General features: G+C 42.5%; 1 long non-coding RNA gene and 2 pseudogenes across 1 annotated transcript; all 3 read left to right on the top strand.

Annotated features, from left to right (window-relative positions):
* The first annotated feature begins 18,653 nt into the window (after positions 1–18,653).
* LOC103741757 lies at positions 18,654–19,687 on the top strand (annotated as a pseudogene).
* An 18,798-nt stretch (positions 19,688–38,485) lies between these two features.
* LOC115071957 lies at positions 38,486–39,032 on the top strand (annotated as a pseudogene).
* A 17,276-nt stretch (positions 39,033–56,308) lies between these two features.
* Positions 56,309–66,154, top strand: LOC115071961. Its single transcript, XR_003851026.1, has 3 exons — positions 56,309–56,418; positions 57,353–57,558; positions 65,807–66,154. It is a non-coding gene; the product is annotated as an uncharacterized LOC115071961 (long non-coding RNA).
* Positions 66,155–72,023: the final 5,869 nt, after the last annotated feature.

The following is a 72,023-nucleotide window of genomic DNA, read 5'->3' as shown; positions in this document are numbered from 1 at the left end:
CTGAGGAACCGATCCTCAAAGGGCCTTAAGAGTAAAAATATATTGGTTTATCTGGGCCGACTGTATGGCCTTAAACACCCGAAAGGAAAGTATAACCAAAGATTAAAGGGGCCAATATAATTTCTTAAGATTCCATATGCATAGCTAAAGGCTACATAACAAGCAACAATGCCAGATAGGAGATACCTTCCAGATCCCCTGGAACTGGAGTTACAGATGGTTTTTAGCTGCCATGTGGGTGCTAGGATTCGAACCTGGGTCTTCTGCAAGAACAGCCAGTGTTCTTAACTACTGAGCCATCTCTCCAGCCCTAGCTTAACTTCCTCTTTAAACATAATTTTATTGTTTCTCATTCTCGATGAGTGAAGTTCTCACCTTATATTTGGGAAAATACTGCTTCTCAGACTTGATGACTTTGAGAACATGAGCTTAGCAAACCCACTTTTTGAGTCCATTTCCTTGTGGTGCTTTGACTTTCTAAATAAATTATAAAATAATGGTATTATGTTAGATCCTAACCCCCAAGTTTCCTCCTGGTTAGAAATATACAGGTAAGTGGATAGATGTGTAATGGGTAGTTTAGTGGGTGGATGGGTGGACAGAAAGGTAAATAGATGCATTGTGTGCTGGATAGCTTTAGTTGTCAACACTCCTGGGTTGAGGGAGCCTCAAATGGGGAATTTCCTCCATTGGAGTAGCCTGTGGCCTTGTCTGTGAGGCATTTTCTTACTTGTTGAGTGATGTGGGAGGGCCCAGCCCCACCCTGAGCACTGTCACCCCTGGGCAGGTTGTCCTGTATTGTATAAGAAAGCAGGCCGAGCACAGACCCAGGGAACAAGCCAGTAAGCAGCGTTCCTCCATGGTCTGTGCTCCAGGTTCCTGCCCTGGGTTCTTGCCTTGGCTTCCCTTGATGATGGACTGTGCTTAAGCCAGATAAACCCTTTCCTCCCCAAGTTGATTTTGGTCAGTGTTTTTCATCACGGCAATATGAAAGCAAACTAGAGCACATAGATACTATTTGAGATTAAATAGAAATCACTTGGTATTTACCAGAAAAGGCAAAACTCCATCTTGGTAAACAAAGGAAAGTTCTTGTTTAGGCAAGAGACAGGGTGTAATACCAAGCACAGATAATTTCTACACATTTTCTTTCTTGGGTTGTAAGCAGAGGGCTGAGATGTAACTTTCCTATATTTTCTAAACACAAAGAATTTCCTAATTTCCTGGGCTTACTTGTTTATTTATAACTTTCTTGAACTAGCATTCACAAATTGTACAATCCTCCATTTAAGGTATATAATTCAATGGCTTTTAGTACATGCACATATTTGTGTAGCCAGCTCTGTTGGTCAGCTTTTGCGTCACCTTGATAAGGCTCCTGAGAAAACCAACTTGAAGGAGGCAATAGTATTGTGTGTGCATACATAGGTGGGCATGCATGTGCCATGGAACCTGTGGAGGTCAGAGAACAACTTGTGGCTGTCTAAAATAAGCCTAAACCAAACAAAGAAGACATTCCAACTCTCTTATTCTTCTCTTAATTTTTTTTTTTTTTTTTTTGGTGTTTTTGAGACAGGGTCTCCATATAGCCTCAGCTAGCTGTCCTGGAACTCACTATGTAGAACAGGTTGGCCTTGAACTTACAGAGATCTGCCTGCCTCTGCCTCCTGAGTGCTGGGATTAAAGGCGCATCCTACCACGGCCCACTTCTTGCTCTTAAATTTGTTCTTTTGGGGGTGTGAGATGCTCAGGAGTGAGCTCAGGGCAATGTGTATACTAGGCAAACAGTCTACTGCTGAGCTACACCCCCAACCCCTATTAGTTTCTAATACTAATAGTGGGAACTAAATTCTTTGAACTAGAGGGCGTAATGTTCAAGGAAAAGCAAAAGCAAGAGATAAGGGGTCTACTCAAATCCTATTTTCTTAAAATATTTTATTTATTTATTTTATGTGTATAAATATATTGCCTACATCAATGTAAGTGCACCCCTGTCATGCAATATCTGTGGGGGTCAGAAGAGGGTATTGGATCCCCTGGAACTGGAGTTACAGATGGTTGTTAGCTGCCATATGGGTGCTGGGAATCAAACCCAGGTCCCCTGCAAGATCAGCCAGTGCTCTTAACCACTGAGCCATCTCTCTAGCCCCTCAAATCCTATTTTGCTACTATGAAAAAGAATTTCTGGGGTTGGTGAGATGGCTTAGTGGGTAAAGGTACCTGCTGCCAACCGTGATGATCTGAGTTCAATGCCCAGAATGCACATGGTGGAAGGAAAGAATTGACTCCCACAAGTTGTCCTCTGACCTCCACACAAGTGTAGTAGCACGTATGTGCACACACACGTGCACACATGCACACACACACACACACACTAAATAAATTTAAAAATTTTTAGGAGAATAGCATTTCTGAAAAGGAAAGATGACCAGCGATAATGTCTAGAGGATACGGACATGGCCATTGAGTTTAAGGCTCTTGGCACAGAGGATTGGAGCAAAGGATGAGAAGTCTCACAGGTGACATGACTCATTTGTTGCCATCCTTTTCACTGAACTGTGGAGGACAGAGGTGCTGGGAGACTGAGTCTTGCTGGCCTTCAGAATGGATAAGGCCCTCAATTCTGTGAACCATGCAGGTGAGGTTGGCAGCCACTGTGGGCAACATCTGAGAATGGTTTTTAAAGTGAATGATTTGTGGTTGTTAAGAAACAGAAGGGCTGCCACCAGGAGCTGCTCTGCTCACCATTCAAATTGACATCTATTTATTAGCAATTCTGTCTGTACATTGTGCTAATTCTACTTAACAGTTTACAATACCAATTCTCCATAAATTACATTTTTAGGTTGAAAAATAATACTTAAAAGGATAAGATTGTCATAATAATTTGGAGAATTAGTAATTCTTTCCCAACAATTACTTGGTATTTTAAATTTGACTAAAGATTAGAAAAAAGAGTTTATTTCTATGTGTAGCTGTAGTCCCCTGTTAAATTGGCTAATTAGATTTGTTTCTATAAGAATATAAATATTTTAGAATAAAACCCAATTTAATAAATGAACAAACTTATTAGGATGTAATTATTCTTTTAAGCTCATGTTTTAAAAATCATAATTAGGCTGGTGTGGTGGCGCACGCCTTTAATCCCAGCACTTGGGAGGCAGAGGCAGGCAGATCTCCGTGAGTTCAAGGCCAGTCTGGTCTACATAGTGAGTTCCAGGCCAGCTGGGGCTACAGGGGCTACCCTGTCTCAAAAAGATGAAAAAAAAAAGTCATAATTAGAAGGTGGATTACAAACTGTTCACATGGAACCTTCAGGGAGGGTTGTCTTTTCTTCTGTAATTTTATTGGTTAAAAACTAAGCATGTGCCGGGCGTGGTGGCGCATGCCTTTAGTCCCAGCACTTGGGAGGCAGAGGCAGGCGGCTCGCTGTGAGTTAAAGGCCAGCCTGGTTTACATAGTGAGTTCAGGTCAACTGGGACTATAGGGAGACCCTGTCTCAAAAAGACAAAAAACAAAAAAACAAAAAAAAACTAAGCATGCATTGGGGCTGGAGAGATGGCTCAACAGTTAAGAGCACTGGCTGCTCTTGCAGAGAACCTGGGTTCAATTCCCAGCACCCATACGGTGTCTAACAATCGTCTGTAACTCCAGTTCCAGGGGAATTCAACACCATCTTCTGACTTCCAAGTGTATTGCACAACATGGGTGTGCTTACACACATGTAGGCAATATACTCATGCACATAAAAAAATAAATAAAAATTTATAAAACTAAGCATGTGTTAAGAGATGACATGCAAGGGTTATAATTGGAGTGATTTCATTTTGATAAAGCAGAGTTTTATTAAACATGCAGAATTATGATGAGAAAAGTGAGGCAGAAAAGCATTTGAAGTGGATGGACTTTCTGTGTAGGTTTTGGGTCCCGCAAGTTGTTCTCTGGCCTCCTACATTAAAACAGTAAGTTGGGGTCGTAGCTCGGTGATAGAGTGCTTGCCTACCGTGCGCAGAGCCTTGGGTTCAATCCTCAGCTCTACAAATAAAATAACCAAACAAAACTATTGTATAGAAAAAATCTACACAAAATTTTTATGTATTATTTATGAGCATAAAGAGTGGATGTAAAATGTGGGCCAAATGTTTAAAAAGTATGATTGTCAGTAGAAATCAGACAAAATTTATATGCAAGTGACAGAGGTCAGCTGTACACCAGTGGCTTCCTCCTTGTATTTTTAAAATATGTCATTAGTTGAAACTTTTACAATAAAACGGGATAATTCTCCAATTGCATTTTTCTAAAGGACCTATATATTTATCTCATGTTGATTTGGGAATGTGTTTAAGTAAGGTTTTAAGGTCACTGAGGAAGATTATTCTTAGATTCTTAGCATACACTTTAATAACAAAAGCCACAGTTCAGTAAGAAAGTAACCGCCCCACCCCATGCAAGGGGCTTTAAATGCTCTTGGCTGCTTTGACAGACAATAATGATTCAGGAAGGTTGTTTCCTGCATTCCCACTTAACAGATGGCCAGGTGAGCTGTAATTCCAATCTGTGACTAGTGATAAAATATGCTAAGTGAAAACTCAGACTTTCAAATGTCGAATTTAATATCCAAAAGATCGTTTCTCATGTGATAGTTTTCTTATGCCCAAGAGTTATCTCTATGTTTTAATATGTTGACTTGAGAAATCCAAAAATATGGACAGAGGAAAAAAAAGATAAAAATTGCCTCTAATTCCACTATCAACCCAAAGCTGATTACATCTAGCATTTTGATAAGCGTCCTTTTGTATGTTTCCACACATAAATTTGTATGAACTTTCAAATGCTTTGGGAAGAAACTGTGCTGAGAATTTCTCTATTAATGTTGTTATGACGCATGAGATAGAATAAATTTTAAGCTTGGCTTATATTTTGTATTTGCCTGTATGTATTGTCTGAATGAATTTCAACTGGGAAAAATATTAAGAACCTGCCGCAACACAGAGCGAAGGAGATAAGCTACTTTTTTTTTGGGTCTTTTTGAGACAGGGTCTCCCCGTCGCCGCAGCTAGCCTAGAACTTACTATGTGGGCCAGGCTGGCCTTGAGCTCACAGAGATACGCCTGCTTCTGTCTCCTGGTGCTGGGACTAAAGGCATGCACTACCATGTCCCGCCTGGTTTTGCTTCTTTAAGAAAGGGTCTCACTATGCAGCTCAGCTACTATGTAGCTCAAACTTGCTTCCTTCCTGCCTAGGCCTCCTCTTTGTGCTGGGATTCAGGCATGTGTTGCCGTGCTTGGCCTTAGACAGATGACTTTTTAAAAAATCATTGTGTTTATTACATTGACATTTAATACAAAGACCACCTTAGCAATTACTACATTACTTTTACCAGTGCATTGGAAAACCAGTAATGATCTTATTACCCTGTTGTGGACGGTTTCTTTCAAAGAACGCTGGACCTTCATTTCAAGAAGATTGGGGACAGTGAGATGGATAAAGGCAACTGCTGCCAAGCCTGATGATTTGAGTTCAGTCCCTGGGAGCCACATAGTGGAAGGAGAGAACTGATTCCTGCAAGTTCTCTGACCTCCACACACGTGCCATGAAGCGACACCCCACCCCCAACCAAGGAAATAAATATAATTAAATTTTTTTTCTTGGAAAAAGAAAATGTAGGATATGTGGAAGCCAATATGTCAAAGTTTTAAATTGTATCATGCGGTTGTAATATCAAAAAGGCTCAAAAATTAAACCAAGAAAAGATGTTTTTCAAAAATCCCTATAGATATTTTATATTGTCCCAATATCTTTGTTCACTTCAAGAAATGTGACCAGCCAAGCATCAGGACATTTCTTTGTTTTTCGTTCCTGGAAATGTTCCCATGAGAAATTAAATGTTCATCACCAAGTATTTAAGGATCCCTATGAACAGACCACTAATCTCTCCTAAATTACCCGATTCCAAAGTAGCAGGACAGTTTTTGACCACCTGGTACTCCCCGTGTTATGTCCCTATATAGGAAACACCGATTTCTACTATTTTTTGATCTATCATGTGCTTACTATGTACCAAATACTTTTATAAGTATCAAACTTGTAGTAGTTTGATGTCCTCTACTTACTGTGTATGTGTGCACATGCACACACTCCAGTGCACACATGTGTGGAGGCCAGAGGTCTGTCTTAGGACCTAGAGCTGTAAGAACTGAAACTATAAAACCCTCAGAAGAAAAGCATATAGGAAAAGCATCATGACCCTGAATTTGACAATGGTTTCTTGAATATGATGTGAGAGTACAGACAAGAAATGGGAAAATCGATGCACTGGACCTCATCAAAAAAATTTTTAAATTCTTTTTGTGTTAAAGATACCACCAAGGCTCCAAGGCTGAGGATATGGCTCTGTTGGTAAAGTGCTTATCTCACTGGGGTTTCTGGGTTTGACCTCCAGCTTAGAAAAGAGAGGCCAGCAAGGTGGCTCAAGTGGGTAATAGCACTTACAGCCAAGCCCGAGGTTTTGAACCTGCATGGTAGGAGAGAACTGACGGATGTAAGTTATCCTCTGACCTCCATGTACATGTGCAACGCCCCCACAAATAAACAAATGTAAGAAAAAAGAAAATGAGGGAAGGAAGAAAGGATTAGGAAGGGCAGCCTATAAAATGGGAGAAAATATTTGTGAATTCCTTATCTGATATAGGACTGATGTCTAGAATTCATAAAAATTCCTATAACTCAAGAATAAAAAAAAACCTAAGCAACCCAATTTAAAAACGGACAAAGGATGTGAACAGACTTTTCTTGAATGAAGGCATACAGATCATAAACACATGAAATAAACATGAAAAAGAAAGCTCGAAACAACTAATCATTAGCTAAATACAAATCACAACCACAATAGATAGCCCTCTGCACCCAGTGGATGGCCATTATAAACAACAGCGCTCGAACCAAGGGTTACTAAAGAAGTGGAGAAATTACAGGCCAGGCGTGGTGGCACACACCTTTAATCCCAGCACTTGGGAGGCAGAGGCAGGTGGATCTCTGTGAGTTCAAGGCCAGCCTGGTCTACATAGTGAGTTCCATCCAGGACAGCTGGGGCTATAGGGAGGCCCTGTCTCAAAAAAACCAAAAAAAAAAAAAAAAAAAAAAGAAGTGGAGAAATTGGAATCTTTGTGCATTTCTGGTGGGAGTGTAACAGGACACTACTGTGGGACATAGCATGGTGGCTTCTCAAAATTATTAAAAATAGGGACCAGTGACATGGCTCAGCAGGTTGAGTCACTGGCTGACAAGCTTGACAAACTGAGTTCAATCCCTGGGCCCCACATATTAGAAGGAGAGAATTGATTCTTGCAAATTGTCTTCTGACCTTCACACACTTGCCATGGTATAAACATACCCCTACCCCCTCACCCTCACCCAATAAATTAATTAATTAAAATGTAAAAATTAAAAGAATTATTAAGGGGCTGGAGAGATGGTTAAGAGCACTGACTGTTCTTACATAGGGCCTGGGTTCGATTCCTAGAACCCACATGTGTAACTCCAGTTCCAAGGGATCCAGTGCCCTCTTCTGACCTCCACAGGCATTGCATGATAGGCGTGCACTTACATACACGCAGACAATACACTCAAAAACATAAAATAAAAATAATAAATTTTTTAAAATTATTTGAAAATAGGGGCCTGGAGAAATGGCTGAGCCATTAAGAACACTGGTTGTTCTTGAAGAAGACTTGGGTTCGAATCCCAGCACCCACATGGCAGTTAACAACTGTCCGTAACTCCAGTTCCAGGGGATCCAACAGCCTCTTCTGTCCTTCAAGGGCATTGCATGACACAGTGTCCTTACCTACATGCAGGCAGTACACTCATACACATAAAATAATAAATAAAAATATAAATAAAATATTGAAAATAGAATTTTCATATGATCCAGCAATTCCACCTCTGAGCACATATTCAAAAGAAACAAGGCAGGGGCTTGAGCATGGGCCTTACAGCCATGTTCATAGAAGCAGTATTTCTCATAGTGAAACGTATCCATCAATAGATGAATGGATCAATATAATGCATCAGACATATACAAGTGAATTATTATTCACCTTATAAAAGGAAAGGCAAATGGACATACAGTCCAGCATGGATGAAACCTGAGACATTATGCTAAATAAAGGAGTTCAGTCACAAAGATTGTGACTTTGCACTTAGATGAGGTAATGATGGGAGCTAAATTCCCAGAGATGGTATGATGGTTGCCAGAGGCTGGGTAGAAGAAAAGAGCATGAAGAGTTAATGTTTAAAATGTACATGGTTTCAGTTAAGGAAAATGAAAAGAGTGTTTTCTAGAGATGGATAGTGGCCGTAGCTGCACGGCAGCACTTGACGCTTATTAAAATGGAAAAATGTGTGTGTCATTTACAAATTTTTCAAGTGATGAAAAAATTTAGTAGTTAAAGACATAGTATTTGGTGCTGGAGAGATGGCTCAGCAGTTAAGAACACTAACTGTTCTTGCAGAAGACCTGGGTTTGAATCCCAGCACCCACATGGCAGCTAACAACTGTCTGTAACTCCAGTTCCAGGGGATCTGATAGCTCTTCTGTCCTCTGCAGGCATCTCATGACACAAGTGCACTTACCTACATGCAGGCAACACATGCATACACATAAAATAAAAATAATAAATAGCCTGGCGTGGTGGCGCACACCTTTAATCCCAGCACTTGGGAGGCAGAGGCAGGCGGGTCTGTGAGTTCGAGGCCAGCCTGGGCTACATAGTGAGTTCCAGGACAGCTGGGGCTACAGGGAGACCCTGTCTCAAAAAGACCAAAAAAAAAAAAAAATAGATCTTCCATGGATTTTTCAAAAAACATAAATAAACCCACATAGTATTAGGTAGGTTGGAGGGGTACAGTAAGTACTTGGGAAGTAGAGGTAGGCAGATCAGGAGTGGAAAGTCATCCTTGGCTACATAGGCAATTTGAGACCAGCCTGAGCTATAGGAAACTCCGTCTTAAACAAACAAAAAAACAAAAAAGCATTTTTTAAGAATGTTCCAGATGGAGTCAGAGAAAGAAATAACAATTCGAAGGAGGCCTCCCAAGTGCCTGGCATATGTTAATGGCAGGTCATCAATGAGCTACACAACACTAGAAGAGAGGGGTGTGTGTATGTGCGTGTGTGTGTGTGTGTGTGTGTGTTCAAGATCCATCTCATGATCTCCTCCAGTATGTGTGTGTGTGTGTGTGTGTGTGTGTGTGTGTGTGTGTGTGTTCAAGATCCATCTCATGATCTCCTCTAGGCTAGCCTCAGCCTCTTGGCCTCACGCAGTCTTTCAGCTGCGGCTCCCAGGTGCTAGGATGACAGATGAACATCACTCGACTTGGCTTCAGGAGAAACAAATTTTGAGATGAAATAACATGGTTCACTTTGGGTCTTGTGGTGCCTATAGGCCATGCAGAAGCTAAATAGATGCAGGGTTTGGAGCCATCTGGAAGCCACTTGTTTAGATGTGTGAGATGCTCAGGTTCTAGGCAGATGCTTGTGACTGGGGCCAACACTAAGAATACTAGCTCAGGTAAAGAGATAAAGACTCAGGTAAAGGAAGAGGAGCTTAGAAAGAGACCGGGAAGGAGCACCCAGAAAGACAGGAGCATGTGATACCAAGAAGCTAAGCAAGAACGTACCACAAGAAAGGAAATAGAGTGTAGAAAAATCAATTAAGTAAAGATCTGAAAACTACCCACTGCACTTATCAACGAGAAAGTCATTGATGATTGTGAATGGAGCCTTTTATGTGTGTGGTGTAGGCAGAAGCCAGGTTGTGGTTAACTGAAGAATGAATGGAAATGGGGAAAGGAATAGTCAGTACAGACAGATCTTTAAGAAGTTGGGAATTGGGGCTGGAGAGCTGGCTTAGCAGTTAGCTTTGGCTGCTCTGGCATAGGACTTGGCTTCAGTTGCCAGCACCCACCTGACAGCTCACAATCATCCATAATTCCAGTTCCAGGGGATCCTATGCCTTTTTCTGACCTCCTCGGGCATTGAATGACATGGGTGCACTTACACGCATGCAGGCAATATGCTCATACACATAAAATAAAAATAATAAGAAAGAAAATCTTTTTTTAAAGAGAAAGAATGGAAAAATTAATGTCTATCTCCCAGAATCACCACAGCCAAGCTCTCACACTGTCTCTCTTTTGAGTGGCTCTGCCTCTGTCCATTTCACCACCTACAAACTCACACTCATTCCTGGAGGGAGCCAGAGGTTACCTCCTTTCTGCCTTTCCCAAAGAAAAATGGAAGAATGACAATAGACTCCCCTAGTTTCATTCTGTTGCTGTGAAAAAACACTCTGAGCAAAAGCAGCTTGGGGATAAAAGGGTTTATTTGGCTTACAGCTCCAGGCCACAATCCATCACTGAGGGAACTCAAGTCAGGAACCTGGAGGCAGGAATCCTGGAGGAACACTGCTTGCTGGCTTGCTCCTTCACAGGCTCACGCTTTCTGATAGAGCTCAGGACCTTCTGCCTAGATATGGTGCCACCCGCAGTGGACTGGGCCCTCCTACATCAATTAACAGTGAAGACCATCTCCCACAGACATGCCCACAGGTCAGTCTGATCTGGACCATCTTCAGTGAAGACTCCTGTCTCATGCAGCTCTAGGTTGTATTAGGTTGACAAAGCTAACTAGGACATAGACTAATCATTGGATACCTATTTGAAAATAATACATTTAAGATATTCATTCAGTATTTATTAGGTTGGATTATGGAGAGGCAATATTTTTATGACATACACAAAGAGAGGGGGCCTAGGGATGTATCTTAGTGCTGGAATGCTTCCTAACATGGGTGAGATTCTGGGTTCCATCTTCCTTACTGCGAAAGAAGAAGAAGAAGGAGAAGAAGGAGAAGGAGAAGAAGGAGGAGGAGGAGGAGGAGGAGGAGGAGGAGAAGGAGTCAATGCAATTAAGTAGGGAATATAAGCATTATTTCTGGAAAAACTAAGAAAACATGGCAGAAAAGTCATTCTTAGCCTGCACTACATAACAGAGAGAGAGAGAGAGCGAGAGAAGAAGAAGAAGAAGAAGAAGAAGAAGAAGAAGAAGAAGAAGAAGAAAAAGCCACATAAAAAGAGTTCTACCACTCCTAATGGCTGATATGTAGTCAATGTTGTTAAAAAGGAATCTCATTTTTCTGTAATTCTTCTTCTTGCTTCTATTTTCTTTTGCAATTTACTGAATCAGACTCTTTGGGAGATATACTGAAAGATTTATAATTTAGACTTCGTAACAGCTTAAAATTCATCCCAGGGGAAAAAAATCGAGCTTGGTGCTCTGCATGATTTGATTTCAAAATTTCAGTTGACTTCATCTGCAGCTGTTCATGGCAAAATGAATCAAAACTCATAGGTCAGTGCTATGGAGGTTTTGGGTTGGGGGGTGTTTCGTCTCCATCTGAAAGCATTGTCTTCTTTGCTGCAAACATAATCAAACGATTTTTCACTAGGAAGGTAAGAAGTTTGGCACAAAAACTTGAGTCAGCCAGCACATTTCTGGATTTCATAGCATCCCTGATATAAGTACCCAGATGCCTGTTCCTTCCTTCCCTCCTTCCTCCTTCCCTTCTTTCTATCCTTCCTTCCTCCTTCCCTTCTTTCTATCCTTCCTTCCTTTCCTTTCTTCCTTCTTTCTTTCCTTCCTTTTTATTTTTTCACAAGGCCTTATTTAATCCAATTTAGTCTCAAACTCACCAGAAGTTGAGGATGAACTTGACCTCCCCATCTTCCTGCCTCCTGCCTCCACCTCTTGAGTGCTAGGATTGTAAGTGTGAACCACCGTACCTGGCTTCCTATTTCTTTTTCTTTTAAATTTTTTATTGATTTTTTTGTGTGTATTTCATACATTAAAATTATCTCTCTACACCCCTTCCTCTTCCCCTTTGGCACCCTCCCATAGCCACCCCCCACTAGAGTTCATACATTCTGTCATTTGTATTAAGGCCTATTATGTTAGTGTCCTGAGATGTTTCTCAGTGCAAGTTCATCCACTGGGGTTTAGTCAGCCTATCTAGAGTCTCTCTCTTCAAGAAGATCAGCTCTTCCTCACCCAGCAGTCATCAGCTGCCAATAATCCTTTGACTAAGTTTGGGCCTTGCTGTTCATTTCCACAGTTCTGTGCTGGGTTTTTGTCTGCCTAAATTTGCATGGGTCTTGTGCATGCTGATACCGTTGTTGTAGGTTTGTATGAGAAGGGTCCCAGCACCTGTAGGACTATTTCCATATGGTCATGCACCTCCTCCCTGGCTCTTGCCTCCTCTTCCACAATGGTCCCGAGGCTTCCTATTTCTTTTTCTTTCTTCTTTCTTTTTCTTTTTTGGTCTATTTGAGACAGAGTCTTCTTGTAGCTGCAGCTGACCCACATCTGCCTCCCAAGTGCTAGGACTAAAGGCATGCACCACCATGCCTGGCCCTGGAGATTAAACTTTAAAATATGAATTTGGGGCAAAGGACACAAGCATTAGACCCAAACAGAAGGAAACTACTGAGTAGCGCTGTAGACCAGGCTGGCCTTGAACTCACAGAGATCCGCCTGCCTCTTCCTCCCAAGTGCTGGGACTACAGGTAGGCATGTGCCACCATGCCCAGCTAACTTCCCATATCTTAATATACTTCTGTTCCTTTCCTGAACATAATTATGTTACCTGTGATTTTATAACACTTATGATATTATAATTGTTTTGTTATCTATGGTCTCTAACTAGTTTATGAACTTAATTAGGCTAGAGACCACTTCTAGACCCTGAGTGGAGGTGCACACCTGTGGCATTCAGAAGACTGAGATAGGCAGATGGAGAGATGGAGAGTTTTGAGCCAGCCTAGAATAATATTATAGGTGGGTAGGAAAGATCAACAGGCACTCATCCTGCATACAGGACATCAATAAAGGTCCTAAATTTCACTGGGCAGAGCTGTCTAAGTGAGGGACAGAAACACTGAACAACCTTACCAAAAATTCGAAGAATTTAAGTACAAATTAGCCATTACATTAGCCTACACTGATTATCACTTAAAGTGGGTTGACTACAATCCAAACACTGACCTAATATTTTCAGATCTATATGTCTCTGTATATATGTGTGTGCATATCTATACATGTGCATATACCTGTCTTACTAATTATCATAAGACCTTACAAGATAGACGCTATTACTCTTTATTGGTTAAATGACTAAATTCAGAAAGGCTAAGTAATCCATGAATCTTGAGTCAGGAAGAGAAGGGACCAGCCTTGGAATTCACCTCTGCCTCTCTTCCACCTGTGTACCTCAGCATGGAGCTCTAAGGAGCAAGGGACATATAAGCATCATGTTAATTAGAATTTTCAGGTGATAGTCCAGAAATCAGACACTAATTCTCTCAAGCTTCAGTCCTGCAATTGAAATACAATAATGTTAGACATGAAATGGGCTTGACTTCTCCCTAAGGATTTTCCCTCTTTTATATACACAGTAAGCATTAACAATTAATGAGAAATGCATTCCAAACCGTATAACATCGTTCTTAATATTTATGATGCCCACGAAACATACAAACATCTGTTCTGCAGAGTGATAGCTATTAAAGCATACTCAAGTGCCAAGTGCTCTCTCGCACGTAGATGAGTCAATGCTTAAAGCATTTGCCTCTCTAGCATTATCAAGACAGCGTGGATCCCAAGAAAATGGGAGGAAGACAATTTTAGACTCAAAGAATATTAGTTCATTCTTTCATGGCTGAAAGCACATAGTAATTTTAAATTAGACAAAGCTATTTTTAAATGGTTGACATGATCTTTCATATTAGGGATAAATGCATCCTTAGAGCTGAAGTCAAGGTACTGTCTGAAAAAAAAATTAGAAAAGAGTCAAAAGGTGATGAATGAGATCATCTGACAGCAAGAATAAAGGATCTAAGAACTCTATAGTGAAAATAAGACTGAAGATTTAGTTGCACCCAAAACCAAGCAAGTTGGCCTATGTGTACCCTCATGGAGCAGGTTTGAAATGAGACTATTTTTAAGGAAAGATGATATTTGATTCTGCTTGTAAAGATTGTGTTAATAGGAAGAGTGGGGACTGGAGAGATGGCTCAGCAGTTAAGAGCACTGATTGCTCTTGCAGAGGAACCGGGTTTGATTCCCAGCACCTACATGGTGGCTCCAAACCATCTTTAACTCCAGTTCCAGGAGAATCTGAAGCCCTCTTCTGAACTCCACAGCAATGCACAACACGGGTGCACTCACATACATTCAGGCAATACACTCATACACATAAAATTAAAAAAAAATGATAGTAGGAAGAGTGCTCTGCCTGGGTAGGATAGAAGAGTTAACTGAGAATCGCTATCATCACCAGAGCACCTTACTTGACAGTAAAACATACAGTGATCATTAATGGGTCCCTGTATGCCATCAAGTTTGCGTGCACAGTTACAAAGCTGAAGACCAGACCTTGAACGTACTTGAACATATTCGAATGTACTCGAAAGTGGCAGTCATAGAAGCACTGTCACCCAGACTTTCCAGGCTGGCATTTCTTCAAATTGCAACAAAAATACATTAATAATAGTTACAACAATAATAAAAATGGTAGCAATTGCTAGGCACCTTTTAAATATCAGATATACTTTGTATATAATTTACCCATTGAAGCTGGGTGTATTGGTGGCATGCCTTTAGTCCCAGCACTTGGGAGGCAGAGGCTAGCAGATCTCTTTGAGTTCGAGGCCAGCCTAGTCTCCATGGCTAATCCAGGCCAGCTGTGTCTCAAAAAGACCAAAAATAATAAATAAATAAATAAATTAAATCTCATTGAGTCTTCATAGTAATCCTATGAGGAAGGGAAAAAAAGGTTGCACATGGAGATTATGTCATTTGGGTTAGCTCATATGCAGTTGAGCAATGGAGCCTTAATTTTAACCAGGGAAGCTAGTTGCTTTCTGGTTTTTATTTTTGTTGTTTGTTTTGTTTTTTGAGAAGGGTCTCATGTAGCTCAGGCTAGCCTTAAACTCTCTGTGTAACTGAAGCTGGACTCAAACTCCTAATCCTCCTGCCTCTGCTGTCCAGGTGCTGGGGATTACAGCCACGAACTAACCTAGGGAAGCAACCGTTTTTAAAAATTAATTAATTAGTTAATTAATTAATTTTATGTGTGTATGTATATGTGCACGTGTGTTTAGTTGCATGTGTTTGTGCATGTGTATGTGCATACAGAGGCCAGAGGATAAAGTCATGTTCCATCCTCATAAATGCCATCTACCTCTTTTGACACAGGATCTCTCACTGTCCTGGAGTTTACCAATGAGTGTTGACTAACTGACCAGTAAACCCTAGGGATTCTCCTGTCTCTGTCTCTCTCGCACTAGGATTATAAGCATGTGACACCACATTTGACATTTTTACGTGGGTTCTGGGAGTCAAACTCAGGCCCTCATGCTGGCAAGGCAAGCACTTTACTGAATGCACTATATCTCTCCAGCCTCTGCCATCTGCACCTGGTGTGGCGGAAAGACGAAGCAATATGTATATATATATGTTCTTTTCCCAATTTCATGTGTGTGTATTATGTATACGTGTGTGTATGTTTACATGTACAGGTGTGCACGAACATGTGTGTATGCATGTGGAGGCCTGAAGTTGATGCCGGGAATCATCCTCCATAGCTTTTCTACTTTGTTCATTGGGGCAGGGTCTCTCAATCAAACCCAGAGCTTGCTGATATAGCTAATCTGGCTTGCTCTGGGGCTCCCATCTCCGCCTTCTGAGGTTAGAGTTACAGGTGGGCTACCATGCCTTCCCAACATTTATGTGGGTTCTGGGGATCTAAAGTCCAATCCTCATGCTTGCTCAGCAGCACTTTAACCACTGAGCCATCTCCAGCCAATATCTATATATATTTAATTGCATATATTTAAATAAGGGGGTTCAAGGAAAGTTCTTTTGGTTTCAATATACAAAACTTCACTTAAGGGGCTGGAGAGATGACCCAATGGTTAAGAGCACTGGCTGCTCTTGTAGAGGACCCTGGTTTAGTTCCCAGCACCAACATGGAGGCTAACAACCATCTGTAACTCCAGTTTTAGGGAATCTAATGTCCTCTTCTGATCTCTGCAGGCAATGCATTCCTACACATAAAATAAAAATAATAAATAAAATGTTTGAAAGAAAAAAAAAACACTTAAACTCCTTCAAATAAGACACTGGGAGAGGTTCACCATAAGATGCTCTTCTCTCTTGACAACTTGCCCTTGCCAATGCTGTTACATTCCCTACACTGAGTTATCATAATCCTATTTATCTACTCATTGTAATGATCCTATTTGATCCCAATAAGTTCATGATTTTTTTTCTCTTTTATTTACTATTACATCATTAGTGCAAAGAACAGTGTTTGACAAATGATAGATGCGGAAGAATTATTTATTCAAATAAAAAAATAAGAGGCTGAGGATGTGGCTTAGTTGGTAAGTGCTTGCCTAGCATGCATGAAGCCCTGGGTTTGAGTCCCAGAATAGCGCAAACCCAGGAGTGGTGACGTTTGCCTGTGATCCCAGTGCTTGGGAGGTAGAGGCAGGAAGATTGGAAGTTCAAACTTGTCCTTAGCTACATAGTAAGTGGGAGGCCAGTCTGGGATATCCTAGATCTAGGGCTGGAGAGATTGCTCGGCTGTTAAGAGTGCTTCCTGCTCTTACAGATAATTGGAGTTCAGTTCCCAGCACCCACATCAGGTGGCCCACAACCTGTAACTCCAGCTCCATGGGCTCCAGCAGCCTCTTCTGCCTTCCGTGTGTGTGTGTGTGTGTGTGTGTGTGTGTGTGTGTGCATGCGCACACACACACACAAATAAAAGTAAAATAAATCTTTTAAAACATCAGGTAAAAAGTAGACTTGGCGGTACTGGTCATGGGCAAGAGTGTTAGCTGATTGATTAGTAATTTTTGGTGCCAGGAACCAAACCCAGGCAAGTGCTATACCACTGAACTAAATCTGCAATCCCAAAATGGTTAATAATTTTAAAAAACAAGAAACAAAGTCATCCACAATTCATGGGGACAAAAATTCAGAGACAGAACTCATTGCCCTGGGCTGCCCTCCAGCTTGGCCTCTTCCTCTGCCTTCTTGCATGTGTGTTCTCTTTTCCTGTGTTTAAATGGACTTCCTCACTTGCTTTTCTGCTCCCCCATAATTCTGGCTTTTGTGAGACTTAGTCATTAGTGCCAACTTTAGCCTCACCTTAATTTGCCTTTTGAGTCCTTGAGTCCCTACTACCTACCTAGTCAATGTGCACTGATTTTGGTTCTGCAGATATCGTCCGAGTGGTTTGACTGAGGTCCAGAGTTCTCCAGTTGTCCAATTAGCAGAGGCTGGAGTGTTTGAGAAACATGGCTGTCTAGACTCACTCTTTCGTCAGATCATTTCAACAGAAAGGACTGTGGGTTGAATATACACTCCCAAACTTTCTTCAAATGTCAAACTGATACTGCTCTCCTTTTGAATCTAGATAAGTTTGGAAAACCATCAAGGAGTGTATTTTAAATTGCACTGAAAATGTATAGTCCTACTGTATCTTAACAGAGTGTTTCTATGAACTGCCGTTTTCCAGTTGCTTGCATTTCCAGTTTTGGTCTTTGATCGCTAAAGCACAGACATCTTTTCTTTGTTTGCCCTGCACTGAAAATGTCCTACTTTGACATGGTCTGTGTCTGTTGCAGTGTTTGTGTTTTCATTACGATATCTAGAAGTTACTCTGTTCCACTCTTTTAAACTAGCGTAGTTAAGGGCTTTGGATGGTTTCTCATGATAATTGCATTATGCTTTTCACCCTCTTACATTTTAGACTTACATAATTTTTGCAGCTTGAAGAGAGTTGCCTGAAAATTTACTTGTAGCTTGTGATTAATACCAGTGCTGAAGAGCCCTCCATGGCCTCTAATTTACAAATGAATTCAGAAGATCACTTGTAAGTCAGTTGTTTGGAGCTTGAAATACATGAGAGGTTATTTAACCTATAATATATTCAATCCATTATTCCACAAAGAACCACTATTTGCCTGACACAGCAGGGAACAACTGTGTGTATATGTATGGAATTACTGGTTACCAATTCCACTCAAACACATGAACAAGGGGCCAGAGAGGTGGTTCAGCAGGTAGGGGCCTGATGTCCTGAGCTCAGTCTCTGGAACCCACATGGTGAAAGGAGAGAGCCAACCGCTGCAAGTTGTCCTCTGACCTCTACATGTGTGCCTTGGCATGTACCATCCCTACTCCCCCAAATGTGGAAAAGCAAATCAAACAAAGCTAAAAACAAATAAACCAAACCAAAACCTGAATAAGGAGATGGAGTGATGGTTCAATGAGTAAAGTGCTTGCCACACAAGCACAAGGACCTGGTTTTTGGAGCCCCATCACCACTTAAAAGAGCTGGGCACTGGACAGCGGGTACCACAGTTGCATCCAGAGCAGAATGCTGGGACCTGGGCAGTTAGTACAGGAGGAATCACCATCTCGAAGCCTGGAAAGTGGTTTGTTTTGGCTTCAGATTCAGCACTCAAACTTATTTGATGACAACTCCTGACTTCAAGTGACTGGTGCCACCTGTTCAGGGGCTGCGATGGACCTCGTTCTCGGTGCCGCAGACTACTACTTTTTTACACCGTACTTGTGTCCGGTAATGTGGCCTGAAGATGACATCTTCTGACAAACCATTAGTCTCCTGATTGTCACAAATCTCAGTGCTTATGCCCTTTATTTTGTCTGTGCAACACTGAGCTATTATTTTGTATATGATCATTCCTTAATGAAACATCCACAGTTTTTAAAGAATCAAGTCTTGAGAGAGATTAAGTATACTGTCAAGTCTTTGCCGTGGATCAGTATCCCCACAGTCTCACTGTTCCTGATGGAGTTGAGAGGTTACAGCAAACTGTATGATGACACGGGAGACTTTCCAAATGTTTGGATTCAACTCATTGTTAGTGTGTTCTTCCTCTTTTTCATGGACATGCTGATCTACTTGATTCACAGAGGCCTGCACCACAGGCTTGTATACAAGCGCATACATAAGCCTCCTCATATTTGGAAGATTCCCACTCCATTTGCGAGTCATGCTTTTCACCCTGTGGATGGCTTCCTTCAGAGTCTGCCTTACCATATATACCCTTTTGTCTTTCCACTTCACAAGGTGGTTTACTTAGGTTTATATGTGTTGGTTAATATCTGGACAATTTCTACTCACGATGGTGATTTTCATGTTCCCCAGATCTTAAAGCCATTTATTAATGGGTCGGCTCATCATACAGACCACCACATGTTCTTTGACTATAACTACGGACTTCACATTGTGGGATAGAATTGGAGGCTCATTCAAAAATTGCTCGTCCTTTGAAGGCAAGGGACCACACAGTTATGTGAAGAAGATGACGGAAGGGAAGTTCAACAGCCTTGCAGAAAATGGTTGTGAAAATGAAAAATTAAGCAATGGAGAATTTACAAAGACCAAATAATTTATTGCCTGATTATTCTAAATATTTTAAATAAGGAAACAATCTGCACACAGCTCAGATACAAGTAAATGGTGTCATTTGAACATCAGCATTGTGTGTAGTGCTAAGGAATGGTCCTAATGCTAAACTGAGGGAAGACACTGGGAGGACCAAGATTTTAATTATACAGTTAAAATGTCAGACATTGGTCCAAGAGGCAGCTTGTGTCTTTCCAGCCAGCAGATCTTAGTCTGTATAGCCTCAACAACAATTTTAAATAAGACAGAAAATAAGCTATTGAAGGGACTAGGCTATGTCCTTTTGCCTTAATCTACCCTGAATATTCATTAAGAAAAAAATTTGTTGTGCTGAAGAATACTGAGAGTTAAACTGGGCGTGGTGGTACACGCCTTTAATCCCAGGACTCGGGAGGCAGAGGCAGGCGGATCTCTGTGTGTTCAAGGCCAGCCTGGTTTACATGGTGAGTTCCAGGACAGCTGGGGCTGCAGGGAGACCCTGTCTCAAAAAATACAAAAAAAAAAAAGAATACTGAGCATCAACATCATAACTGAGGAATACCAATGTGAAGATGACCCCTTGTTTCAGAAATGGTTGATTCTTCATGGGTGCCATGACATTGACTACTTGTAGGACTTCGTTCAAATGAAGCATCAGTGTGAAACATCTGGTGTAGATGTGGCTATGTCTGTATTTTACTTACTATCTGGTGTAATAAGATTATTTTATCTTCCTATATGTAGGACCCTTATTCTTTGGGGGCATTATCAGATTTTAATGATGAATAAATAAATGGTATTTTAAAAAAAATTAGCTTTACCATGATTTAATCCAGGTTATTTAACTGATGGTTATCATGTAAACCATTATTTTAATAAGCATACAGATATGAATCTGGATGTTGCTTGATAGAACATGAGGTGCCTACTACCCCCAGCATTACTGACTTCTAATGAAACTGATGCACTGCACTTTTGATATATTTCTAAGTTACAAGTCCAACTTTTTTCTAAATAAAAGAAATAATTGCAAAAAAAAAAAATGCTGGGCACTGGCTGGGGAGATAAGTCAGTGGTAAAAGTGCTTGGAGTGCAAGTGTTAGAACCTGGGTTCAGATCCCCAGAACCCATGTAAAGCTAGATGCAGTAACGCGCATCTGTAATCCCAGCACTTCTATGACAAGATGGGAGGCAAAGACAGGAGGATCTTTGGAAGCTTGAGGGACAGCTAGCCTGGCATATGCAGCAGCAAACAGGGGACACCTCATCTCAAACAAGGCACACCCCATACCTATATTTACACACATGAACACACAGACACACACACACACACACGGAAGATTGAAAAATGAGGGACGGGCTGGAGAGATGGCTCAGTGGTTAAGTGAACTCGCTGCTCTTGCAGAGGACCCAGTTACAGTTCCCAGCACCCACATGGCACCTCACAACCATCTGTAACTCCAGTTCCAGGGGATCCAATGCTCCTTTCTGGCTTCCTCGGGCATTGCATGCATGTGGTGCACTTACAGACATGCAAGACACTCATACGCATAAAATAAAAATAAGTAAAATTTTTAAAAAGAGAAAGGGGGGCAGCCAGTGAGATTGCTCAGAGGCTAAAGCAGTTGCCACATAAGCCTGTAATCCCTGGAACCAGTGTGAAGGTGGAAGGAGAGAACTGATGTCATGAAGTTGCTCTCCGACCTCCACATGTGCTCATGTGCACCCACATATGTCACACAGGTATAAATAATAATAAAAAAGCTGGGTGCACCATACATCTGGAATCCCAGTGCAAAGAAGGTGGAGACATGTTGGTCTCTAGAGTTCACTGGCTGGCCATTCTAGCTGAATTAATGAACTTCATGTTCAGTGAGAGACCCTGTCTCAAAACTAAGATAGAGAGTGACTGAAGACAGTGTGGACCTCTGCCCTCCACACACATACATGCACACATGTGCATGTGCATTCACATATACCCACAGGAACATGTGTACACCACACACATACACATATACACACAATGAATGAAACATTAATTCTTGTCTCCAGAAAGCTGAGAGTCTGGTCGAAGGAACTACTGAAGGGTACAGGAGCATGTGCCTGTGATCCCAGCACATAGGAGACTGGGGCAGGAGGATGTTGAGCCTGAGGGCAGTCTAAGCAAACAAGTGTATGAACCCTAATAGTAATAGTGCCCCTGGATGCTTGTTGCAGGAGGGTTTCTCCAAAAGTACTCATGGCATGCGTAACAGTAGGTTAAAACTGAGTAATTTCCATTTGTAATTTCATTTTTCTTTCTTTGTCTTTTTTTTTTTTTTTTTTGGTCTTTTTTTGAGACAGAGTCTTCCTGTAGCCCCAGCTGGCCTGTAACTCACTATGTAGACCAGGCTGGCCTCAAACTCACAGAGATCCACCTACCTCTGCCTCTCGGGTGCTGGGATTAAAGGCATGTGCCACCACGCCTAGCCTATAATTTCATTTTTTATTCATTGTTGAATCTTCACAATTCTTTGTGGAATTTACCTTTAAAAATCTCTAATCCTAAAGCCGGGCGTGGTGGTGCATGCCTTTAATCCCAGCGTTTGGGAGGCAGAGGCAGACGGATCTTTGTGAGTTCAAGGCCAGCCTGGTCTACATAGTGAGTTCCAGGATAGCTGGACTACAAGGAGACCCTGTCTCAAAAAGACCAAAAAAAACAAAACAAACAAACAAACAAAAAAAAAACTCTAACCCTGGGCCTAAGAGATGGCTCAAAGGTTAAGAGTATTGGCTGCTCTTGCAGATGACCTGGGTTCAGTTCTTAGCACCCATATGGCAGCTAACAACCATCTGTAACTCCAGTTCCAGGGATTCAAAGCCCTCTTCTGGCCTCTGTGAGCACCACACAAATGTGATGGATTGACATATATGTAGGCAAAATACTCAAATACATTAAAAAAAAAAAAAACTAATCCTAACCAAACTAGTTAATAATTCCTTTAAAAAAGACAGATGTACAATGGAATTATTTTAAAATGTTTTACTGATGTATAAAAAAAAATCAGAAGCAGGTGTGTGCCTGAAGTATGGCTCAAAGTATTTTCACAGAACCCAAGAATATGAACACATCTGATCAAGAAACAGATTTTATGAGCATTCCAGAAATTTCCTCGTGCCTCTTTTTATAAATATTTTGTTTATTTACTGATTTTTATGTGTATGAGTATATGGCCTGCATGCATGTAAGTGCACCCAGGTTGTGCAATGCCTGCAGAAGTCAGAGAGGTCAGAGTTAGGGACCATTGTTAGCCGTGCTGGGAACTGAACCCGGGTCCTCTGCAAGAGCAGCCAGAGCTCTTAACCACTGAGCCATTTCTCCAGCTCCTGACTTATGCTTCTTTATGGTCACTGTAGCCCCAAAAAAAAACAATAAAAAAAAAAAAAAAAGACAGAAGCTTAAACTCATTGAATAATGTATTTGAGAGGAAGAAGGATGTTTAAATCCTAACTAGTCCATTTAGAACTCAATGTGTTAGTGGGCTTGTTTGTTGGTTATGACTGGACTCAGATGCACATCACTGAAATTTTAAGACAGCAATGGTGTAAATAAGCAGTTTATTCATCTTTCATGTAGAAAAAACGCTTACGGCTGGCTGGTTTGGGAGCTTCACAGTTTTTAGAGATCCAGACCCCTCTACCTTACAGAGATGACCTGTTCCACCTCACAGAGATGGCCTGTTCTAGTGCAGTGAGGGCCCAAGATGGCTTTGGAAATCCTGCCACTGTGTCCACATTCTAGACAGAGAAAAGAGAAAAGGGGAGGGGGAGCAGAAGGGAACAAGTTTTGTGCCACCCAGCTTAAGTTAATTTCCAAGGAATCTGTCCTCAAATCCTTTGAAAAATCTGCTTGTTCAAGATTAGTCATGAGGCCTGCCTGTAGTCTGTAGGGAAGCTGGTCTTTCACCTACCACATTGACACCCCCAATGAAACAGGAATTTGTTTCCTTATTATTGGGGGGAGGGGTTAGCCCAGGCTGGCCTGGAACTCATTCTGTAGCTCAGCCTGGCTTTGAACTTGTGGTGATGTGCCTGCCTCAGAGTGTTGGGATTATGGGTGTGAGGCACCATGTCTAAGTAGAGATTCCATTAGTAAGGAAGGAGACACCTATTTGGGGAGACAATATTATCTCCTATAATTATGTTGGTTTTCATTGTAATTGTTTACTCTTCACCACGTTGCCTAATGTAAATTTTCTTCCTAATAAGGGAAATTCAGGTGTCATGTATGAGAAACAGGAAAGTTCAAAGAAAGTTCTAAAATCACTTACTGTACAAAAAAGGTCTTTTAGCTAGATTCATTTATTTGCTGTAGAGCTTGGAACCGGGCAGTAGTACTCTAAACTGTCACAGGTAGAATACTGTGGATTCGGCTCTTCTTCAGCTGTAGAGGGATCATGTCAGAAAAATCTCTATAGAAAGTGTCTGTGTGCTTGCACGTTGGGAATTGATGAGAAACATTCACAGTATTTAGTGCTCACTAGTTTCTTTCAAGTTTCATATTTCTGAGATCAGCAAAAACGTAAATATAAGTTACAATAGGGCTCAGCTTATCATTACATGGATTTATATCTAGAACAAGTTTGGTCTTGCCTCCCACAAGAAAAACTCCTTACATAAAAAGGCTAATGTAGCGTGATTACAAGGCAGGTGCTACCCTTGTCTCCCCTCCACACCATATTATTAATGTTGGGCTCATTTCCAAGATGAGCCCTCTCTAGAGCTGGGTGAGACGGAGAGCAGGCTGAACTTTCAGGCCTTACTGCCTGTCATCTTTGAACAGGTGAAGTCTGGTTAGTGTGAGCCTCCAGGGCACCCTCCCATCAGCAGTGCTAAGGATATAAGCATCAGGAAGAGGAGGCGGAGGGAGCCCCCAGCAGCTGCCAAGAGTGTGTCTCCAAAGGCGTGTTGTCTGTGCTTAATTAGGAGACAGGGCAGGGAGCAGGGTTGGGAGACAGAAACTGCAGAGGGCAAGAGGAGAAGAGGGATGGAGGGAGGTTCCCAAGTTAGGCAAGCCAGCTGAAATGAGCGCCTACAGAGCCTCCGGCTCCAGGGAACTGGGAACGGCAGCAAAGCGAGGGCCAGGTGGTTGATTCATGGACTGGCTCCAGGCACCTGCTTGTCAAGGCATCGAATTCAGTACCAGGGCAACACAGGCATAAACAGACATGGGCCTTGCCCAAGGAGTGCTGATGGTCCCCAACCTTTTTCAAGGACCACGAGGTATGGATTAAAGTAAATCGTCAGGTTCATGGTGATCAGTGTTGTAAAAGAAAGATAAGGGGCTGGAGAGATGGCTCACCAGGTAAAAGCACTGACTGCTCTTGCAGAGGACCTGGGTTTGGTTCCCAGCACCCACATGGTGGCTAACAACAGTCAATAACTCCAGTTCCAGGGGACCTGACGCCCTCTTCTGACCTCCACAGGCACTGCACAACATGGATGCACTTACACACATGCAGGCAATACATTCATACACATAAAAAATAAAATAAAATTTAAAAATAAAGGTAGGGGTTGGAGACATAGCTCAGTAGTTAAGAGCACTGACTGCTCTTGCAGAGGACTCAGGTACAAATCCCAGCACCCACATGGCTGCTAACGACCACCTGTAAAAAAAGGTAAACAAGATGTTCTAGAAATTCAGGGGGAGGGCAGTAAACCAGTAGAATGGTGAAGGTGAGGTGGAGGGAGGGAGGGGACTGAGGAAGAGTTGATCACAGTGCCCTGTGAACTGGAGTTTGAGGGGTCAGGGATCTCCAGGTAATAATAACATTTTTGGCAACAGGGCAGCTCTGAGGCACCCGAGTGATGGCAGGTGATCAGATTTCGTTGTCCTGAAGAACCTCAGATGGCACCAGGACCTTTTAAAACAGAATCTGCGGGGTCAGAGCTTCAGAAGGGGAGGAGCAAGGAAGCACTTGCTCACTCCCTTGCCCAGGAGTGTCAACATCTGTCCTAGTTTTCTTGCCACACCTGGATGCTGCCTGCCCCTGCTGCCTTCATCTGAGGTGATGTAGAGCCATTGTTTCTGTGACCTTCCAGCAGAGCCAGTTGGAGAAAGTAGCATGAATTAGAGTGTTGTGGGTGGAACTGAAGTGAGAGGAGGGGGAAGTGAGTGCAATAATAGCCCCTTTATAATAAACCTGGAGACTTTATTTATGAGTTGCCTGGTTTGTAGTGAGAGGAAGGAGCTAATATCAGCAGACAACACACTATTTAATTTATTTATTTATTCATTTATCTATCATCTGTCTATCAATCATCTATCTATCATCTATCTATCATCTATCTGCAATACTGAGTATTGAGCCTAGGAACTCAAACATGCTAGGTAAGCTCCCTACTACTGTGCTACATCCTCAGCCCAAGATACTTTTTTTTGGGGGGGGGGGTCGGGGGTGGCATCACCATCTCACTATGTAGCTCTGGCTGGCTTGGAACTCACTGTGTATACCAGGCTAGCCTCCAGCTCACAAAGATCTGCCAGCTTCTGCCTCCTGAGAGCTGGGATTAAAGGTGTGTTTTGTTTGTTTTGTTTTTAAACCTGTTTTTTCTTTGATGATGGCCACTGTACTGCCCAGTCTGGTGTGGACTCCTGGGCTCCTCCTTTCACAGCCTCCAAAGTAACCAAGATTAGAAAGGTGGTAGACCACCACACCCAATGCATAGATACTCTTTATTTGTTTACTATTTTGTTTTTGCTGTTTTCATTTTCCCTTTTCTTCCCTCAGCCTTTTCTCCATTTGGACAACTAGATGTGCTGATATTCCTCCTCAGGGGGGTGACGGGGAGGAGAAAAGGCAGAGCAAAGGCAAAAGGCTTTTAAGTTTCTAAAGCTGTGACATGGAAAAGATTGGCGACAGAGCAGAAGAAGCCTTCTTTTCCCCAGAAGGGATAAAGAGCCTGGAGACCAGGAGCCAGAAGAGGTGACAGAACTGAAGGCATGTGGGGAGGTGGGAGCCACACCTTACCCTCAGGCCAAACTCCGGGGAACTGAGGCATAACTGAGACTCCAAAGATTAGATAGCTGGGCAGGAAAGGACCTGGACTTCAGCTGTCAAAAAGAGCCTGGGAAGGATATTGGGAGGGTACATTGGGAGGGAGATTGGGCTCCTGTCCAACAGCTAGCTACACAGGGTGGCCAGGTGTGCTCAGTGTTAACTGCCAGCCTCACAGAATTTAGAATCACCTTGGAGATGGGTTTTTGGGGCATGCCACAGGGATTTTGTTTTATTTTGCTTTGTTTTTTGAGACAGGGTCTCCCTGTAGCCCCAGCTGGCCTGGCTAGAACTCACTATGTAGATCAGGCTGGCCTTAAACTCAGAGATCTGCCTGCTTCTGCCTCCTGGTGCTGCAATAAAAGGTGTATACCAGTACACTCAGCTTGCTTTGCTTTTGAGACAGGGTCTTTATATGTTGCCCTGGGGTGGCCTTGAACTCCGAGGGTGAAAAGATCCTCTTGCTTCAACCTCCTGCATAGCTGAGGCTACAGGCATGCCACCCCTCTAAAAAATGAAAAACAATGTAGATTAAAATGAACAGTTATAAAAACAATATGAAGCAGAAAGGTAAAGCTCAGAAATAAAATCAATAGATATTCTTGTACTCCAAGAAGCAAACTGGCTTTTGTTTTTGTTTTGGGGGATTTCGTTGTTGTTTTTGCTTTTTGACACAGGGTCTCACTATGTAGCTCTGGTTACCCTGGAATCCACTGTGTAGACCAGGCTGGCCTCAGACTTGCAGCAATCTTCCTGCCTCTCTGCCTCCTAAATTCTGGGATTATAAGCATTTACCACCATACTCAGCTATGAAGCAAATTATTAACAAAATAAATTTGGGGCTATAATTGGGGCTGGTTAAGAGCACTGGCTGCTCTTGCAGAGGAACTGGATTTGATCATCAGCACCCACATGGCAGCTAACAACTGTCTATAATTCCAGTTCCAGGGAATCCAATGCCCCCTTCTGACCTCCGTGGGCATTGCATGACACAGAGGTACACTTACATCCATGTAAGCAATATACTCATACACATAAAATAAAAATAATAAAATATTAAAAAATGGGGGCTATAAAAAGTGATTTATTGGGAGACTAACAGAAATTTCAAATAAAAGTAATGAGTAAACCTTTATATTATTTTATCAGCTGACTAATGACGGGAAAAGTGACTGCTGAGAAAACATTTACATTTCTTTTTGGTTTAACACAAATGATCAGCATTATTAGAATAAAATATAAAAATATGTATGTTTGAAAATGCCATAATGGAATCCACTACTTGCCTATTAATTACTTAAAAACTAATATAAAGAAATTCCCAACATTAACAAGAGTAACCTAAAACTCATTAAATGCTGCAAAGGCAATAGAGATATCAACAGGAAACTGGCAAATGTGTTTATCAAATTAAAAATTGAAATTAATATTTCAGACATTCAAGTTGAAATCATATAGCTATTAAATTAAAAGATCAATAAAGATTTTCAAACTGGGGGGCTGGAGAGATGGCTCAGCAGTTAAGAGCACTGTCTGCTCTTGCAGAGGACCCAGGTTCAGCCCCAGCACTCACATGGTGGCTAACAACCTTCCATAGCTTCAGTTCCAGGGGACTGGATGCCCTCTTCTGGCCTCCACAGGCATTACACAACATGGGTGCACTTACATACATACAGGCAATATACTCAGATACATTAAAAAAATTTAAAAATAGTGAACAAAATTAAAAAGAAAAATTTTGAGCTGGGCAATTCTGGACATTATATGACATTACTTTATTGAACTGTAAAAGCTCTAGTGAATTAGTAAAAATGCTGTGCTGTGGCCTCCCAATCTAAATAAGAATTCACATTTGCACCTAATTTTTTATTTATGCATTTATTTTAATTCATTTTTTAGATTACAGAATGCTTACATTCCTTTATTTGGTAAGGTCGACCAATTTCCCACCAGTACTACTCAAAGGTAAGGTCTGTATATGCTACTTGTGCTTGGAGTTGGCTGGTCTTACAGTAGATGAACTAGCACCAGGGCTCTTCACCTGAAGGCTTCTTTGTTTTTGTTTTTGATTTTTGAGACTGAGTCTCACTATGTAGCACTGGCTGACCTGGCACTCACTATGTAGATCAGACTGGCCTCAAACTCACAGAGATCTTCCTGCCTCTGCCTTCCAGTGCCTGCAGGGCTTCTTAATGATGCCCTTGGTGTTGAAGACTTGAGTATGTGGCAGGTGTGGCTGGGGTTGGTCCTAGAGAAACTAGTGTACCTCTGTGCAGGTTGGGCACCTAGAATGGTTCCCAGCAGGAATATGAGGGCCCAGGGCTTCACTGTGAAGTGACTCTAGTGCAGGAACAGGCCCACGACTGAAGGCTCCATGTTCCTCATAAGCAGAGTGGCTATTCTGAGTCTAGACCTGGGAAGTGGCCACTTCTTGTGCCTGCTCTTGGGACCAACCAGATTTTTTTTCATTCCTTTTTGATAGACTCTCCCTCCTGGCTCAATGGTGTATCCTTTAATTCCAGCTCTCCAGAGGCAGAAGCCAGGGGATCTCTGTGAGTTCAAGCCTAGCCTAGTCTCCAAAGTGAGTTCCAGGACAAAAAAAGACTCTTTCCTTCTCAAATGCATAACTTTTAAGGCCCAGAGGTGTCAAATGCACTTGTGCTTCTATCCCCCTCAGTGCCTCACTGGATATAATTTTCCCAGAACTCATTTGTAAACTGGAGAAAGAGTGTTTTGCTTAATCTCAGGTGCTTGAATGTTTTGCTGTGTGTGTGTAAGTGCACTGATGTGTGCAAGACATTCGTTTTTGAATGGGGTCTTGTGTAGCCTAGGCTGGTTTTGCAGCAGACGGTGACCTTGAACTTTTGAGCCTCCTGTCTCTACTTCCCTAATGCTGGGATTACAGGTTTATGCCAGTATCCTGAGCATACTACATCAGGAATTTAGAGATGTTTATGGCTTTTTCTAATCCCAGAATTTATTGAAAAACAATAAATTCAAAAGTTCTGTCAGTTAGCAGCAATTTGCCAAGTAGTCTCAATTTCCTTTGATAGCTGGCCAGGGACAATGTGTGTGTTGTGTGTGTGTGTGTGTGTGTGTGTGTGTGTGTATGAGTGTGTGCATGTGGTCTCAGCCTCAGGTGTTGTTCCTCAGGAGTCTTCTGCCTTGGTTTTTTTGGTTTTTTTTTTTTTGAGACAGGGTCTCCTGTAGCCCCAGCTGTCCTAGAACTCACTATGTAGACCAGGCTGGCCTTGAACTCACAGAGATCTGCCTGCCTCTGCCTCCCCAGTGCTGGGATTAAAGGCATGCACCACCACTCCCTGCCTCTGCCTTGGTTTTTGAGACAAGGTCTCTCACTGGAACCTGGGGTTTGTCATTAGACTGGAATAACTGGTCAGTGAGCCTGAGGGATTGCCCTGTCTCTGCCTCCCCAGTGCTGGAATTATAAGCAGACTGGCACTCCAGTTTTTTATGTAGGTGCTGAGGATTAAACTCATGCTCTCATATTTAAGTGGCAAGCAAGCACTTTACGTCCCGAGCTAACTCCCCATAGGTTATTTTATTCCAATCTTTTTTTTTTTTTTTTCGGTCTTTTTTGAGACAGGATCTCCCTGTAGTCACAGCTAGTCTGAATTCACTATGCATGGAGACCAGGCTGGCCTTGAACTTACAGAGATCCACCTGCCTCTGCCTCCCAAGTGCTGGGACTAAAAGCGTGTGCCACCACACCCAGCTATTTTATTCCAATCTTAACAACTAATGCTAACTCACAGATCACACATTACATATCACACAGCAAATATATCTATTTATATGTATATATATTCATTCTAACATGTATAACATATATGTTAAAATTGGCTACAAAGGGTTAAGGAGACTGTAGCAGAGATCAAGGAATTCCAAAGGAGCCTAACTGGAGGCCAGCAGAGGCTGAAAGGGATACAAAAAAAGTCTCTGAGAATATGATTAGGATCCTTGCTGGAGATACAGCACTTCGGGGGCAAGCCCAAGGTCCAGTCGAACTCAGGAAGTACATGAGCATGGAGGCCACAGAGGCAAAGGCAGGACCAGGTCTAGACAGATGAATGGGCAGATGAATGGATGGCAGGTCCAGATGGATAAACAGGCAGATGAGCAGGTGTAATTTGAGCAGACCACATCAACAGTGGGATCCAAGCTGAGCTGAAGTTGCTGTGACAGCAGGGTGTCCTCTGCCTGGGTGATCAAGTGATAGATCAGTGGGGTCACCCCATTGCAGCATTAAGTGTTCTCTTCTTTTTTTTTTTAATTAAAAAAATTTTTTTTAATTTTATTTTATGTGTATGAATGTATTGCCTGCATGTAGGTAAGTGCACCCATGTCTTGCAATGCCTGCAGAGGTCAGAAGATTTGAACCCGGGTCTTCTGCAAGAACAACCAGTGTTCTTAACTGCTGAGCCATCTCTCCAGCCCCCAATTTATTATTTTTATTTTATGTGTATGAGTGTATTGCCTGCATGTATGTGAATGCACCCGTGTCGTGCAATGCTGTGGAGGTCAGAAGAGGGCTTTGGATTCCCCTGGAACTAGAGTTAAGGATGATTCGTAGCCGCCATGTGGGTGCTGGGAATCGAACCCGGGTCCCCTGCAAGAGCAGTCAGTGCTCTTAACCGTTGAACCATCTCTCCAGCTCCAAAGAGTTAAGAGCATTTTATTCTGCACCTTACATTTCTTCCTGTCTGAAATACCTATGGTGTTTTCCAATTGCATTCCAATTGATACACCTAATGAAATGGAAACTTATGATAGCAACTAAGTGTTCTAGGGAAATAAGCTTAAATTCCTGTGTACCCAAATTTGTGATTGAGATACAGACACATTCACTTCACATATAAGACATGAGCATAAGTCTCAAAGTTGTGGATCTTTAACAGCAAGGCCTCTTCTATCTCCCTTTGCCTCTGTCCTGATTTACTGAGGAGAACAGATAAATTCCTGAAGTCCATCTATCTCCTAAAAATTTTCATAGGAGATTTCCCAAGTCTCATATTCTAGGTATAAATGTACTTTAGGGTTGTATTAGTTATTTTTCTGTTGCTGTGATACAATACTAATGACTAAGGCCACTTCTTGAAGAAAGAGTTTTATTTGGCTTACGGCTTCAGAGGGAAGAGTCCATAATGGCAGTGGAGGCGCGGTGATAGGGGCAGAAAGCTGAGTACTCACTTCTTCACAGGCACAGGAACCAGCACAGAAGCTAGAAATCCTGCAAGGCTTAAGAACTCCCACAGCCCACCCCCAGTGACGTGCTTCCTTCAACATGGCCATATCTCCTAAAGGTTTCATAACCCTCCCCAAACAGCACCATGAGCTGAGGACCAAAGATCCAAATACTTGGAGCCTATGGGAGTCAGTCTGATTCAGATCATCACAGGAGTGAACAAAAGTATGTTTCGTTTTTACCTTCTTGTCTTCTGCACATTTTCCTAACCCTGGGCCTCTGCCCAGCTGTTAGTCTGCTACATTCTTTCCATACTGTTTCATTTGTCTGACCTGGCCAACTTTCCCAGTACTGTTATTAACTCTCCAACCTGGCTTGTAGGTGCTGGAGGTAAAAGGATAATAATGACAATAATAATAGTGATAACAATAATCAAAACTCTATAGTTCTTGTTCCTAAGAGGATTATGAGACATTATATGTAATTTCAATTATGATGTGAGTGAAATGTTAATAATAAAATGAACACACTTTCAGGAACTCTTTTTTAATGTGTTTGTGAGTGTGTGTGTGTGTGTGTGTGTGTGTGTGTGTGTGTGTGTGTTCCTGGGGGGGTGCGTGTGAATGCACATGTATGTAGGGCCCAGCGGACAACCACAGTGCTATCTTCAGGAACAGCATCCACCTCCTTTGCGACAGGGATTCACTGATTAGACTAGACTAGCTGCTGGTGAGCCCCACAGATCCTCCTGTTCCCGCCTTCCTGGTGTTGGGAATGCCACTCCCCAGTGCATGCCACAGTACCCAGCTTTTTTATGTGGATTCTGGGGCTTGAACTCAGGTCCTCATGCTTACAAGGTAAATCCTACTTACTGAACTGTCACTCCAGCTCTGTCAGAACTTTTATAAAGCACAGAATTCAATATGGTAAGACTTTGGTTGATAAATTTACAACTTAGTTCTTGAATACCATGTTAATTTAAAGAATATTTACTCAGTTGTTAATATGCTGTTCTTAATGGAAAGTAGTTGCATCAATTGATCCATTCTACATACAACAAATTTTCATCTGTCATTGCTTTGTATCTGAATTTGATTCCTGAAGGATGTCTAAGTGAAAAAATGAGTTTTTAGATGACACAGAGGGTTAAGGTGTAGCTTAGTGGTAGAGAATTTTCTTAGCATATATGAAGCACCAGGTTGGATCCCCAGCAAGAGAGAGAGGGAGAGAGAGAGAGAGAGAGAGAGAGAGAGAGAGAGAGAGAGAATCACATGCAAATGAAAAATTGTAACGAATACACATGATAGAGTCATAAGTATTTCTGTTAGCTTGAAGCAAGAAAAGTTTATGTGCTACTCCTTTTGAATATTTATTCATTTCAGGAATTGTTTAAATCAGTGCTTCCACTTAAAACCCCAAAGGCATTATGTTTTCGGAAAAACTAATAATCACTTCCTGATAACACCAAATGATTTATGTATATTTTCCTTCTTCTCCTGGTGTTTGAGAGAAGGAATTCATGAAGCTATGCATCTGGTTTCTGTATCAGTCTTCAAAGATATAGATCCTCCCCCTGTGGCAGAGCTGGGACTGTGAAACCCTTTCACTCTTATCGTTTAGTGCCTGAATGTACTTGTATAGCATGACCTGTGGACCACCCAGAGTCGAAGCAGCCTTCTGTAAGGGATGTCCCTTATTTTGGGCATTTGTTGAGACCTTGAATTGCAGAAGGCACATCGGGTTGGTTTAGGTACCTTATTCTTTTTTTAAAAAATATTTTATTTATTTATTTATTTTTAATATTTTATTTATTATTTTTATTTTATGTGTATGCATGTATTGCCTGCATGTAGGTAAGTGCACCCGTGTCATGCAATGCCCACAGAGGACAGAAGAGGTTGTCGGATCCCCTGGGACTGGAGTTACTGGCAATTATCAGTTACTGGCAATTATCAGCTGCCATGTGGGTGCTGGGATTCAAACCCAGGTCTTCTGCAAGAACAGCCAGTGTTCTTAACTGCTGAGCCATCTCTCCAGCCCCTTATTTATTATTTTTATTTTATGTGTATGAGTGTATTACATGTATGAGTGTATTGCCTGCACATAGGTAACTGTACCCATGTCATGCAGTGCCCATGGAGGACAGAAGAGGCCATCGGATCCCCTGGAACTGGAATTATGAACAGTTGTTAGCTGCCATGTGGGTGCTGGGATTCTAACCCAGGTCTTCTGCAAGAACAACCAGTGTTCTTAACCACTGAGCAATCTCTCCAGCCCCACAGGTACCTGATTCTTAAGGTCATGACATCAGTAAGACAGCAAGAAGATTAGCTGAGAATCACTTGGGTCAGTGCAATAAGTGGATGCTTATACATTGCTAGGTAGTTTAATATAAATGTGTATTTTAGAATTCCTGATGCAGGTAACAGAAACCAGCTTGCAGTAGTTTAAAGCTTAACAAGGGATTTAAATTTCACAATGAAGGGGTCTTTCAGGGAAGGAGGCAGCCAGGCTTCCTGAAGTAGCACTGAGTTTTGGTCCTTTTGCATTCTGCTTCTCTCTGCATAGCTCATTCTTCTCTCCATAAACCCAAGTTCTAGAGTATAGAGGGTTCTGTTGTTTTGGTGTTAAGTTTGAGGAGTCGTAAAGGCCTCTGGACAATGCTTTGCAAATGTCAGAATCTTCTATAAATTCAGAAACAGTTAAATTAATGATTATCATTTTATTTTTTCACATTTATTTGTTTAACTTGTGTGTGTGTGTGTGTGTGTGTGTGTGTGTGCGCGCGCGCGCGCATGTTTCTTGGCATGTGTATAGAGACGAGAATACAATTTGTGGGAGTCAGTTCTCTCCTACGATTTGGGTCCTGGATATTGAACTAAGATCATCAGGCTTAGCAGCAAGCGCCCTTATTCACTGAGTCACACCCTGGCTGCTAATAACTATCATTTTAAAAAGCTGAAAAGACAACTTGCAAGAAGAGTTTTATAGGCATTATATAGGACACCAGGCATATTAGGAAATGTATATTTAATATGGATACATTATTGAGAATTTGTCTTAATCATCTATGGTAAAATCCTTTCTACTTTTCTAGGAAATTGTAATTTCAAATTTTATTGATCAATAAAATGAAAAACTGTATACAATCTTAAAAGCAATTTCTTCCAACTCATAATCTGTAAACCTAATACACCCCTAATGTGACTTATTTCTTTTTTTTTTTTTTGGTCTTTTTGAGACAGGGTCTCCCTGTAGCCCCAGCTGACCTGGAACTCGCTATGTAGACCAGGATGGCCTTGAACTCACAGAGATCCGCCTGCCTCTGCCTCCCAAGTGCTGGGATTAAAGGCATGCACCACTATGCCCGGCTTGATGTGACTTATTTCTATGAAAACAAATTAATCTTCATTTTTCATCTAGAGGAAATTGCACATATTATATCTAGTAAATATTCTTCCCCATTAAGAGAATATGAGATATCCAGGTGTGGTGGCACATGACTTTAATTCCAGCACTTGGGAGGCAGAGGCAGGCTGATTTCTGTGAGATCAAAGCTAGCCTGGTCTACATAGTGAGTTTCAGGCTAGCTGGGGCTACAGAGAGACCCTGCCTCAAAACAACAACAAAAATATTTTAAACAAAAAAGATAATTTGAGATACTGAGGGGATTTGGGGGGAAATTTTTTGAGAGGCGATGAAGTTGATGGACTTTGACTAGGGCACAATAGTATAGACTTTGAAGAAGTATGATGTTTACTTACTGAGTAAAACTCAGTGTTGGCTCCAGGTTACTTATTCAACTCAAGGACATTTTAGTGATAGCTACAAAGTATAAAAGAAACTTAGAGAATAGGAAAAAATCACTTTCAGCTGGTCTAGTAATTTTGGCTTTATAAAGACTGAAAACTAAAGCAATGTGATTTCATAGACTTGGCACTCCAAAAGAAATATGAAAATACCTAACAATTTTGATTTTGCTTTCTAATTGTTATTTAGTGATTTTGGTTTGGGCATTTCCAAAACCTTCTAAAAATGTTTCAATATCTGCAAATATATTTGCATAAAATTGATGTTAAAAGGTCATTAGGGCCGGGCATGGTGGCGCACGCCTTTGATCCCAGCACTCGGGAGGCAGAGGCAGGCGGATCTCTGTGAGTTCAAGGCCAGCCTGGTCTACACAGTGAGTTCCAGGACAGCTGGGGCTACAGGGAGACCCTGTTTCAAAAGACAGAAAAAAAAAAAAAAGTCATTAGGAGCTGAGGAGATAGTGGGTAAAGTGCTTCCTGTGCTAGCTTGAGGCCCTGAGTTTCGATCCCCAGCACCCATGAAAAAGCCAGGTGTGGCAGCATGCAGCTCTAACTCCAGCTCTTGGGGAATGGAGACAAACAAATTCTAGGACCTCACTGGCTAGCCAGCCTGGCAGAAATGGGGAGTTCTAGGCTCACTGAGAGACCTTTTCTCAAAAAAAAAAAAAAAAAACCCCAAAAAAACCCCCAAACCAAAGTGGATAGTGATAGAGGAAGACATGTGATGTTGACCTCTGCACGCATAACTACACATACACTCATGCATACACCTCACACTTACAAAAGCAACTAGATTACTAGAACTTGATTGATAGTAAGTCCAATACAAATTAAGTCCAGTACAAATACATTCAAGTACATTCAAGAAGAATTTAGTGAGTTAATCCCTTTTACTACAGTAGAAACTCAGGTATATTTATTTACTTCAAAATTGAGTTAATTGGGCCCAGCTTGGTTGCACATGCCTTTAATCCCAGTACTAGGGAGGCAGAGGAAGGTAGATCTCTGTGAGATAGAAGCCAGATTAGGCTACATAGTGAGTTCTAGGCCAGCTGGGACTCAGGGAGACTATGTCAAAAAAATCAAAAAGCTAATTGACTAAAAATTTTTGAGAAAGTAAACTTATTTTATAATGTTTGCAGTGCGGTAGCTGGGCCCAGTCTGTGAGACAAGCTGCGAGTCTGTGAGACAAGCTGTGTGTGCTGTGGATGGCAGAGCCAGGGAAGTGCCGCTGCCTAAGCCCTTTCGAGCCAGAAGATCGTGGTCGAGCTACACTGAGCTATGATGCTGCTCAACTTTGGTTTTGCTTATGTGTGCCCAGTTCTCCATCCTTGAAGTAAGACAGTATGTAACTTGTTTTGGATTTTACAGGAGCCCACAGTTAAGAGACTTTGAACCTTTAAAGTGTTTGAATTTTTTAAAAGACTGTGGGACTATTAAAGTTGGACTATGTTTTATATTGTGATATTAATATTAACATGACTGGAGGATGGGAAATGGAAACATGGTTTAATAGTGATGTGCTTGTGTATTATGTTGCCAAGGGGTCAATTGTGCTGGATACCTTCAGTTGTCAACTTGACACAACTGGAAAGAGGGACCCACAACTGGGGAATTCCCTCTATTGGATTGACCTGTAGGCACCTGTGAGGCATTTTTTTGATTGTTGAGGACTGTGGGAGGGCCCAGGCCACTGTGTGGCGCCAGCCCTAGGCAGGTAGAACTGGGTTGTATAAGAAAGCAGACTTGAGCACAGGCCAGAGGAGCAAGCCAGTAAGCAGTGTTCCTCCATGGACTCTGCTTCCATTTCTGCCTCCAGGTTCCTGCCCTGCTTGAGCTCCTGCCTTGGCCTCTCTCAGTGATGGACTATGATCAGGACCTGTAAGCCCAATAACCCCTTTCTGCCCCATGTAGATTTTGGTCAGAGTGTTTTATCACAGCAATAGAAAACAAACCAGGACAATGCCAAAACAAAATATTTATGACAGCATTTTTTTTATCCACTGGTTACCAACTTACACACATGACATCAGACATAAAATGAGGGCTGGCAAGATTGTTCAGTGGGTAAAGCTGCTTGCTGCACAAGTCTGGCAACCTCAGTTTAATCCCTGAAACCCACGTAAAGGTAGAAGGAGAGAACCAACTCCAAAAGTTGCCCTGTCGGGGCTGGAGAATGGCTCAGCAGTTAAGAGCACTGGCTGTTCTTACAGAAGACCCAGGTTTGAATCCCAGCACCTACATGGCAGCTAACAATCATCTGCAACTCCAGTTCTGGGGATCTGACACCCTCTTCTGTCCTCCACAGGTATTGCATGCTACGGGTACACTTAGGCATAATACCCATACACAGAAAATAAAAATAGAAAAATAAATAAATAAAAACTCCTAAAAAAAAAGCTGTCCTGTGACTTCCACCTGTATGCCATTGCATGTATGCCCATACATACAGCATACATACACACACCATGCATGCATGCATAGACACAAACGCACAATAATAAAATTTTAAAATTTCAAGTATAACGTGAAACTTACTTCTTCCAGCAGTTATCCTATAAACATTTTATGTAGTTTTTTTTTCTCCCCATCTGTATGTAAAGCCAAAGACACTCATCTAAATGATGTGAACAGCACACCTCTTAGAACCATGTGAATAGCTGTTTCCATTTAGACAGAGCATAGGAGACCTGGAATTTAAAACCCTAGATGAGGAATGACTTCCACCACTGTTTTCCAGTAAAAATCTTATGAGACTCACCATAAAACTTTGTCATCAATCTCACTAGCTGATGAGTTGCTAACTCTGCCTTGTCACTGACAAACCTACAGGGCACCGTGGATGGTGTTAGAATTTTCCCTGGAGAATTTTCACTGAAAGGTTTTGGAAGGATGACAAGCAAGGGGCCCCTGGCTTCTATATCCCCTGAGAATTCCAGTGCAGGGGAGCCCAGCATCAGAAGCAACAGCACTGGCCAGAGGAGAGGGCAAGACAGCACCTCTGCGTGCAACATATGTCTGAACCAGCCAAGGACACCGCATCAGCCTGTGTGGCCACCTGTTCTGTTGGCTATGTTAGTGTCAGTGGTTGAAGACCAAACCTGACAGACAAGTGTATCTTATTTGCAAAACCAGCCTCAGCCCAGATAAGGCCATCCTGATCAATAGTAGGGATAGCGCTGGGCAGAAGGACCCAGAGAGAAGAACCCTTCTTGTCCTCAAGGCCAGAGGCCAGAGCTAGAGAAGAGAGGGGGATTTCAAGGATAGGATTTGGAGATGGTGGCGTCCCACTTGGGATATCTGCCATAGCATTTAATATCAATGATGGATGGCCTCCTCTAGCTGTCCCTTGGACACCACAGGAAATGGATGAGCAGTTCCTGTTATGCCTCTTACTGCTCCAGCCCTGATGATTATGTTCTGGGTCCTATATCCATAGCAGGGCCTCTGGATGGTGACAAGCCACTCCTAATCCTGGGGTTTGACCTCCTAGCTAATTCTGACCCATGGAATCAGAGGTCAGAAACACAGCAAGGAGTCTTGCTTCTCCCAGAGCGCTTTGGAACTCAAAACCAGTTAGCAAGGACCTCCAAGGGTGGTCACTGCTGAGAATACCATTGTGTAACCTCTGCCTTGGGGGACAGCGTGAAATCCTGTCCCAGCCTACTCAGCAGGGCCTGACTCTACACAGGGAAGAGATGGGAAGAATTGGTTAGAGTTTCTTTCGTCTGAGTATTCTATTACAAAAACAAAGGGATGAACCAAAGGGTATTTATGGAAACTTACTTTCATCTCTTTAAATATCTCTTGGTAAGTGGCCTCTGAGACCAGCGGGGTTTCTTATACAAAGAGGTTCCCTTCTAGAGCCCAGAGCTGCTCTGTCCACCTTCCTCCCCTCCCCTTCCTCAGCAGAACACAAAGACTGCTATCCCAGGATGAGCAGAATTATAGCACTTGAAGGTGAACAGCTTCATGAATTCACTAGAGACTCAAAGGTCTTTTATAGCCTCAGGGCCAGAGAGCAGGTGGCGTGACCTCCTGTTCCCTGGTATGTTTTTCCTTGGTGAGACATGGCACCTCACAGGTTTCCCATCAGCTTTTTCCTCAAGTCATGTATACCTGCGCCTCTCTTCCAAAGGCAAACAGCCTAGATCACTGATGAAACTGAGACAGACTGCTGAGCAGTAGGAAAGACCTGGTATAGAACCTTCAGTGAAATTCAGAGCGCTGATTCAGGAACCACAGCAAGGAACCCCCACCCCTGAGCTGTAGGAGCTCAGCACATCCTTCCTCAGAACCAGCCCTGGAGATTTTGTCAGAGTGGCCCATCCACATGTGGAAGACTCATCCTCAGAGGCCACTTTGTCCTTTTGAAAAGCCAGGAAGTGGGGAGACCCACTTGTGACCCTGATTTTGGTGGGGCTTGCCAGATTCCCCTGAAACCAGAGAAGCCTATGACTCCTGAGCAAGCAACCCCTGAGACTTGTTAAAGCCAGGGGGCCAGTGTCTGGTGTTGAAACAGACAAGATAAAAGTGTGGAGTAGGTGGTTTGTTTGGTTAATCTTGGTAGGAATAAGCCACCAGCTTTACAGTGTGCCTGACAGATTCTAAACGTTGTTGGGAGGCCAGTAAGATGGCTCAGCCCATAAAGGTGCTTGTGCATGCCTGATGACCTGAGTTTGATCCCCAGAACCCACAGAAAGGTGGAAGGAGAGAACTGACTCCATAAAGTTGTCCTCTGACCTCCACACACATGCTGTGGCATGCATGGGCCCACACACATACACTAGTAAAAAATTAAAAAAATTTTTAAAACCTCAAGCATATTCTTTTTATCATTTGGAAATCCCCTGCATCACCTAAGCCCCTGGATGGTGCCTGCTCTAGAGAAAACTGAGTGGACTCCCTAGGTGGACTAATGCCAGCTAGTAGAGGGAAAACTTCAGCCAATGAACCCAAGAGAGATGAGTTTCCAGATGAAAGTTTAAAGAAAGTGGTGGATAAAAAGAACCCATCGTTTGAACCCAGTGAAATGGAGTGAGCACTCCCAGCAAAGGCATCTCAGGAACACACTGCGAAAAAAGCCATGGGGCCACGAGCCCTTTTCTTGTGACCCTACAGGTTCCCCATGTACCTGCCAGGAGCTGGGCGACTCAGAGAGCCGGCTGCCTCCAACAGGCATCCCTTCCAGCCCTCTACAGGCTCACCGTCAGTCCTCAGCCCTCAGCCAAGGCAGCCTTCCTTCCTTCCATGTGTATTTTCTGTGTTCTCTGCCTCCACCTTTCTGCCGTCCTTACAGACAAGGACTGGGTGTTGTGTGACACTATTCCTGGGAAGATGTGAACAAGTGTCTACTCACCTCAAACAGGGAACAAACAACAGACCAAAGTAAGGATACCACAAAAATCTAACCTGGTGAACCAATAAGTTTTATTGGGATTATGGGTGAGGGGTTACTTACAAGAGCAGAAATGACTCAGAGATGCGTCACCAAAAGCCCACCCCACCATGGGTGCCAGTTCTAAAAAGCTGGAAACCTGGAGCCCCCTGCACAACCTACAGGTAGCTCAACAGTTAGAGAGTGTCTCCTCAGGGCAGCTCGGTTGGTCTGAACCTCTTCCAGGAAGGTCGGCTGATCTGCCACTTTCAGGTAGCTCAGGTGAAGGAGAGTGTCTCTCAGCTGTCCATAGGGCTTATATGTACTTGGGGAGGGGGGACATGGTGAATTTGATCATTTTCTGGAGCTTCCTGAAGCTTTTGAGTGGTTTACTTCCTAAGCTTGAGGAGCTTCCCTGAAGAATGAAACATTTCATCTCCCTTTAGAACATCTTGCCTCTTAAAGAGCCCCTCTCCAAGATGGAATGTTTTATCTCAGAGGAAATTGCTATACAACACAGGTCCTGATCATACAAAATGGCAGTATACACAGCAGTGCACCTTGACCCATCACTAGTTTCCATTGTTGTGAAAGTGATTTGATTTAAAATTCAACAAATGCCTTAAAAAATTGGCAGTTAATATCTAGTGCCTGATTATAGCCCTTTAACTATGAATCACAAGGATTAAGCAGTGATTTTCAAATGCACATTGTAGAATCTAGTTAAAAATGTCATTTTTCGACAATTTGGTTTTCTAATTTTTTTTTTCTTTTTGAAACAGTCTCCCTGTAGTCCCAGCAGACCTGGAACTCACTATGCAGAGCAGGCTAGCTTTGAACTCACAGACATTTGCCTACCTCTACCTCCCAATTGCTAGGATTAAAGGCGTGCGCCACCACACCTGGCTCCGATTTGGTTTTTTTATGTAACATTTGAGGCATTTAAAAGAATACTGTGTGCCAGGCGTGGTGGCACACACCTTTAATCCCAGCACTTGAGAGGCAGAGGCAGGCGGATCTCTGTGAGTTCAAGGCCAGCCTGGTCTACATAGTGAATTCCAGGACAGCTGGGGCTACAGGGAGACCCTGCCTCAAAAAGACAAAAAAAAAATAATAATAATAATAAAAATACTGTGGGGACTGGAGAAAAAAAAAAAAAAGAATACTGTGGGGACTGGAGAGATAGCTCAGCGGTTAAGAGCATTGATTGCTCTTGCAAAGGATCCAGGTTCAATTCCCAGCACCCATATGGTGGCTAACAACTGTCCGTAACTCCAGTTCCAAGGGATCAGACACCCTCTTCAGACCTCTGCGGGCATGGCACACATGTGGTACACTTACGTACATGCAGGCAAAACACGCACCCCTGTCATGCAATGCCCACAGAGGACAGAAGAGGCTGTCAAATCCCCTGGAACTGGAGTTACGGACAGCTGTTAGCTGCCATGTGGGTGCTGGGATTCAAACCTGGGTCTTTTACAAGAACAAGAATACTGTTCTTAACTGCTGAGCCATCTTCTCCAGCACCCATTTTTTTTTTTTTTAAAGAATACCATGGAGGGGATAGATGACTCAACGGTTAAGAGCATTTGCTCCTCTTTTAGAGGTACCTGAGTTTGGTTCCCAGCACCCATCACTACCATGTGTAACTCCAACTCCAGGGGATCCAATGTCCTTGTCTGGCATCAGTGGGCACCTGCACACAGATAGCATACACTCGTACACACACACACACACACACACACACACACTGAAAAAAAAAACAGAATACTGGAGTTATTCCATTGAAATGTGGTAACTGTGTGCCTACTAGCCTGTCAGTCTGAGAACTAGAACATTCCTCTGCCTTTGCAGTGTGTGCAGAAGCTGGCCCCATTCTGTTCCCTCTTCTGTCCCATTCACCCTATCCCATTCTTCTGTCCCTCCTCCCTAGAGGTAGCTACTATCCTGCATTTTGTGTATTTCTATATCACTGCCTTGATTTTTGCAATATTTTATTTACTATTTTTATTTTATGTGTATGAGTATATTGCCTGCATGTAAGTACACCCCTGTTGCACAATGCCCTCAGAGGTCAGAAAAGCGCATCGGATCCCTGGGAACTGAAGTTACAGACAATTGTTAGCCATCGTGTAGGTGCTGGGAATTAAACCTGGGTCCTCTGAAAGAGTAGCAGTGCTCTTAACCGCTGATCCATCTTTCCAGCCCCCACTCTCTTGATTAAAAGAAAATAACTCCTCTTGAAGAGGACCTGGGTTCCCAGGACCCACATGGTATCTCAAAACCATCTGTTCCATGGGATCCAATGCCTTCTTCTGACCTCCAAAGGCACCAGACACCCATGTGGTGCACTTATATTCATGTGCACACATAAAATAAATAAATAAATCTTAAAACATATTTTAAAAATAATAATCTAAACCATGTGTGGGCCTGTAGTCCTAGCACTTTTGAGGTAGATACAGGAGGATTGCTATGAGTTTAAGACCAGCCAGGGCTACATAGTGAGATCCAGGTCACCCTGGGCTACAGGCTGAGACCCTGTCTCAAAACAACAACAACAAAAATAATTTTTGTCTGAATGTATTTCTAAGCAGTATATTATTTAGTTTAATTTGTGAAATTTTGTTTATAAGAACATTTCTGATATCCCTTTTTTTCCATTTAGAATGCTCACATTTCAGGCAGGTATGGTGGCTTACTCCTGTACTGTCAGCACTTGGGCTGGGGGCAGGAGGATCAAGAATCTGAGGCCAGCCTGGCCTACATGAGACCCTGTCTCAAAACAAAAAGTTTCTAACATTCATCTATGTTGTTGTATATGCAGAAGCAGTTCTAGAACCTGATTTTTCTATATTTCTATATTGCATTTTTGCTGCTGTCTGTTTGGAGAGCCCTGAACTTTTCCTCTCAGCCAACATCCTTACTATGAAAGACAAATAATAGCAATTACTACTTGGGGTTGTAGGGAGTACTAATGCACTATTGAACTGGTTTTTTTTTTTTTTTTCAATAAAGTGTTTGGGGGCTGGAGAAATGGCTCAGTGGTTAAGAGCACTGGCTGCTCTTGCAGAGGAACCGGGTTCAATTCCCAGCACCCACGTGATGGCTAACAACCATCTGGAACTCCAGTTCCAGGGGATCTGATGCCTTCTTCTGACCATTGCACAAGTGTACTTACATACATGCAGGCAATACACTCATACACATAAAATTAAAACATTAAAAATTTTAAAAAGTGTGTGTGTGTGTGTGTGTGTGTGTGTGTGTGTGTAAGCATTTACATGTGTGTGGAGGGTGTGCCTGTGCACACTCATGGAAGCTGGGGGAGGATTAGAGTATTGGGTGTCCTGCTTGTCCCCTCTCTTCCTTGGAACAGGGTCTCTTACTGACCTAGAGCCAGGCTGGCAGCCAGCAAGTCCCAGTGATCTTTGTGTTTCCTCCCCAACAGTGCTGAGTGTGGCCATATTCAGCTTGTATGTAGGTTCTGGGGATTTGAACTCAGGTTCTCATGTTTGCATAGCAAGTGCTCTTACCAATAGAGCCATCTCTCCAGTGCCTGTATCTCCTTTCTGGAGAAAACAAATTCTTCTAGTTGCTTACTGCTGGTTCTCTGGAGATGACCCACCTTCCTTCTATGGTTCTTTTAGTCTGTCAAGTTTGTGTTGGTAGAGTTTCGTCACCATGTATCCAGCTGTGAATTTCTTTTTATCATTGATCCATGCTGTACTTCCTATGAGTTCATCTTTCATCAGTAGAGGAAAATTCTTCATTATTAAGGTTTTTGCTTCTATTTATTTGTTTGCTTGTTTTTGACACAGGGCCTTGTTACGTAGCCCAGGTTGGCCTTGAGCTCACAATGATCCTCCTGCTTCAGGCTCCTGAGTGCTGGGATTACAGTGTGAGCCATTGACCATTGTACTTTTCAATAGTGTCTTTCTTCTGCTCTCCTTATACTTTCCACCTGGAAATGACAAGACATGTTAAATCTTTTGCTGATGTCCATGTCCTTTAACTTTTCTTTCATATTTTCCATCTCCTGTATTTTTTGTGCTACACTATGAGTAATTTCCCCAGATGTACCACAGCTCACTTATCTTGTGTTTACCTATTTTCATTCAGTTTTTAAAACAGTCAGAGTTGCTGGGCATGATGGTATACACCTTTAGACCTAGCACTCAGGAGACAGAGGCAGGCAGATCTCTCTGAGTTTGAGGCCAGCCTGGTCTACATAGTGAGTTCCAGGGCAGCTGGGGCTACAGGGAGACCCTGTCTCAAAAACACACACAACAAAAACAGAGTTATTAATTTTATAGCATCTGCATTTGTAACTATATCTATTTGTACCTGTTGGGCCTAAATGCTAATCATTTGGTCACTCTCATGGTCTCTTTTTTTTTTTTATTTAATTTAATTATATTTTATTTTTTGTCTTTTTGAGAAAAGGACTCCCTGTAGCCTAAGCTGCCCTGGAAATCACTAGGAAGACCAGGCTGGCCTTGAACTCACAGAGATCCACCTGCCTCTGCCAGGTGCTGGGATTAAGGGTATGAGCCACCACGCCTGGCTGGTCTCTTACTTCTGACTCTAATTCATTACACATTTGATTTTTTTTTCTTTTTCTCATATTTTATTTTAAAACCTTTTGTGACATTTATGTATTTGTGTGGGTGGGTGGGTGGGTAGGTGGGTGGGTGCATGAGTGACATGATGCTCATGTGTAGATGAGAGGACAGCTTATAAGAATCAGTTCTCTCCTTCCATTGTATGGGTTCTGGGGATTAAGCTCAGGTTGTCAGGTTTGATGGCAAGTGCCTCTAATCACTGAGATATCTCATGAGCCCTCCATATTTTATTTTTAAAAGTAGTTTATCTATTATTTTTATTTTATGTAGAGGAGTGTTCTTGCCTACACGTATGTAGATGCCACATGTATGCAATGCCCGTGGAGGCCAGAAGGTGTCAGATCCCTTGGCATTGGAGTTGCAGACTGCCATGTGGATGCTGGGAACCAAACCCAGGTCCTCTGTAAGAGCAGCCAGTGCACTTAAGCACTAAGCCATCTCTCCAGCCCCGTCCATATTTGATTTTTGAAAATGGTTCATAGAAGGTTATTTAATAATCTATGCATGACAATACGTTATTCAGTTTTGTGAATATGTATTTATTATTTGTCATTTCTGTGGATTCTAACTTATGATGGCTTACATGGTGATGATTTGTGTGTGTGTGTGTATGTATGTGTGTATGTGTGTGATCTCATAATTTATTGAACTCAGGTGCTAAGCACCTGCACTGAGACTTGCTTTCCTTCAGAGAGTGCTTGCATTTGACTGTGTGAAGCTTTGGTATGGAGTGTTTAGTGGCGTATCTGCAGCTCTTCCTGCAGAGCTAGGTTCTATAACACTTTCTGTCACACCACACTTTGTAGTGAACCTCCTCCCTGGGCCTCTTTGCTCCAGGACATACCCTACCATCATAACCTATCTTTTTTTAAAAAAATTATTTACTAGTATTTTTAAATTTTTAAAAAATTTTATGTGTATGAATGTACTGCCAGCATGTATGCAAGTGCACCCGTGTTGTGCAGTGCCCTCAGAAGTCAGAATAGGGTGTTGGATCCCCTGGAACTGGAGTTACGACAGTTCTTAACCGCCATGTGAGTGCTGGAATTTGAACCTGGGTCCTCTTCTAGAGCAGTCAGTGCTCTTAACCACTGAGCCATCTCTGCAGTCCCTAGTTATTATTTTTATTTAATGTGTATGAGTGTACTGCCTGCATGTATGTAAAGGTATCCATGTCATGCAATGCCCATGGAGGTCAGAAGAGGGCCTCAGTTCCCCTGGAACTGGAGTAATGGACAGTTGTTAGTTGCCATGTAGATGCTGGGACTCAAACCTGGGTTCTCTCAAGAACAACCAGTGCTCTTAACCACTGAGCCACCTCTCCGGCCCCACAGCCCTAGCTTTTATGTTCATTTATTGCTTCCTAACCTTGTTTGGGTCCACTTCTTTATTTATTTTTTACCATTTTTCAGAGAATCTTAAAATGCATATAAACTGTAATTCAAATCAAGATTTACTTGTACTGTATCTAATGGTCCCTTTATCTTGCTTTCCAGACTGCCAAAAATAGATGTCCACATGGTATCTCTAACTGAGTAGCCATTCTTGGATGAAGATTGTGGAGGATCTTCCTTTAGTACAACTTTAAACTCCTCCTTCCCTGAAGTTCGTGTCATCGAACTTAAGTTGAGATGTACATGTTGATTTGGAGAAATCACTCACACCTGGCAAATGAAAATCTCTTTACTATTTGTTTTCTACAAAATGGGGATATAATTATGATCATGCACCCACACATTGTTTTTAGGCCAAAAAGAGGAACTACACTGAAAAAGAGCCCATCTTGAAAAACAGTAAAGTGAGAAATGAGATTTAATGCCAGGTGCAGCAGCACACACCTGCAATTCCAGCTATGTGGGAGGCTGAGCCAGGAGGATGATGAGTCTGAGTTCAGCCTGCTATGCAACATAGTGAGACCCCATCTGTGATGCTTAGTCTTGGTTATCAACTTGATCAGATCTGAGATCAACTAAGAGACATACTTCTGAACAGGTCTGTGAGGGCACTCTCTGCAAGGATTAACTGAGGGGGAAAGACTGTCTCCCAGCAGAGACCAAATATAAAGAGGACTGAGGGAAAAGCAGCACTGTTTTTGCCTGCCTGCCTTTGCTCCTTGATGGTGAATGCATCTACCCTATTTCTACCACTGCTGTTGCCATCCTTCACTGACATCAGAACCCAGTTTCTTCGGCCTTCGCACATGGGCTGAAGATCAGTGGCTCTCTGGGTGTTCCCCAGGCCTTCAGTGCCAGAGTGTGACTGCTGAGGCACCTTGCCTTGTGGACTGAGCAGGCACCGTGTTTTCAGCTTCACCAGTGTGAAGACAGTGTTGGACTACCCAGCCCATATTGTATAAGCCAATCTAATAATCTCCCTGTGGTATATATTCATTCTACCAGTTTTGTTCCTCTAAAGAACCATAATGGGCCAGACATGGTGGTGCACCCCTTTAATCCCAGCTCTTAGGAGACAGAGGCAGGCAGATGTCTGTGAGTTCAAGGCCAACCTGGTCTACAACATGAGTTCCAAGCCAGTTTGGGCTACAAAGAGACCCTGTCTCAAAAAAAAGAACCATAGCTAGTATATCATGGCAGCGGGGGCGGGGGGGGGCACAGGTAGCTTTGGCAGTTTGCTAAGCTCTTTATTTATAAGCACTGACTCTTCCAGCAACCTCCGTAAGATGAGTCCTATATTAGTTACTTTTTAAAACATATTCATTTATTATTTTCTGTGTATGAGTGCATTGCTGCATGTAGGTATGTGCACCTGTACCTACAATGTCTGTGGATGACAGGGCATCAGATCCCCTGGAACTGGAGTTATGGATGGTTGTTAGCCACTATGTGGGTGCTGGGAATTGAACCCGGGTCCTCTGCAAGAGCAGCCAGTGCTCTTAGCTACTGAGCCATCTCTCCATCCCCTATATTACTTTTGTTGTGACTGTGATAGACTATCTAACAAAAGCAACTTAAGGGAAGAGGGGTTTATTCTGGGTCATAGTTCAATAGTAGGTTATCATGGAGACAAGATGGCCACAGTCCCAGCTCCTGTCTGTAGTGGTGGGAATGTGAGGCTGCTTATTCACATCTCAGAGGATCAGGAAGGTGAGAGCTCCCACCAGAAGCAATAGAAGCCTATAACCCTCAAACCCCATTCCTAAAACCCCATACCTGCCTTTAGGTCCCATGTCCAAAAGGTTCTACAACCTCCCAAAACAGCATCACTATCTGGGGACTAAGGGTTAAACACAGGAGCCTGTGGGGAACATTTTACATTCAAACCATACCAGGTACTAATATTCTGATTTAATAGTTGAAGAAACTGAGGCTCTGAGAGATTAAAAGTGTAAAATGATGGTACTGTTATTTTTTTTTTTTTGTCTTTTTGAGACAGGGTCTCCCTGTAGCCCCAGCTATCCTGGAACTCACTGTGTAGACCAGGCTGGCCTCAAACTCCCAAAGATCCACCTGCCTTTGCCTCCCAAGTACTAGGATTAAAGGTGTGCATTACCACGCCTGGAGGATGGTACTATTATTTAAGCACTTTTGACTTTCATTATAGCATAATATCCAGTTTGGTTATTATGATGAGGGGCAGAAGATTCCTTATGAAAGATAAGTACAACCATCTCTTGACTACCTGGATGATTTTCTCTCTGGTAAAGAATGTGTGCATGTTCCCTGAGGTATCTGCCATGCTGAAATCTCCACTCTGAAGGAGTGATGTGTTTTAGATAAAAGCATCTTTAGCTATGAAGACTCCACTGCAATTTGTACAGCTGTGTAATCGAAACCACTGAAAAAGCAAGTTAATCTATTATTCTACTCACAGAACAGCAGTTTGATTCCTATGACTTCTTGGCACATCTGTTTGGGATATAAATCCTGAGCAGACTGAGCAGTCACTTTCTAAATCTTCGAAATGCTTTACTAAGCAAAGTCTTTAGTGTGGTTAAGGGAGAAAAAAATTAATAGACTCCCAAGTGAGTGGAGATGTCTAGCTCACTGCAGAGTGTTTAAAGCAGGTGCAGGTGGACTGGGAACCTGAAGAAGGTACACTTTGAGGTACAGGATGGCACACATGCCTCTAAGTGCCAGAGGTGAACTCTCTTACCAACCTGAGATAATTAGAGAGGGCCTTTGGGGAGTGGGTTGCCCATGTTTACAACATGCTTAATTTTTCTTGTTGGCAAGAGTTCAGATTACATCTAACAGGGCTTGAAAAGAGATGCCAATTATGATTGGTCATGCCCTTTCTGGTAAAATTTCTACCTTTTCACCTTACTGAGTCACAGGACCTTGACCACAACTAATTGGACACCTGGCAGCATCTGTGACTATAAACCATTTCCCAACTTTTGTCCGTGTACTTTAGTTTTAGGAGACGAACAGAAGTCAAGTCTGCAGTAAGAGACACAGTGGGAGCTTCAGTTTGGTTATGTGCCAGAACCAGAAGGATGTAGAGATGCAGAAGGTACAGTAGCCATTTTTTGCAGCCACCTATAAGACTAGGTTGAGCTGGCTGGTATAGAGGAGGACAGGGCTCACTCACTGAGAGGTTGAAGGCCCCAAGGGAAGAAGGCAGTGGCTGCTCCCTGGTCCACTGATGCAGTTCTAGATCTTCTGAAGTCTTTCTGGTTTTTACATACTTTTTTTTTCTTTTTGAGACAGGGTCTCACTATGCAATCCTGACTGGCCTAGAACTTGCTGTGTAGATCAGGCTGGCCTCGAACTCACAAAGATCCACCTGAGTCCTGGAATTTGGCCAGCTTTTTCTTTTTTTTTTGTTTTGGTCTTTTTGAGACAGGGTCTCCCTGTAGCCCCAGCTGACCTGGAACTCGCTATGTCGACCAGGCTGTCCTCGAACTCACAGAAATCCGCCTGCCTCTGCCTCCCGAGTGCTGGGATTAAAGGTGTGCACCACCACGCCGGGCTTTTTCCTTTTTTTAAATCAACCTTTCGACTTGTCTATGAGTAATATGTAACTTACCTATTTCTTGTAACCAACATAGCACAGTTTGGATCAGATATTGCATCAACATTCTGTCTCCTGCTGCTCTGGGTAGTAATACCTAGACTCTATTCAAAAACACCCTGTTTGGTTGCTGTTTCAGTAGGCCCCCTGCACTGCAAGTCAAAGAAAACTACATCAAATGGACTTAAATGGGGGAAGATATTGCAAGGACTAGTGTCTGATGTTAAAGTCAAGTTTGGGGGAGAGGAGGCACCTGGGTTTTAGGAACAACTGAAACTCAGGACTCAACTATTAAGACTCGCTCTTCCTCCCTCATTCCCCCTCCTCAGCCCTCCCTCCTCTTCTTCTTCCTCCTTCTTCCCCTTTTCTTCCTGTTCCTCCTCCTCTCTTCCTCTACTTCCTCCTCCTCTTCTGTTTATTGAACCGGGGTTTCCCAATCTCATCCAGGCAAACCTCAAACTTGCTCTGAAGCTCAGCCCAGTCTCAAATGGATAATGTTCCTGTCTCTGCCTCCCAAGTACTGAGATTACAGGTGTGTGTCATCAAGCCAATAAACAAATACACAAACAAACAAATAAATAAAGTAAGTAAGCAAGCAAGCACCTCTCTTGATACGAAATATATTTGTGTGGAAGAGAAGATAGGGTCTTCTGTGAATTTCTCCATCAGAAATTTGCAGGTGGTGAATGGTTAGGGTCCTGGCAGAAGTAGGGCTTGCCCAGACCTCATAGCAGGTCCCTTTACACCATAAGGGCACTTACAGGCTCAAGGACACTGCAACAGGATCTAGTGCTAAAACTCACCACCAACCAAGACACACCCACCCACGGCCACCGGAGGGTGCCAGATCATTGGACTGGGCACCTTCTCAACTGGTCTAGGAGACTGTTCTTGACCTGAGGGGGAAAATATCAGATCAAGAAGTGTGCATTTGCTGGTTTACTGGCGATGCTGTGCCCGGTGGAGGTTCCAGGGTCCTGGGTCAAGCCCTGCTACAAGCCTGGAGAACTGGGACAAGACCTCAAGCAAACAGAGCCTCAGGAAATCCCTGCTTGGGCTCTGTCTGAGCTGAGGTTTCAAATTACCGTGACTCAAGGAGTGAAACCCATTAAGGAGTCAAGACAAGGGAGATTAAGAACCAGATTGGAGTGGCAGAACCCGTAGAGAAGTCAGATAAAGCCAAGAGAGCAAGAAAAAAGATATGACCCGTGACTAATGGCGCCCGGGGAAGGCACTTTGTCATAGCATCTGTCCTGAGGGCTGCCCTCTGGGAGTGCCCTGCAAAATTCAGATTAGGCTGCAAAATTATTATTTCAATCTTAAAGTAAACTTTATTGATTAATTCAACTATGCACCAAAATGATAGATATTAAAGCACCAAGTTATAGTGAGTTCTATAAAAAAAAATTTTAAGGTGAGTTGTTTTAGCTTGTCTCTTTATTGCTGTGACAAAACACTCTGACAAATACCAACTTGGGGAGGAAAGGGTTTATTTAGCTTACATCTTTCCAGTCACAGTTCATCCAGGAGCTCAAGGTAGGAACTCAGGGCAGGAACCTGGAGGCAGGAGCTGGAGCACAGGCCATGGAGGACCGCTGTTTACTGGCTTGCTCCCCTGGCCTCTGCTCAGTCTGCTTTCTTATGCAACACAGGCCCACCTTCCCAGGGGTCGCACCACCCACAATGGGCTGGGCCCTCCCACATCACTCAACAATCAAGAGGATGCCCCATGGACATGGTTCAAGTTCAGTCCAATGAAGGCAATTCCCCAATTGAGGCTCCCTCAACCCAGGTGAGTCAAGTTGATGCTAAAGCTATCCAGCACATGAGTAAATATGTAATTTTCCAAAATGTACAAAGTATTTGCCAGTTATTACTAAAATCACACTTTTTTGTGTGCCACCAGAAAATTTATTATGGTCTGAAGTTATAGAAAAAAGAGAAAGTAGTAGTCAGAAGTCTAGAAACTAGTTCACAAACATTTTGGGCTGCAGAAATATGGATAATATTGAAAAAATAAAATAAAATATTTTGTGGTGGCACATCCTGATAATCCCAGTAATAGGAAGGATGAGGCAAGAGAATTTCATGTTCAAGGCCAGCCTGGACTACAAAGTCAGATCCTGTTTCAAAAAATCCCAAACAGGCTATGCATGGTGATGCATACCACCACACACACAAAACAGGCAAATGTTAAACAACCAAGCAAACAAACAAAAAACATTATTTGTATTCCCATCTGTCTTAATTGATCTTTGAATCTTATTTTTAAAACATAGTTTCTGAGTGTGTTCAGTTTGATATTTTATCTTTTACATCCACTATCATCTCACAAGTGTCTCTATAATAATTTTTTTTGGTTTTTGGTTTTTGGTTTTTTTGAGACAGGGTCTCCCCCAGCTGGCCTGAAACTTGCTATGTAGACCAGGCTGGTCTTGAACTCACAGGGATCTGCCTGCCTCTGCCTCCTGAGTGCTGGGATTAAAGGCATGTGCCACCACGCCCAACAATAAGATTTTTATTTTTTTGTCTTTTTGAAGCAGGGTTTCCCTGTAGCCCCAGCTGTCCTGGAACTCACTATGTAAATCAGGCTGGTCTTGAACTCACAGGGATCTGCCTGCCTCTGCCTCCTGAGTGCTGGGACTACAGGCATGTGCCACCATGACCTGCTAATAAGATTATTTTTAATGACTACATATGGGAATCATGAATTTTATGTGGATATATCACAAATTACCATTGTTGAATACCAAGTTTGTTTTCAGTTACAATTGAACTAAGGTAAATACTTTTATGCCTAAACTCAGATTCACATTTTGGATTATATCCTTAGAAGCTATTCTTTTAATATGTGTGTGTGTGTGTGTGTGTGTGTGTGTATATGTGTGTACTGGGGCTGGAGAAATGGCTCAGGGGGTAAGAGCACCAACTGCTCTTGTAGAGGACCTGGATTCAATTCCCAGCACCCACATGGTGACTAACAATCATCCATAACTCCAGTTCCAGGGGATCCAATGCCCTCTGTCGTCCACAGACATTGCAGGACACAGGTGCACTTACACATGCAGGAAATACACTCATACACATAAAATAATTTATTATTTATTTATTTTTGTGTACATGTGTGTATATAATGTGTGTGTAATGTTTGCCTATGAGGGCATGCACTTGCCACTGTGTGCATGTGAAGGTCAGATGACAACCTCGAGTGTCCAGCCCTGCCTTCCACCTTGCTTGAGACAGGGTCTGTCTTGTTTTCCTCTGCACTGTGTACTTCAGGCAAGCTTCTGGGGGAGTCTCCTGTCTCTGCTTCCCATCTTACTGTAAAAGTCCTGGGATTACAGATGGGTCCCAATGTCCTGCTTTTGCATGGGTTCCTGGGATCCGGACTTAGGTTATCAGTCTTGCTCAGTATGTACTTTCACACAGTAAGCCATCTTCCTAACCTTCTTAGAAACTGTTCTTTTTTTTAAGATTTATTTTTATAATTTTTTAAAGATTTTATTTATTATTTTTATTTTATGTGTATGCATGTATTGCCTGCATGTAGGTAAGTGCACCTGTGTTGTGCAGTGCCCATGGAGGACAGAAGAGGCTGTCAGATCCCCTGGAACTGAAGTTACCAACAGTTGTTAGCTGCCCTGTGGGTGCTGGGATTCGAGCCTGGGTCTTCTGCAAGAATAACCAGTGTTCTTAACTACTGAGCCATCTCTCCAGCCCCCTATTTTTATTATTTTTTTAGTTATGTGTATATGTGTGTATGTCTGTGTGTGCATGTGTGTTCAAGTGGCAGGCAAGGCCAGAAGAAGAAGGGTGTCGGATCCCCTGGATCTGGTCCTTTGGAAGAGCAAAAAGCTCTCTTAACTGCTGAATCATTTTTTCAGTTCCTTTAGAAGCTGTTATTGAGAATGAAATTAATGTCTCAAAAAGCCTGAGCATTTTAAGGCTCTCTCTTTTTAAAAAGTTTTTATGTATTTATTTATTTTTATTTTGTGTGTATGAGTGTTTTGTCTTCATGCATGTAAGTGCACCAAGTGCATGCAATGCCTGAAGAAGCCAGAAGAGAGCATCTGATCCCCTAGAACTGGCATTACAGATGATAACAGACAGTTGTGAACCTCCATGTGGGTGCTGGGAACCAAACCCAGGTCCTCTGCAAGAGCAGCCAGTTAACCACAAGGCCATCTCTCCAGTCCCATTTTATGGCTCTTAACACACAGGTCAAATTGTTTTATAGATAATTCAAATCCACTCTCCTGTCTGTAGTCTTAACAGTGTTGGATATTGTTTGTTTAAATCAATGGCCATGCATTTGACAAATAAAACTAGTAAAATTATATTTTCTATAATTTTAGCTATCTGTATATTAGCCATTGTGAATTATCCTTTCAGATTTTTTTTATCTAATTTTCAAAACTTGGATCACAATGTTTTCTTAGAAGTTCATTTAAATGCAACTCACATTAAAGATTTCAAAGTGTATTATTTTCTCAAATTAAATACTGGCATTTATTTTTAATATATCTTGCTATAGGAAATATACTTTTATTTTACATATTTACTCGTTTACTTATTTATTTGTGAGACAGGGTCTCATGTTTCCCAGGCTAGTCTGGAACTTGTTGTGTAACTGATGATGACCTTGAACTTCTGATCCTCCCTCCTCTAGCTCCCCAGTGCTAGAATTACAACCTGTGCCCCCACAGTTTATTTTTATGTGATGTTAAGAATTCAACCCAGGGCTTTGTGCATGCTAGGCAAGCACTCTACCAACTGAGTTATATCTGCAACCCCTAATGTTATAAGATTTTTCTCTTCTTATATTTAATCCTTTAACTCAGCAAGATTCCCTTTGTAGGTTATGATATAAGATGACATTCAGTGTACTCTTATAGAAAAACAACATACTTGTGACAAAGCTCCCTTCTAGTGAACTATCACCACCAGTGGGTCTTTCTGGTAACTGGGATCTCCTTGTCTTCCTCTGGGTGACTCTGGCTCCATGCTAGGTGCTTTTTCGAGGTGCTGTAAACACCAGACATTGGATTGTTTTATTAGATGTGATCACAGAAGGATTCCCCCAAACAGAGATATTTCCTGTATTCTCTAGTACTTTGAACAGGAAATCCACTTGACCCTTCATGGTCTAACTTATAAGAGATGGTAAAGACCAAAACCTCAGCTTCCCTAGTCTTTAGTGGTCCAAGTACAATACTACCAGATGCTGGATATTTGAAGCTTTCGCTTTTGTACCTTTAAGGAGGTCATGTGAGTCTGTGATTCCTATTCCCAGGTAGTTGATAACAACAATGTCAGCTTCCTCCCCCAAGGAATTCCTGTAACCAGAGGCATGACTCTTTTATCCTTGCCCAACATGGCCACACTATGCCGTTAAACTGCATTGGTTTCAATGGTGTAGGACTGTTTTTGGTCAGGTAAGCCAGAGTTCAGAAAGAAGTGTAAGTCTTCAATTGCTACAGTGTTAGATCCAATTCTGTGTTTGAAGAAAACCTTTTCTTTTTGTCTCTCCCCCCCACCCCCCTTTTTGGTAAGGTTTATTTTGTTTCAGTGAAAGCAGAGGCTGCAAGAATCCCAGGAATAACTTAGTGCCTCCAGTGAACCTGGCTGAGTACAAAGTGCAAGGACACCGTGTAGATAACCACGGGGATCTCTGACACAATTCTTGGACTTGGCCTGGAGTGCTGCTACAGCCAGTGGCCAAAGAGCCCAGTTCATGAGCTCATGTCAGATTGGAGCTATATCCTCAGAGATTGTGCAGCTGCAGCTCGACTTCCCCAAAGCCACACGGGATGCTGTTCATGAAATGACAGAAATTTCGTGGACAAAAGGTAGTGCTGGGACTTGAGCTTAGCAATCTTTGAAGCAGTCTTTCCTTCATTTTCCTTCCAGATCTGGGTAAAGTTGGAGGCTCCTTGAAGTTTCTATTTTGCAAGAGATCAGAGATCAATTGAAGCAGATAGTGATCGTAGTTGAGAGACTCATAGAAGCAGTCATCCTACTGAGGCAGAGTTCCATATTTTTTATTACAAATGGTACTGGGAGCAGGATGGAGGCAGTAAGAGAGGCTGATAGAAACTACCACAAAAGGTCTCTGAGACCTACTCTTCCCTGACAGTCTATAGATAGCTACTTGTTGCTGGGGGAGCGAGAGACATTTTCTTCAGTGCTGTAATCAACTACTGGTGAGGTGCCTGTGTGCCTATAAACGACCCCTTACCCACGCTCACACAAGCAACCTTAATTAAACTCATTGGGTCACACAGAAAGAACTGTATGTGGGAGAGGGACTAGTTGAGAGCAGAGAGGATCAGTTGGAGGGTGAGACTAAGAGAGTGCATGGGGGAGGGGCACGTGAATATGATCAAATACATATAGCTAATATGTGCATTTAATAAAAAAAATTTTTTTTAAAGGTCTCTGACTCTGACTCTGGAAATATACAGGGAAGATCATCACAGTGCACCAGATCTATTGTATGGCTCATGTAGGGAACAGGAACACTCCTATCTTCTGTGTCTAAAAGCCCTTTCCACTAAGATAAGCCTTATACTTAGCCAGAACTCTTGGAAAAAAAGATCATAGGTGAGACAAGGTTTGGTTGAGAGTAGGGTTGAGAGGCACAGGCTCTAATGATGGCAGAATTACGGTAATGGAGAAGGAGTACATTTTCCAGGACATAGTTAGTCACCGGCCTCTAGTAGGAACCAGAAATCTAGGGAAAACATTCACACAGAATGCTTCTCGTTTCCATTCATACTGCAGTTGCCTGGTGTCAGGTGAGAGAGACCAGTTAAACCAGAGAAAGCTGCCTGAGGCCCCTGAGTTCATTGTGATTTCAATCTGAAAACTGGAATCCACAAACCTGAGCTCCAATGGGAAGCAAAACAGCGGCTCCTGTGCTTAAGGACTGACTAGCCCATGGGCTGAGAACCAGGTGATCCCAGGGACACAGCCCAGCAGACCATCTGGTAGGTGGACAGCACCTCTCTGGACCAGGCATGGAAAAAGAAACCTGCCTTCTCAGGCAAGGCCAGCCAACCAGTCTGCTAATCATGGAGCAAATAGAAAATGCCGACTGGTTGAACTGAAACATACCTCACTGTATTTGGCCAACTGTTTGGTTTAATTAAGCAGATATATTTCCAGACACATTTGTCTCCATGGTCATTTTTAAACTACATTGAATCTTAATTCAGTCCTTTTTAATGATTACCAAAGAATGGCATTGCAATTGTCCAAGTTCCTAAAAATCTTTCCATTAATATAAATGAATTTATTTATTTCCCTAAATAGGCAAAGCCATTGGTTACCATTGAATAAAACCATCATATTTATTTGGTTTATTTATTTTTTATTTTAATGTATATGATTGTATTGCTTGCTTGTAAGTAGGTGCACCTGTGTCATGCAATGCCTGTGGAGCTTAGAAGAGGGTGTTAGATCCCCTGGAACTGGAGTTATGGATAATTGTTAGCCACTATGTGGGTGCTGGGAATTGAACCTGGGTCCTCTGCAAGAGCCATCAGTTCCCTTAACCACTGAGCCATCTCTCTAGCCCCCAAATCATCATATTTATTATATCCTCTGAAAACTAGCATGGGGTGGATTTAGGCTTTGGTGAGCTGTCTTCAGAATAACGTTTATGATAACCTTCCGTCTACCTACCAACTTCTCAAGGAAAAGTTGAGCTTATCACATTTTGATGATATGCTTTTTTCATTTGTGTATATAGGTATAATATGCCATAACTGTGCTCTTTATAGATTTATAACTTTAGGTGCTTTGCAAGTTATAAAGGAGCAGATTTGCTTTGATCTATCAACCTTCTGCCAGCAGGGCCTAGATTGGTGAGAATTCCTCAATCATACACTATATACTATGAGTAATTTGTGTAGAAAATAAATGTTGGGGCTGGAGAGATGGCCCAGTTGATAAATTCTTCAATGTCAGCATGAAAGCCCGAGTTCAGATGCTCAGCACCCATCTAAGAGCTGAGCATGCTAGTACATGCCTGTAATCCCAGTGCTGAATCCCAGGAGCTGAAGCCAGGAGGATCCCTGGGGCTCGCTGATCAGCCAGTCTAGGTGAATAAGTGAACTCCAGGTTCAGCAAGAGACCCTGTCTCAAAAAATAAGGTGGAGAGCAATTGAGGAAGACACTGAAGGTTGACCTTCAGTGTGCACTGGTCTCTGTGTGCACCCTCGCACAACCCATGTACACATATACATCAAATACAGATACAAAAAAAGAAAAAGACTAAAAAGAAAGGTAGGAAAGATGGAAGGATAGAAGGATGGAAGGGAGGAAGGAAAGTTTTAAAAAGATAACAGAAATCTGGTGCTGGGCGTGGTGGCGCACGCCTTTAATCCCAGCACTTGGGAGGCAGAGACAGGTGGATCTCTGTGAGTTCAAGGCCAGCCTGGTCTACATAGCGAGTTCCAGGTCAGCTGGGGCTACAGGGAGACCCTGTCTCAAAAAGACAAAAAAAAAAAAAAAAAAAAAAAAAAAAAAAAAAGATAACAGAAATCCAATGAAATTAATACAGAAGCTGGAGAATCTGTTTGGCAGATAGGAAGCAGGGTCATTCCGGAGGCTCGGGGGCAGGAAGTCCTTGACAGTTTGAGCACAGAGCACCAGGACAATAGATAAGATTTTCAGTGTCTAGGTCATGTCATCCAAGATTCATTTCCCAGGAAAGGATAAAACCTGACTTAAGTCCCTTCATGACCACACAAAAGGGGGAAGGAGTTGTCCCAATCTGAGTGTTATCACCAAAACAAGCCCTGTGTGGCACTAGAGCTCTGGATTCCCTCTGTCCTAAATTGTTCTAGTCCTGAATGTTCCAGTGACTCATGCTGTCCTTCAATGGCTTTGGTGGCTCTGCCAGAATTGAATTTTGAGTCCTTACCTCTTCTCTCTGTCACCAGGGCCCTCATTTGTCATAGTTCCCCTCTACTGAGCCTGGATATGATGGTAATAGCAATATTCACATCTAACAGGAAAGTCATTTGGTTTATGAAAATGATAGTCTTGTTTTTAGGACCCCTCAAATGCCATAGGGATCTTTGAATTTCCAGTTCTTCAAGTAAGAGTATTTGAGTATCTGTATGATATACAGTTTCTTCTTGTCTAGGACACTTTCATCCTACCTAGGGCATGCCTTTAATCTTATTCTAACCAGCATCTTCTCATCTTCTCTTCTCTCTCTCTCTCTCTCTCTCTCTCTCTCTCTCTCTCTCTCTCTATTGTGTATGTTTACAGCATGCATGTGAAGGTCAGAGGACAACTTGCAGGAATCAGTCCTCTCCTTCCACCATGTGGATTCTGGGGATCAAACTCAGGTCATCAGACAGCAAGTACCTTTATCCACTGAGCATCTTGCCAACCTGAGAATTCTCTCCTTGATCACATTGTCTTTTAGTCAAAGGTTGTCTCGGTCCTGTCTCCCTGTGCAGTGTCTCAGGGCTCATACTAGTCTTTTATGCCACTTCTCTTATGATATAAGAACTCTTGTTCCCCTCCTCTGACATCCTAGAAACATGCAAATAAAGTCCCTAATGCAACGAGTTTGTGGATCAGTTTGTGAGCCAGTGTGCAAGGCAGATGGTTGTGAGGCTCCTCTATGGCACTTGGAGGCTGAAGACTAAACTTAGATCACAGGCCAGGGTACATGGTAGGGGTTGGGGTCAGCTCAGTGAAGATGAATTGTTTGAAACCCCAGCTTGAATCCTGTAGCAACAGAAAGCAACTAATCTGCCCTTCACCACATAGGGAGCCATTCTGATAAGAATCAGCACTGTGGGAATAAGGTCAAGAGTCCAGAGGTCTTGCAGGGCTGAGGAATGTGTGTTACAGGCATTGAAACTCTAAATGCACTTTCCCACAGAAACACTGTTATAAACAGTGATCAGGGTCTTCAGTGTTATTAGTACAATATTTTAGGTACATTAGGGAACTGTAAGCTTTTGTGGGCTAGCGTTGTGTTAGAGCTACCATTTGTAATACTGTTTCTATAGAAAAACATGTTCCCAGTTCTAGACGACAGACCAACAAATAAACTAATAAGCTAGGAATTGCCTATTTTGAGGCTTTTCACCAGTAAATACAATAGATTCACTGAGTTTATAGCCTTCTGGTCTAAGATGCTGGCTGTGAGCCCAGAAGCCTCTGCTACGCCTCTATCGCCTCTCTGCTCACTGTCTAGATTTAATATCCCCCAAGCCTCCCGAATCCAGCCAGCTCTGCACTCCACCCCAGGTCCACCTACAGGCATATACTGGGGTAAAAGCTGAGTATCTTTCATTCTTAATTTTTCCTTGAAAAAATTCAGAATTATGAAAAGATGCAAGGATGTAATGTGTATGTATGTACCCTCAGAAAGAAGGTATCACATCTGTAGTTGAAGTCCCCAAAGCTGCCCCTGTCTCATCCCATCTCCTCTTCTATTCTAGACATTCCTAAAATCAGTGGCTATCCTGGCTATGCAGATTCCCATCTAGCACATCCACTCTGAGTGTTCCCTCTACTAGCACTGTAGTGATACAGAGGGCAGGAGATAAATCAGTCTGGATAACATGGTCAGGTGGTTCTGGGATGGGAGCTCAAACTGTGTTGTGGAGATGTCCTTTTGGAAGGTAGAAAAAACACTCAGTATGTGTCAGGCCCATATTCTCAGAGGCTGCTGGGAATGCAGGCTAGGAAGAATGAGGACAGGGTGTCTCTCTAGCTGGGTTTGTCTAGCCCGGCAGATGGTCTCTGTCTGGCAAATGTGGAACCAATGCCAGGAAATTGGCAATCATGGAAAAGGGTGGGTGAGAAAGTCTTACCACAGAGGCCGCTTTTCAGAGCCTAATATTTCCAGGCTACAGGAAAAGAGCAACAAGGGATCCAAGTCCATTCATTTCTTCATTAATGCATTCACCTGGCTTCGTCCCAGGCAATGTACTCAGAATTAGAGATGGAGGGTTATCAATAGGAACACGAAATGGTCCCTGGCATGAAGACGTTCATAGGTCAGAAGGCATAAAATTTATTTACAATATGATATAAGAAGATGGAGGAGGCTTCTTGGGCTCAGTGAGGTAGGCTGGGTGTTAGTGTAATAAATAGTCCAAGGTGCAGCTTCATAGGGAGATATCAGAATATTTGGTGGGGCAGTGGAAATGGAAGGATCTTCTGGTTCAAAGAAAGGCAACAAAGTGAAGAAATTCAGAGATTCAAATTCTGAAGATGAACAGACAGGTGGCTACAGTGCAGCAGGGGTCCAGCACTAGACAAACGGGATACCAGACGTTTGCAGGTCTGCCTGTAGCTACTATTCTAGATACCACCTTCCGGACACCACTGCTTAGAAACCACAAGCCACTCTAACCCCCATACCTCTCTTCACTTCTGCCTCCTTCTACTCTACCAGACATTCTATTTGTGTCTTTTGGAACCCCTGTCCGTTGAACAGATTCTACTTCCTCAACTTTTTCACTGTGCTATTTATGACTGGCAACTTTTCCGTGTATCTACCTAGCTCACAAAAAAACCTCCATAGCACTCTTCCCACTCATAATGGTGAGTTTGTGGCACTTTATTCAATATGCCCAAGATATTCCTCCCCTCATTACAGTCCTCCAGTCACCACTGATCACAGATGACTACAATTGGTTTTGGTTAAATGCAACCAGAAACCTAACTAATCTCCTTCACCTTCTAGCCTGAACTGAAACCTGGCCTTCCCCCAAGGTCACCACTTCCCCTGTCCTCCTTTTAAGTAGAACCTATTTGTTCTCCCACGCCCCATAAGTACGAGCGGCTTTCTTCTAGTTCTTTAAGACCCTTCAAAGCAATTCTTTTTTGTTCTAATATGAAAAACCTCTGCCCCACTGAGGACCATGCCATTCAACCAGTTGCCTTCCCTCATTTCATCTCTGTCACTGACCAACCCTACTGTACCCTCGAGTTCATTGGACACCTGGCTCACTTCTTTATCCTGGGATGGAGAAAGGAGAGACTTTGCTGACTCTGTGGACCACCCACTCAATGGCCAAGCTTCTTAGTTCCCTGACCTTTCATACTCAGAATCTTCACTTACAGTCCACTTTACTGGAATCTGGTGGCCCCACCCTGCCTTTTATCACCACTGGAATAGTTCTACCTTGGAAATCTTAAAACATCACTGTAGCCATCTAGCTCTTTGTGCTGACACAATCTGATATACTGAGGCCTCTGCGCACTGTCAGTGTGTCTTCATCCTATTGGATTATTTATTTATTTACTTGGGGTGGGGGGAGTGCAGATGCCACAGGCTTTCAGGTGTCAGATTTCTCCTTCTAGCCTGTGGGTCCCTGAGATCAAACTCAGGTTGTCAGGTTTGGCAACAGACGTTTTATCTGCTGCATCATCTCCCAGCCCTGGATGAACTTTTTTACTTGTTTTCTATCAGTTTTCTTTCCACTTTCATCCCAGTCCTGACACACCTTCACTATTCTTCCCAAGTGACTGTCCTGTGATTTAATTAATTTAGTTATTACTATTATTCAGTATCTATTTATTATACATCTGCTGTGTGCCAGGTACAGCAATACAAAGGCAGCTTTTCCTGAGGTCGCGGCCTAGGAAGGAGGCAAATCCAATAATCACCGCATAAGCATAATTACAAACTATCATAAGACCTGGGTGTGGGGCTGGAAGACAGAATGCATTTCAGGAAGAAGAATCAGCATGAGCAGAACCCAGAGGCAGAATGGAGTATGGCTTGAGGAAGTGAAATAGCAACAACAAAAAAGACCTGTATGGTTGGAGACCAGAAGGCCAGAGAGTGGAACAGGGTAAGGTTGGGTAAGAGAACAGGACAGGATCTGCATTTTGAAACGACCACTGTCAAGGAATGACTAGACAAAACACAGGGGATTTTTCCAGGCCATGAAACTACTCTACAGGCCATTATAATGGCAGATAATGACATAACATATCTGTCAAGACCTGCAGGACTGTGAAGAGTGAACCCTAATGTAAACATGGACTTTATTTAGATAATAATAAAGAATCAGGCTGGGCGTGGTGGTACACACCTGTAATCCCAGCACTTGGAAGCAGGAGGGTCAGTAGTTCAAGGTCATTCTTTGATACATGGCAAGTTCTAGGCCAGCCTGTGCTAAATGAGGCTCTATCTCAAAAAACAGAAACAAAAAATACCATACTAACACAGATGTTAATAATAAAAGAAGCTAAGTTAAGTAGGGAGAGGGTATAAGAGATGTGGTATGTGTGCATTTGTTTGTAAACCCATAAAACTACTTTAAAATTAAAAAGTCTATTAATTAGTTAAAAAAAAACAAGGCAGGGGCAGGAGAGATGGCTCAATAGTAAAGAACACTGGCTGTTCTTGCAGAAGACCGAGTTCAAATCTCAGCACCCACATGGTGGCTAACAACCATCTATAACTCCAGTTCCAGGGGATCTGCCACTGCTTCTGTCCTCTGTGTGCATTGAATGACATGGGTGTACTTCATACACTCAGGCATAGCACTCATACACAGAAAATAAAAATAAATAAAAATTTAAAAAATAACAAGACAATGAGGGAAAACACCAGTTGCTGTAAGAATAGGTTGGGAGCAGAGTAAATATGGGCAGATCACTAGAAAACTGTCCACAGAGGACTTGGGGTGTGACAGTTGTAGAGGGCTTGCCTAGCACGAGTGAAGCAAAAAGATCTCTTAAGTTTAGGAATTCAAGGCCAATATGGTCAACAAAGTAAGACTACAGAAATAAAGAATGGAAGGAAGGAAGGAAGGAAGGAAGGAAGGAAGGAAGGAAGGAAGGAAGGAAGGAAGGAAGGGAAGAAAAGAAGGAACTTATCCAAGAAGTACAGGCAATACAAGTTGATAGCTCATCCCAGGAAGGTTACAGAGAAAAAGAAGTGGTTAGATGGTGGTATTGATAAGACTTGGTGATGGACTGGATATGGGCCAGGAATCAGGAGGTACTGGGACTTCTGGCTTGCCTAACTTGATGAAATGATGTCATTTGCCAGTTGTTACAGAGGATCTAAGCCAGTTTTATCAGTACCATCACTACATGCTGAGAGGTGTTAAGCACGTGGATTCTAGGCAAGCATGTGGATGTGATGCTCAAACTAAAGGCATTTTGTTGCCTGCTTCTCAGCTCTGGCCATGATCATTCCCCGCTCAATGCTGTTCACAGGGAGGTCATATCATGAGTCCTGTTCTTGCTTCACTGTTCCTTGAAATAGACAAAATTAGTTATTTTCTCAGGACCTTGGTATTCACACCAGAGCTATGAGGAAGGTGAGTCAGATGGCCTCTAAAGGGTACAAAGCCGGGTCAGGAAAAGCTAGTGGTTTCTTTTTTATTTGTTTTAGTACGTGTGTGTGTGTGTGTGTGTGTGTGTGTGTGTGTGTGTGTGTACAGGTGTTGTCTTCAGGAACACCATCTATCTTCTTTGAGACAGAGTCTTTTCATTGGCCTAGAGGTCACCAGTTAGACGAGACTGTCTGGTTAGTGCGCTCTAAGGATCTTCAAGTCTCCACCTACCTTCAAGTCTCCCAGCACTGGGATTAAAAAAACCTGCCACCACACCCAGAATTTGTATATGGGTTCTGGGGATTGAACTTGAGTTCTCCTGCTTGAAAGGCATGCCCTTAACTGACTGAGCCATCCCCTAACCCCTGAGGTTGGTGTTTTCTAGATGCTGAACATCTTTCAATCCTGAAGGACCTTGTCCCTCCCCAACCCCAGGGCTTCCACCATGGATACACATCCAACTTGATGCTCATTGTTTGTACTGGTTAGCTTTTGTCAACTTGACACAAACGAGAGACACCTGGGAAGAAGGAACCTCAGATTGAGGAATATCCTCCATCAGATTGGCCTGTGGCCATGTCTGTGGGGCATTTTCTTAGCTAGTAATTGACACAGGAGGGCCCAACCCATTGTGGGTGATACTATCCCTGGGCAGGTGGGTCTGGGCTGTATAAGGAAGATAACTGAGCAAGCCAGAGAAGCAAGCCAGTAAGCAGTGATCTCTGGGTCCCTGCTTCCAGTTTCCTGCCCTGCTTGAGTTTTTGCCTTGGCTTCCCTCCATGATGGACTATGATCAGGAGTTGTGAGATGAAATACACTATTTCCTCTCCAAGTTGCTTTTTGGTCAGTGTTTCATCACAGGAACAGAAATCAAACTAATACCATTCTCCTGTTGTGGCAGATGCATATTTCCTGGATTTCTACTCCTGTGTTCCAGAAAGCAGCCATTTGTTCCAGGACCACGACTAGGGTCTATACAAGCTACCATAACCTCAAGTAACCCTGGACCAACACCAAATGCTTCTTTCCAACTCAGGTTTGGGACACACTACCAGATGGTCCCAGAGGAAATTTAGTTCTCTGTGTGTTTTTATTTCAAAATGAAGCCTATCTTCAGACAACAGAACAAATGTGCCAACATCCTGTTCCAAAAACCAGAATACACAGACTCCCAAGAACTACCAGCCCTTTAGTCAATCTGGCTCCTAGAGAATGCTATTACTGTTCAAGATCCTGTGGCCTTACCGCCTCTCTTGCCACACCAGTAACACAGTACAGAACATGTAGGCAATTGAGCCATGCTGACTGTTACTGGCTTACAATCAACAGTGTGAGGGGCTGCCTTTCAATCTGACCTTCTCTACATAAACTATATCAGTGATTTCCAGCAGAGAAGCTCAAGGTCATATATTAGCATTGTACCATGATGCCTTCATATGGCTTCTCTAAAATGCTTCATTGAGTACTGCCTAAATAAACATGACAACCCAAAGTCTGGCATAAGAGCCAGCACTATGTTGAAATCTATGCACTTGGGCCCAGACCAAGGACTGTCCCATAGAATCCCTAAGAAACTAACCTCTTGGAAACTATCACGATTTAGCCCTACAAGGAACCTGGCACAATTTCCCTAATCCTTACTTTGGCCATCATTTAAGTGATCCACATGGCCCTGTGCTCTGCTCAAAGCCAGCCCTGTTCACTACTCTGCACCCACCTCAGAGTCCCTGAATCAAATAAGTGTCATCTAACTTTCTCTTCCACAGATGAGAACATTCCCTATGGATGGAAGCCTTCTATATTTAATTACTTCTCTAGGGTATAAGGTTTATCCCTCGATGGTAAACATGTCAGTTTTATATAATGTCTGCTATGCTGTAATTTCTTCCTTGTAAGGGAAGCCTATTAGAGTTAAACTGCTGGTTGCTTGCCAGCCAATGTATTAATTGTCCTTGGTCAAATGCCAATCCTTAGTTTAATCAGCTGGCTTGACTTCAGGGGATGGGATAGGTCATGTGGTGTTAAGCAGGACAGCCTGTTGCTGGTGCTCCTGAAGGCTGCCAGTGCACAGAGCATCAAGTAACTTATCTCAAGGCTTCATTTGAACAAATACACCTAGTAAATCAGAATGTACCCAAATAGGTTTGTCATTATTTAGTTGACATCTTTCTCTCTCTGACTAGATAAGAAGTTGCATGGATGTACATAGTAGGTGCTCAATAGTTACTTTTCAATGAAGAAATAAATTCCTGAATAAAGCTGAAAGTCTATGAAGTCAGAAGTTGGAAAAGCCATGAGAGGAATTGAATGAATCAAAAATCTGATTTCAGTTACAAGTAAGCCAGCTTATGAATAAGCAGAATCTGTGATGCATAAAAGACCCACAGAGCAGATGACGGGAACGCCAGGCAGAAGCGTGGCAGGCACAAAGGAAGTGATTAAGTCACCCGGGAGTAAATTCCTTGAGTCCAGAGCTTCCCTCCTATTCCAGTTCTTCCTGATTCTAATTGCTCACCCTTCCCTGGGTTCCCATGAATATGTGTCCTTACAATAAAACTTACTCCTAAAGGGTAGTGAATTGTTTCTTCCTGTTAGTCTCAACTTGGGGGATAACACATGAGCCTTGAGAAATTCAATTAGTACATAGCCCATGAACCCATGTTCCTTTCTGTGAGGGGAATGCTGGTCAGACTGTATAGAAATGTCTTGATTTTTTTTTTTTTTTTTTTTTTTTTTTAAAACAGGGTCTCCCTGTAGCCCCAGTTGGCCTGGAACTCACTTTGTAGACCCGACTGGCCTTGAACTCACAGAGATCCGCCTGTCTCTGCCTCCCAAGTGCTGGGACTAAAGGCATGTACCACCATGCCTGGCCTCTTGATATATTTTAATTCATAGTGGAGACACCACTTAGACTCTATAAAACCCCTACGATATATATTTTATTATCACATGTTTCAAGAAAATCCTCCTCATACTGATGTAAGGGCAAACAAATTTGCTTGACCAAACCCTGCATTTTAAAATTGGATATTAGAAAAAATTATGTTAGAATAATTTTTTTTAATTTATTATTTTATTTTATGTGTACCAATGTATTGCTTGCAGTATGTTAGAGTACCTATGTCATGCCATGCCCAAAGAGGTGAGAAGAGGGTGTTGGATCCCCTGAAACTGGAGTTAGGATGGTTGTTAGCCACCATATGGGTGCTGGGAATCAAACCTGGGTCCTCTGCAAGAGCAGCCAGTGCTCTTAACTGCTGAGCCATCTCTCCAGCCCCAAGTTAGAATAATTTTTATGAAAAGTTATGAGAATAATTTTCATGGTCACCAATACTATTTGTTATGCATCATTAATTATTTAATTGACCAGCCAAACTGTCAATTAACCCCGTGGTCTTGAGACCTTTTTGTATCTAGATATTCTAATTTCCTATTGCTGCTGTAACAAGTTACCACATATTAATGGACTAAACGTATTGAATGCCTAAACAACACAAACTCATCTCATAGTTTAGTGGGGTAGGAGATGGTGCAGACCTCACTAGATTCAAAGCAAGGTATCATCAGAGCTTTAGGGAATAACCCTCACCTCACCCTTTTCATCTTCTACAGGTTCTTGGTTCCCATCTTCCATTTCCAAAGCCAGCACTGGTGAGCACTGTCTACACCACATCTCTGACCCTCTTTATAGTTCCATCTCATTCCAACTCGCCTCAGCTGGGAAAGACTCTGCAAGGATTCCAGAATAATCTTGCATGTCAAGTCCATTAACCTTACTTAATTACATCAATATAGTCCCTTTTACCAAGTAATGTGACATAGTCGCAGATTACTTTGGATTAGGACCTGCATCTTTTCAGAGAGCTGTTTTCTGCCTACCACAGTATAATTACCAGTTCCTCTGTGGTCTGATAAGAACACCTAGGACAAGACAGTAGTCAAGGGGCTGAAGAGATGGCTCAGTGGTTGAAAGCACTGACTGTTCTTTCGCAGGCAATACACTCATACACATAAGAATAAAAATAATAAATAAAGTATTTTTTAAAAAGACGCTAATCAAGATGTGTCTCAAAAACACACATTGCTAGAAAGAGGAAACCTCACAATGAGAAATAAAATGTAGCCCTTTCCATTAAAGATCAGCAGAACTGGTTGTGTTGGATTACACTTGTAAACTCCACACTTGTTAGGTGGAGGTAGGAGGATTCAGAATTTGAGGCTAGCCTGGGCTATACAATGGGTGTCTCTTTAAAAAAAGATATCAGTAAAAAGGGAAGAGATTTGCCTTCAGCCTCAATGTACCTGGTACAGTGAACTTTATCTCATTTAGCTTTCATACCAATTCTTTCCAATAATAGTATCTTCATTTTGTGTGTGTGTGTCTTTTTGAAGCAGGGTCTCCCAGTAGCCCCAGCTATCCTGGAACTCACTATGTAGACCAGGCTGGCCTTGAACTCACAGAGATCTGCCTGACTCTGCCTCACAAGTGCTGGGACTACAGGCGTGTGACACCACGCCTGGCTAGTATCTTCATTTTTATAGTTTAGAAAAGGTAGATTCTGAGTAGTTAAGTAATTTGTGCAAAGTTAAGCTGGAACTTCAACTAGACCTGCCAGGCACTCAAACCTACACACTTTCCACATTTCTACATGACTGCCCAAATTTCTGTGCAATTTAGCTCAAATATATAAAAATGGATATACCACTGGATAAAAGCTTCCCTTGAGGGATTTAAGTGAAACTTTCTTGGTTATTTATTTATTGATTGATTTATTGATTGACAGGATCTTGCCATGTTTTTCAACTTGGTCTTGAACTCCTGGGCTCAAGCAATCCTACTGCCTCTGCTTCCCAAGTAACTGGGACTACAGTGTGTGAGACCACTGGCTAGACTCATTAAAGACATACCTGTCAGTCATTGAATACTTCAAAGAAAACATGATTCCAGGACAGAATGCGTCCTCTATTTCCCTACTCTGCTAGACACTAAAGAAAAGACTGAATGATTCTGCCATTTTATTAAGTAGGAGGACTGTGGATCTGAGGGCTGCTCATGAAGATTTGCTGATCAAACTCAAATTCATGCTCTAATCAGTCCTCTCTCTCTGTGTGTGTGTGTGCATGTGTGCTCATATGTGTGCATGGGTGCCCTGTGTATATACGCATTTGTATGGGTGCTCATGTATTAGTGTGTTTGCATATATAGAAGCTAGAGGTCAATTGCAGGTGTCACTCCTCGGGAGTCATCCGCCTTGTTTTTTGGAGACAGTTTCTCACTGGGACATGGAGCTTTCCAGTTAGACTAGGCTGGATGACTGACAGATTTGCCTATCTCTGCCCAGCACAGGGGTTACAAGCAAGTGCTACCATAGCCTTCTTTCGATATGGGTTCTGAGGACTGAACTCGGGTCCTCATGTTTTTTTAGCAAGGACTTTATCAACTCAGCTATATCTCCAGTCCCCCTCCCTTGTTAAAATCAATGACACTCAGATAAATGTGGATCTGAGAAGCCAGTGAAGAAGACTAACCCTCATTCCTAATCATTTAGCTACATTCACCAGCACGGTTACAGACCAGGCTCACCGAAGATGCATTGGCAGCAGGAGAGAAGCACAGTGACTTTTGAAGCTTGTATTTGGAGAGCCCTCTCCTCTGCTGGGTCTGGCTATCTGCCTGTTCTCCTCCGGCCCTGCCTCTCCTTCCACATTTCCTGTGACCCTCTCTAAGGCTGACTGTTTGATCAACAGTTCTTCTCTCTGCAGACTGTTTGCATGTACTTTGGTCATCCTATCTTGCTCTGCCCTCTGACATTTATTTGCTCTTGATTTCTGTTGATTAATTGGCCTCTGTCTTACAACTGCCCAAACCCTTGCACTTCTCGTTGTGGCCTTGTTCTCGCAAACCCTCAGCCTGGTACCATTTTCAGCATGACTACCATTTCTGTCTAGAGTTATGTAGAGGCAATTCCTTCATGTACTACTTTGGTGCCGACTTCCCTCAGGTCCTTCTATAATTAAATCCATTTCCTGAAATCAGCAATAATCTAGGTATATGATTAACTTTTTCATTAAACTTTTTATTTATTTTTATTTTGTGTGTACACATGCATATGTGTGTGGAGAGGGGTATATGCATGTCATGACACGTGTGTGGCGGTCAGAGGACAACTTGCAGGAATCCGGTCTCTCCTTCCACCATGTGTGTCCAGGGATCAAACCCAGGTCATTAGGCTTAGCAGAAAGTGCTTTTACCTGCTGAACCATGTCACTGGCCTTAGGCGTATGATTTTTCCTAGTTAATTCAATTTCTTAGTATTTGTGTATTTATAGAGTAATATGATTTTGGTATGTAATTTGTGATCTATCTATCTATCTATCTATCTATCTAGCTATCTATCTATCTATCTATCTATCTATCATCTATCATCTATCTATCTACCTATTTACCTACCTAACTACCTACCTTCTCTAGTAGGAATTGAACCTAGGGCCTCATGCACACTAGGGAAATGCTCTACAAATAAGCTGTTTCCCCAGCCCTAGTTTGTATTCATTTTTGAGACAGGGTCTTCCTGTAGACCCAGCTGGCCTGCTAATTTATATTCTTGAATCATGGTCTTCTTCACCTCAGAATGTGCTTCTTTTCATAGTTCATTATATATGCTTCTCTTGGCAAACACGCATAAAAAAAGGATTCGTTTGTGAATGTCTCAGCAAATCTGTTTACTTTTTCAAATCAGCTAACACCATTCAGTAACTAGAAAGGTGAGTAATGACTAGTCTCACAGCCAACAGTCCAATGTAAGAGCTTGATTAAGTAGCTCATAAGACCCAAGTGTAACAACTCTTAGTTCTTAATCTTCCTAACTCTCGATGTCCTTACTCCCATTTTATAGATCAGGAAACTAAGGCCTAGAAAGGTTAAATAACTTGCATAAATAACTAGTATATGTCAGAGCCAGGACTTAATCTCATTTTATCAATTTCAAAAATGTAGGCTTCCACTGCCCTTCATTGCTTCTGTTGGTTCAGTCCCAGTCTACAACAAGGAGAAACAATATCAGTTAGGCAAATAACATAGACCATAGACATGAAGAACTGTGATTACTCTCTTATGA

This window comes from Nannospalax galili, unplaced genomic scaffold (assembly GCF_000622305.1).
Source record: "Nannospalax galili isolate Female #2095 unplaced genomic scaffold, S.galili_v1.0 scaffold879, whole genome shotgun sequence".
Classification (NCBI taxonomy): Eukaryota; Metazoa; Chordata; class Mammalia; order Rodentia; family Spalacidae; genus Nannospalax; species Nannospalax galili.
Note: the sequence above shows the minus strand (reverse complement) of the source record. Positions and strands in the feature narration are given on the sequence as shown.